At 37.4% G+C, this 72,089-nt stretch overlaps 2 protein-coding genes across 2 annotated transcripts; both read left to right on the top strand.

The window, feature by feature from the left end:
• Nucleotides 1-1,377: 1,377 nt before the first annotated feature.
• LOC143581763 (uncharacterized) lies at nucleotides 1,378-24,252 on the top strand. Its single transcript, XM_077064469.1, has 6 exons — nucleotides 1,378-1,627; nucleotides 22,331-22,421; nucleotides 22,560-22,727; nucleotides 22,950-23,134; nucleotides 23,682-24,055; nucleotides 24,175-24,252. The coding sequence occupies exons 1-6, from the start codon at nucleotides 1,378-1,380 to the stop codon at nucleotides 24,250-24,252; spliced, it is 1,146 nt and encodes a 381-aa protein (XP_076920584.1).
• A 190-nt stretch (nucleotides 24,253-24,442) lies between these two features.
• LOC143581764 (uncharacterized) lies at nucleotides 24,443-24,964 on the top strand. Its single transcript, XM_077064470.1, has one exon. The coding sequence runs from the start codon at nucleotides 24,443-24,445 to the stop codon at nucleotides 24,962-24,964; it is 522 nt and encodes a 173-aa protein (XP_076920585.1).
• The last annotated feature ends 47,125 nt before the right edge of the window (nucleotides 24,965-72,089 follow it).

Genomic DNA, 72,089 nt, shown 5'->3' on the forward strand with positions numbered 1-72,089 from the left:
CACTCAAGCAAGCTCAGTAAAGGTAAAATGTATGGTTAGATGATAAATGTTAGCTTAATTACTAAAGAAAGGATATGTGAATGTTAGGGATATATTTAATTGATTGCTTGATTTGACTGACCGTTTGAAATTAGAACCAGCAAAAATAGACTCATAAAGGGAAGTTTATAAGACATGGAAACTAACGCGATCAGCTAATCACAGCTGGCCACTATTATTACCTGTTAGCCTTACTATCCTTGTACTAAATGGTTCCTTGAGTGATGACGTTTATGTTTTCCCTTTTTAGAATACGATGGCTGGAGCTAGAGAAGTAGTCAGGGCAGGAGGTCACACTGGGCGTCGTGGCAGGCCTCGTCTTGTCCGAAAACCTTCGGTAGAAACAGCTTCCAACATAGGAGATGAAGGAAGCGCAGCTAAACGAAACCCAAGCAACAACGAAGGGTTTCAACTTGACCCCGCAATTGAAGCAACTATTGTTCAAGCTGTAGCCACTGTTGTGAAGAATTTGACTCCTGAAGGGTCTGCTAGAAGCCATGAAAGAACTGCTGAAGGGGCGGGTGGAGATGGTAAGAAAGATGATGAAAGAGAGAGGGAGGCCTCGAGTGTGGTTAAGTTTGTGAAGGTTGATGATAGGAGGAGGGGCCGAGGTGGGTGCAACTGTAAGTCATTTAAAGGTAGTGACCCGGCAAAGCTGACTGGTTTGGAAGACGCAATCGCTACTTTTCAATGGATTACCACTATGGGCAGGTTTATTCGAATTTGCGTGTGTCGTCCCGACCAAGCCATGGGTTATGCTTCCCAATCTTTCGGTGATGAAGCAATGTACTGGTGGGAATCGATTGAATAGAGGAAGGGCCAGGAGGAGATTAGGGCAATGAAGTAGGAGAATCTGAAAGAGTTGGGGATGAAGAGGTTATGTGTTGATGCCGAAGTTGAAATGGCAGAATTGAAGTTCCTGAATTTGAGGGCCGGAAAGATGACGCATCGTGAGTACACTACGGAGTTCAACCGACTGTCTAGGTTGGTGCCTGATATGGTTGAAACTTAGGCTAAGAGGATCAAATGCTATGTGAGGGGATTGCCATAGAAGGTCCGCACGATATTCAAGGCAAACAAACCCGCTACTTTTGACTCGGCTGTGGAACTCGTAGAGATGGTTTATGAAACCCTGGCTGTGGATGATGTTGTGTTTGAAGAAGAGAAGAAAGATAAGAACTGGGTCGCTCCTGTTAAACGACCCGGTACTCAGTTGTGGAACTCCAAGGGCAAGAAACAGAAGGTGTGGGAGAGGAAGTCATGTAAGACTTGTGGTAAGATGCATGGTGGAGAGTGTAGGTGGATATTGGTTTCGATACGCGTCATAAGTGCGGTAAGATGCATGCTGGGGAGTGTAGAGTTGGATCAAATGTTTGCTACAAGTGTGGGAGGGCAGGCCATTATGCTCATGAATGTAGCACAAAGTCCGCATGTTACAAGTGCCGAAAGAAAAGTCATTTTGCTAGGGAATACACCGATGGTAAAGCAGGGGGAAGCGGGAAGAAGGATGTTGAGCAAGCAAGGCCAAATACTAGAGCTTACATGCTGACTCAAGAACAAGCCAAGCCGATTCCAGACATTGTCACAGGTACGTTTCTGGTAAACGGTGTTTCCGCTTTAGTATTATTTGATTCGGGTGCGAACAAAAGTTTCGTAGCCACCCCATTTAGTGAATTAGCTAAAATGAAATGTTGTCGAGTGTCTGAAACCTTTATAGTAGAAACTGCTAGTGACACTTCGGTTAAAATAATGTAAATGGTTAAGGACTATAAGATAGAGTTAGAGGGACATGAGTTCCCTGTTACTTTGTATGTTATGAACTTAGGAGGGTTCGATGTGGTTTTGGGAATGGATTGGTTGTCTGAGTATGAGGCTCAGATAGTGTGTAAGAGTAGGATGATAAGGTTATAGTCCTTGGATGGTAGTGTGGTGATGGTGTATGATGATAAGGAAAGTTCTGGGCTCAATGTCATTTCGATGATAAAAGTAGAGGGTTTGGTAAGGCGAGGGTGCGGTGCCTACCTAGCGTATGTTTTCAACGCTACGTCCGAGACGAAAGAAATGAAAGATGTTCGTATCGTGCGCGACTACCCAGAAGTATTCCCTGAGCATCTTCCGGGGTTGCCACCGGAGCAAGAGATAGAATTCCAGATAGATTTATTACCAGGAGCCCAACCCGTCGCGAAAGAACCTTACCGTCTAGCGCCATCTGAGATGAAGGAATTGATGTCCCAACTGCAAGAACTCCTTGACAAGGGTGTTATAAGACCAAGTGTTTCCCCATGGGGCGCACCAGTGTTGTTCGTGAAGAAGAAGGATGGAAGCATGAGGATGTGCATAGACTATCGCGAGTTGAATAAGCTTACGGTAAATAACAGATATCCTTTACCAAGGATTGATGATCTGTTTGACCAACTGCAAGGTTCAAGTTGGTTCTCACGGATGATCTCAGATCAGGCTATCAGCAACTTAAAGTGAAAGAGGCAGGCATCCCTAAGAAAACGTTTCAGACGCGGTATGGACACTACGAGTTCCTCGTGATGTCAATCGGTCTAACGAATGCTCCCGCAACATTTTTGGACATGATGAATAGGGTGTGTCGGCCAATGTTGGATAAGTCGGTAATCGTCTTTATTGATGATATATTGATCTATTCAAAGAGCGAGTCTGATCATGCCGAGCATCTGAGAGAAGTACTGAAGACTCTGAAGAAGGAAAAGTTGTATGATAAGTTTTCGAAATGCGCGTTCTGGTTGCGAGTAGTGCAATTTATAGGTCACGTGATTAGTCCAGAATACCGTGGACCCAGCTAAGATTGAGGTGATAACGAATTGGAATACTCCACAGAATCCGACTGATATACGAAGCTTCTTAGGGTTAGCTGGCTAATATAGGAGATTTATCGAAGGTTTCTCCAAGATAGCCGCACCATTGACCGGTATGACCCAAAAGTCGGTAGTATTCAGTTGGGGAAAGTTCCAAGAAGAAGCTTTTGAGGAGTTAAAGAAAAGAATCATGCAAGCTCCAATCCTTGCTTTACCTGATGGTGACGAGGATCTGGGTTTTTGTACTGATGTTTCACATCGTGGGTTAGGTTGCGTATTGATGCAATAAGGAAAAGTGATAGCTTACGCGTTTAGACAGTTGAAAGTCCACGAGAGTACTTATCCGACGCATGATTTAGAGCTAGCAGCAGTAGTTCATGCTCTCAAGTTATGGAGGAATTATATGTATGGTACTAAGTTTACCACTTACACAGATCATAGGAGTTTAAAGTACTTCTTCGAGCAGAAGGAATTTAACGTGAGACTGTGGCATTAAATACTATCCTGGTAAAGCTAATGCGGTCGCCGACGTGCTAAGTCGTAAGAACGAGGAAGTCATTGCAACAATGTAGTCATACCAGTTGATTATGAACTCAAGCCTATTTGAAGAAATCATCAGAGTGCAGTCAGAATTGTTGATAAATGAAGGGCTAATAAAGAAAGAAAGGATTTTCGGTCAGCAAGATGAGTTGATAGAAAACACGCATGGTGTGAAGACTAGGTTTGACCGTATGTGGATTCCACGTCATGGAGATCTTAGAGGTCGAATCTTAGATAAAGCTCATAAGTCAAGATACTCAATTCATCCAGGAACTACAAAGATGTACGAAGATTTGAAAAGAGATTACTGGTGGCCAGGAATGAAGAATGATGTAGTAGATTATGTTAGTAAGTGCTTAACTTGCTTATAAGTCAAAGCCGAACATCAGAAGCCTTATGGGAAAATGCAACCGCTTGAGATACCTGAATGGAAATGGGAACACATTACCATGGATTTCATAACTAAGCTACCTCGTACAGCTAAGCATCATGATACAATCTGGGTGATTGTGGACCGTTTCACCAAGAGTTCTCACTTTCTGCCTATACGAGAGGCTATCTCGTCAGAAACGTTAGCAAGCTTGTTCATAAAAGAGGTTGTGACTAAGCACGGGGTACCGTTATCAATCGTGTCTGATAGAGATACTCGGTTTACTTTGAGGTTTTGGAAAAGTTCCATGAAGCTATGGGAACGAGATTGAACATAAGCACGACATATCATCCTCAAACAGATGGACAGTCTGAAAGTACGATCCAAACCCTTGAGGATATGCTACGTGCTTGTGTCTTAGATTTTTGAGGAAGTTGAGATGATCATCTGCATCTGGCAGAGTTCTCCTATAACAACAGTTACCATTCAAGTATTGGTATGCCACCGTTTGAAATGCTTTATGGTAGACGATGTAGAACATCGGTTTGTTGGGAGAGAGATTGGTCAGAAAGAAATGGGAAGCCTAGAAGTTGTTCAAGAAACATCTTCAAAGTTCGATCAGATTAAGGCTAGAATGAAAGCTGCTCAAGACAGACAAAATTCTTATGCTGATAAGCGGCAATGACTGATTGAGTTTAATGTTGGTGACATGTGATGCTCAAGGTCTCTCCTTGGAAAGGAATCATTCGTTTCAGGAAAAGGGGAAAGTTAAGTCCGAGGTACATTGTACTGTTTAAGATTATGGATCGTGTGGATGAAGTATCTTATAAGCTAGATTTACCCGATGAGTTAGAAGGAATTCATTCAACCTTCCATGTTTCTCATCTGAGAAAGTGTCTAGCCGATGACACGTCTCACGTGCCATTAATGGACATCAAGGTTGATGAACAGTTGAACTACATTGAGCAACCGATAGAGATTGTTGATTACAAGAAGAAGCAACTTCGTCACAAGGTTATACCTTTGGTGAAAGTGATATGGAAGCATCGCAAGGGATCAGATGCTACTTGGGAATATGAGGATGAGATGCGCAAGTTTTACCCTAATCTGTTTAAGTAGTAGCTAGGTTACGGGGACGAAACCTATTTAAGGATGGAAGACTAGGAACACCCCGAATTTTATAATATTAAACAAAAGAGAGTTTATGTTTTGAAATGTGTGTAATACTTAATTAAGATTAAATCAAAGAAAGAAGTATGGACTTGGATAATTAAGATGGAATAAAAGGATGGGATGGGCCTTAGGTCCATGAGCTTAAGAGAGAATAAATACTCTCTTAAACCTCTCTAAAACACTAGATCCTCATTTCCATCTTTCCATAATCTCTACACACTCAAAACACACACACACACACACACACACACACACTCTAACTATATACGACCGAGAGAGAAAGAGGGAGAAACGAAACAAAAAAAACGTTGATTCTTGATAGATCTTCAATATACAAGATATATAAAAGATTTAAGGTTCATAACCAAGCTAACCGAGACCAAACGAACACATAAAGCTATTTTATTGATCTTAAAGTTTATGTTATAATGAACGTGTCGGACCGGTGCGGGACACGGTTTCCCAACGATTCACGGGGCAACGTGTTAGAGTGCGGAATCCTCTAACACGGCGATTCGGTGGTGATCAACAACGCACGGTTACAATTCCTAAGACGGTTTGACACCTAGGGACGGAGGAAAAGACCGACACGACGAAGATTGGCAGAGAGGTTTTTCGGCAGCAGCTGGTTCGTGACTGTGTGTAATGTGTGCCCTGTTTCGTGAAATTTCCTAAGTTTCGTTTATATATCGAGTACTGATTCGATCGAATGAGTATCTCATTCGATCGAATGAGTCCTGGTTCGATCGAATCAGTCACTGATTCGATCGAATCAGTTTCTTTTGACATTTTCAGTCCGTTAACTTGGTTTCACGATCGTTATTTTCATATCGAACCATCCGGATAGAACTGGGGACATACACATGACATTTCATGTCCTAACAAACTCCCCCTTGGAGCCAGTTCTATTTACTTATAATAAATCGAGTTCTCTTGCTCGATCGTAACTCCCCCTTGGAGTTATCTCACTCTCTCTTTTCTCAAAGCTAGTGGTGCGCACGTTGCATCCACGAACTCCTTTCTTCATGAAGTTCTCTCAAGATCAAATGGTTCAGTCAGTCAGACTTACCATAGGTTCCGCATATCCTGAGAAGCTGTCAATTGGAATTTTAGATAAACATTTAAGCACAATCTATCCCAATTTTCCAAAACAAATTACATTCAACTCAAGAACAATTACAATCAGAAGATTAAACCTTGAATTACAACAAGAAACAAAATAAACATGACAATTAAGCTTCAGTTTCTTGTGCATACTTCTTCTGTTGCTCTTTCCAGTTTGATCCTGCATGTATGTCATAGGCAAAGCAAATCCTAATGACATTTCTATACGTTAATGCTTGCTCTCTGTCTTCGGGGGCATAAAGAATCTCTGTCTTGTATAGCGTATAGACATCCTCCCGTGACAAGTTTGTGAGCCACATAGGATCAAATATGCGAATTGTGCTCCAATTTCCATTGTCGTTGAGCACGATAACTGCTTCATGCAGTCTTCCATCATAGTACCAATGCCTGAATGCTTTGTAGAAGTCCTGCTTCATCTTTCTTAGAGGAATCTTCTTCATCGTGAGTGGTGGCATGTACTTCAAGATAACCTTTGGCCTGTTGGTGATCGGATCGATCTCCTTTTTACTTGTATATCTCTTTGGCCTCTGTGGAGTGATCATCTTCCATTTTGAGTTGTATTCCTTTCGCAATACACTCTGATAGTACGTGGCAAATGGAGATGAACTGGCGTAAAGCATATCAAGATAGTTCAGACGGTTTAGATCATAAGTAGGAAGAGTCTTCAAGTCAGTGATACGTTGAAAGTACTCAACCCCTTTTTCTCTCTTGATAGCAATGCAATTAAGATCCTTCAGACACGCCCAAGCAATAATCTCTCCTGAAGTTCTACGACCCTTCATCTTATAAGACGTTGTGTGAGGAATGGTCGGCTTTGCTTGTCGTCTGGACCTTATCTTCTGAAGAATAGCGTTGAAAGCTTTCTTGCATTCTTCTGTTTTCTCAACGAATTCGGCTTGATCTGCTTCAGAAGGCTGTTTCATTGTGTTTGACCTTTCGTCAGCCTTCTTCTGTATTTCCTCCTCTGTTACATTTTGGAAGAAACTTGCAGAGTTAGGAAGATTGTCAGTTTGAGACGTGTAGTATTCTGGATATTCTTCCTGTGTCAAGTCTTCCAATTCAACTTCATCAAATTGAGAGGGATCAGCGGCCGTAGATGATGTTGAGTCAGGTGTAGCAGCCGAAGAAGATGTTTGTTCTGTTGAAGGCAAAGCCAGATACTTGCCTGTTTCTTCATTGTATAGCTCAAACATTTGTTCCAGTTCTTCTTCTGTGAAATTGTGTGAAATTTCACCTTCTTCCAAGTCTCCACTTGCGAAGTTTTGCTGCTCATCTGGATTGTCCAGTAAAAACGTGAAATATTCCGCTGCTGTTTTTGATTGCAGCGGTTGGACATTAAACGGATCAGCATCACCTGTTTGATTAAAAACCACAATGTAACACAAATTTTAAATAAACATATGTAATATCATAAACATGAAATACAATACCATTACATATGAAACTAAGTTTACATACAAATCATTAATTAAAAAGATTTAACATTTAAGTCCTCACTACATTCACTCAAAATACTCTCAAATACCTTCACCTCCATCATCAGAAGAGTCCAGTTCGTCTGTGTCCACATCGACATTGCTTGGACCTTCCAGACGAAGAACATCTCCTTTCAGCTCAGTGATCTTTGCTTCAAGGCTTAGATTTGACTCTTTCAGCTCGTTGATCGAAGATCCTTGTTCAGCGACAGTAGCATTTAGTTGACTGTTTTCAAGCCTGAGCATTTCGTTCTCAGCTTGAAGTTTAGCAATCTGCTCATCTCTAAGTCGATTCTGTTCTTCTTGCTCTGTCTTGAACAATAACATCTTCATCATAGCCTTGTGAAGATCAGCAATTTCAGATGCAACCTTTTGAGGTATAGACATTTCAGGTTGAGGTTGAGGAGTAGGTTGTGGTGCTGACTGCGGTGTTGGTGGCTGTGCTGGTTGAGCAGGAGGGGCAGCAGAAGTCCCAACTGAAGGACGTGGTTGATCGGAAAATAAACTCCGATACTTTCTTGTAACCTTCTTCTTCTGCCTCTTTGCAGGCCTTTCTTCACTCGCATCTGCCTCAGCCGGTTGTTTCTCGGCTCTAACTTCTTCACCTGCCTCCAGATCCTCGACATTTAGATACCAATCTGCCTGTTTTTCAGCTTCTGTCCTTGTGTCTTCCGTGACCGCCACCTCCTCAGTGTCAGAATCGTCGCTGGATTCCTGATATGGTAAATTCTCGACGTCTGAATCACTGGCAGGATTTCTCCACTTCCTCTTCGGAGGGGCCCTGTAGGACGGATTGACAATATGCCCGAAGCATCGCTTGAGTGGTGGCCTGGTGGGACGTTCTTTGTAAGATTTGAGACGGTTGAGAGTCTCATTCTTCATGTGGTCCAGTTTCACCACATCACCTTCATGTTCTTTCAGTAGACCCGGTGCTTGAGTATCAACAATCATCTGCACGAACCTCGGGTACTGAAGAAACTTCTCGCTCTTCCCTTGTTTTAACGTGATGTTTTCCACCATATGACCAAACGTCATTTGAGAGAAATTGTAAGGGCGGTTCATCACCAGAGCAGCTACGGTGAACTGCATGCTTTCCCTCAGCTTGTCAAAGCTTGTTCGTTGAGGCCCCAAGCAATGCATCACCACGTGTGCCAGATACTTGAATTCGGGGCACAGGTTGGCTTTGTGAAGCAGACCGGCATTGAGATCGCCGTCATACTTCATTCTTGCAAAACATCCTCTAGTTGCAGCAGGATGTAACGAAGTAGGGTCTGATTCAGAGTCTTCAAACCCACAGACTTCTCTGAGGACTTGAGCAGATACGACAATATCGTGTCCTCTGACGATGGAGCGAATTACCGACGGCACGACTGATTTGTCGTGCGTGGCATTCCTCCAAAATTCCTGTTGAACCGACATAATGGGCTCCACAATCCTCGAGATAGGTCCTTGAATCCTGGACCGCTTTAGAAACTTTATCACTGTTGCAAAATCCTTCCCGTGGCTAGACTTTTCGTCCAGGAAAGCCACGATATTGTGCTTGATGGACGTTTTGAATGGAGCAACCACTTCTGCAACTTCAGCCATTGAATCTGTAAACTTAAACGTGTTAGAACGAACAGATATCGAAACGACTGAATGCGTTTAAAATTTTCAAACTTTCTGGACGAGTTCGATCGAACGAGCACCACATTCGATCGGGTGAGCTATTCATTCGATCGAATGAGATCTGGTTCGATAACAGACAATCGAATGAGATAGATCTTATCATTTACTTCTGATTCGATCGAACTACTAATCGAATAAGTCACATTCGATCGAATAAGAAACTCGTTCGATCGAATAGACTGATTCGACTCATTCAAGCTGAAACCCGGAAATGAAGAACACCCGGACCCGGAAAATCAAAACGACCAAAAACCCTATCAAATCACGGTTAAAAACAAGTAAAACTTACATTTTTGTAATCTACGTGAAAAACTGGATAAAATGATCGGATCAAAAAGAGGGTTTGAAAAAAACAATATTTGAGAGAGAATCCGGTAATATTTTTTTCGAATAACACTGTCCGATCGAATAAGTTTGAATATTTATACTGTTTTTGGACTTATTCGATCGAATGGACTTGTTCGTTTGGATCATTCGATCGAATGAGATTCTATTCGATCGAATGAGTCTCTTCACAACTGTTCGCATTCTCTCACACACTGATTCGATCGAATCAGTTCATTCGATCGAGTTATTCGTTCGAATAGCAACCTATTCGATCGAATGAGGGAAAACATTTGAAAAATAAATTTTATAAATTTCTCATTTCCCGTCCATCGATCGTGATGCCTATGAACCTGCACGAAAACATAAACTTTTGACACTTGGTTAGTTTTCGTAGACATTTTCCAATCCTGAGAGCTTCGTTCCTACAGAACATATAGATCATAATACATTAGTAACAAATGGAAAAATATCAGGCTCAAACATCTTTGGGTTTTCTTGTCACTTCATTCTTTCTTTCATGCACAGCCTGTTGCACAGATGAACATTTAGCAACCTGCATGAAGTTTTCTTTCATTCCTACACACTGGATAAACATTTAGTAGGAACAGACAGGGATCAGACTACCTGTCACGATGATTTCTCATCGATTCTCAAACAAACAGAAATAGATAAAATGGAAAAAAAATAAATAGAAATAAAATCTTTTTGGTTTTTTATCAAGATATTTACAGGGAGGGACAGGGATCAGACTACCTGTCACGATGATTTCTCATCAACATTAAAGCAGAATAAAATAAAAAATAAAAAAGATTAATTCAGAAATTTTTTTTTTTTTTTTTTTTTTTTTTTTTTTTTTTTTTTTTTTTTTTTTTTAATATTCAAACTGAAATAAACAACTGTACAAAAATTTAAAACACATTATTTTTGGTTGAGAAGGATCTATAATAAGAAATCATACAGACGTATATGACTATCTACTGAGACTTTTCGAGATTTTTCATTTTTTTTTTTTTTTTTTTTTTTTTTTTTTTTTTTTTTAACAGAATATACGAAGTTAAACAAGACATAATGAATATTCTTTTTGTGAGAAAGATCCGAACAGGAATCATACTAATTACGTGACTGTCACACAGATCCGTGTTTAGCTGTATTATGACATAAAGAAACAGGTTGTGAGCATGTAAATAACTTAAAATGGTTTTCATCGTTTCTGTGATACGAGTTAGGTTCAATTATGTCTCAAAATTTAAGTGGGTATCAACTCAGAGATTATGATGCCTCCTATCTATTCTCAAAGCGTATTTGGCTTTCCCCAAGTCACCCCGAATTGACCTTGACCCATAGTGTCTGATTAAAGTTGTAAGTGTCTTCATCTGCTTCCCGTTTTCTTTCTTACTCCATGATTGAGAAGTCTTGACATTGTTAACTCTAGAATGTTTCAATCACTCATAATGTAAATTTTTTTTTTTTTTTTTTTTTTTTTTTTTTTTTTTTTTTTTTGCATAGACTTCAGAGTAGTAAACAATTGCAAGTCCCGAATCTGGATCACTGCAGTTTCTTCACACACTATCTTTATGGGAATCAGAACACTTATGGGCTCGTGTATGACTGGGTAGTCGCTTTTCTGCCTATCATTCGGAAAGATATATATGAAGACATACAAAACTCTTAAGGAGTTTCCACGTAAAATCGAGTAGATTTAGTTTGTATCACATCTACTTTTACGCACCATAAAAAGCTACCATGACACACAATGACCGTTCTAAAGCCTTTTAAGCCTAATAACTTCACTAGTTAAGCACACATAATCAGTGTATCTATCATTTTCCAAAGTTGGATCAATTTCTCATTTTCTGAATATATATGAATGTCTTTTAAAACAATAACGTTTAAATTATTTCGCCCCGATCAAGTCAAAGTCTTCAGGTAAACGGCTATCCTGAAGATCCAATGGATCAACTGGACCGACCACATACGAGTATGTGTCCTTCTAACTAAGTATAACCGACTATTTTTCAGCGAAAGAATAAAACTCATCAAAACCGCCCCGATCACTTTCAGTCATCTGGTTAATGGCTATCCTCATAATCTACTAGTAGAAGTAAGGACCAAAACACATCCGAAAATGTGTCCATCAAACTGAGGTAACCGACATAATTTTAAGCGATAGTGATGTATAAAAATTTAATATAAGAAAAATGAAAATAGCAAATCCTTTTGATGTCTCAGTATGATAGCGTCTGTGTACTATCACCTTTCTTGTAACAAGATCAACTTCTCACAATTTTGAATTTTTTTTTTAATGTTTTTGGGTTTTTGTATTTTATATTGTTTTTGGTTTTTCTAAACCTTTCTCCCCCTAGAATTTATAAAAAACAAAATCTTTTTGGATTTTTCAAAATTTTTAAGAAAAGAAAAAATGAAAACAATTTAAATGATATCTTCAGGAACATCATCTGATACACGTTTAACGCCGTTGATCTCTAGTAAATATAAAAACCGTGGTTTATCAAATGCTTTAGTGAAGAGATCAGCGCGTTGTTCCTGAGTGGGGATTTTTATCACATCGATTAACTTCTTTTCGTAGCAGTCACGAAGGAAGTGATATCGAATTTCGATGTGCTTCGTTTTGCTAAAGTGGACCGGATTTTTGGTAATTGAAATTGCAGCAGAATTATCAATATATATGGGAGTAGTAGAACATTCAATACCGTAGTCACGCATTTGTTGCTGAATCCAAATAACTTGAGAACAGCAACTGGCAGCCGCAATATATTCCGCCTCAGCTGTTGAAGTGGAGACTGACGTCTGTTTTTTGCATTGCCACGTTACTAAACGACTTCCAAAGAACTGACATCCTGCTGTTGTTGATTTGTAATCGAGTTTACAACCACCATAATCCGAATCACTATACGCATGAAGATCGAAGTTGTCATCATAAGGATACCAAAGACCCCAATCTGGAGTACCCTTCAGATAACGCAAAATTCTTTTGACTGCAATCAGATGGGAGACCTTCGGCTTTGACTGGTAACGTGCACAGAGACACGTAGCAAACATTATGTCAGGCCGAGAAGCAGTCAGGTACATTAGAGATCCGATGATCCCTCTATAGTGAGTTGGATTGATCAATTCACCCTTCTCGTCAGGATTAATCCCGTGATTAACCTCTAAAGGAGTTCCCTGTGAAGAAGAACTCAACATCTCAAACCGTTTCAAGATGTCATTGACGTATTTTGTCTGGTGAATGAAGATACCGGAATCTTTTTGATCAACTTGAAGTCCTAAGAAGAACTTCATCTCACCCATGGAGCTCATTTCAAATTTTTCTTTCATCACTTGTTCGAACTCCTTACAAAGTGTTTTATTCGTGGATCCGAAGATGATGTCGTCCACGTACACTTGTACCATAATTAGATCTCCTTCTTTTTCTTTTGTGAATAGCGTGCAGTCAATGGTTCCCCTTCTAAACCCGTTGTTCAGAAGGTGTTTGGATAGTTCTTTATACCAAGCTCTCGGGGCTTGGTGAAGACCGTACAAAGCCTTGTTGAGCAGATAGGCTTTGTCCTTGTGATATGGGTCTTCAAAACCTGGAGGTTGTGCCACATATACGGTCTCTTCGATGTGACCGTACAAAAAGGCACTCTTGACGTCCATCTGATATACTTTGAAATTCTTGAAAGATGCATACGCCAAGAACATCCGGATTGCCTCCAAACGAGCAACCGGAGCATATACCTCATTGTAGTCTAGGCCTTCGATTTGCCTAAACCCTTGGACCACCAGGCGGGCTTTGTTGCGAACAATCACTCCACGATCGTCACGTTTACATTTTAGTACCCACTTAGTGCCAATTTTCTTCTGTCCTTTGGGGAGATCCACCAGCTTCCACACACCAAGTCTTTTAAACTGCAATAATTCCTCTTGCATGGCTGAGACCCAGTTGGAATCTTTCAGCGCATCTGTGGTGCTGTGTGGTTCTTCTTGTGCTAAGAAGCATTCATGGGCATTAAGAGCAACTGATCCTGACTCCATCATTTCTGTGTAGAGACCAAAATTCAGCTGTCGACGAGTTTTGACACCCTGTTGAATGTCCCCTATAATGTTGTCTTGTGGATGATCACGTTCAGTTCTAACAACCGGATTGTCAGGAACGACAACATTTTGTTCCAAGTTAGTTAAGTTCGGCTCAGGAACTGGAGCGGATTGTGGTGCCTCTGAAGTAGACGTTAGAGGCTGATCTGCATTCGGCACTTCTTGATTTGACGATGAAGGTTGTGAAGTAACCTGAGTTGGTGCCGATTGTACATCATCTGCTGGAGATTCATCTTCAGATTCAGATTCGGAAGATTCTTGAACTTGATCGCTAGACTCTGTGGAGGAAGATGATGACGGACCAGGATGAGTTGAAGATTGCAAAGATTCATCAGGAGGTGCATTTTGCGCCTCATACATCATTTGAATAGCAATCTCATACAGATTGAATGACTTGAACAATTTGTCATAATCAAACAACCAGTCTTCTCCTGTCCCCTTGGCTGGTTCTGTGTAGCGTTGAACATCGACATGGTACCATTCTTCAACTAATTTTGTTGTTCTGTTGAAGACCCTTTTGAGAGGTATGCTGTAACCCAGAAAATAGCCGTTGATGATCTTCTCCTCGAACTTATTATCGACTTGCCTTTTAAGTAACGTGCAAAGAGCCCCGAATGGTTCCAGGTGCTCTAAGTTAGGCCTTCGTCGTTGAAGAAGCTCGAAACTTGTCTTGCCGTGGCGCTTGACGATGCCTACCCGATTTAATGTGAAACAGGCGTTGGCAATTGCCTCACTCCAAAACGTAACAGGTAACACTGAGTCGGCTAACATTGTTCTTGCTGTCTCGATTAACGTACGATTTTTCCTTTCAGCAACCCCGTTCATTTGTGGAACATATGGGGCACTGAACTCCTGAACGATCCCTTTTTCTTTGCAGAAATTTTCAACATTCGCATTTTTAAATTCTGTACCGTTATCTGACCGCATTCTTCGAACCTTCAGATTGTATTGAGACTCAATAGTTGTAACCAGCAGTTGTATACACCCAAACGTTTCTGATTTTACTTTCAAGAAAAACACCCAAGAGAATCTAGAATATTCATCAGTAACCACTAGACAGTATGAGTGCCCAGAGATACTTTTGACGCTTATTGGGCCAAAAAGATCCATATGAAGGAGTTCCAACGGAATATCAATTGAGTGGAAACTCTTAGACTTGTGGGACCTTTTTATTTGCTTTCCGGCTTTGCACTGCACACACGAATCAGGGAGACGAAAACTTCTCAGATTAACTCCCTCAACTAGTCTGCGGTGCACAAGCTTGTTCATGTTCCTGACATTTATGTGTCCCATCCGTCTATGCCATAAGACAGTATCACGTTCGGATGCCTTGGACACAAAACATGTCGCCGTTGGAGACGATGACCCTGCCTTAGCCATATCCAGAATGTAGAGATCACTCTGGCGAGCAGCTGACATTAAAACCTTGTCTTCAGGAAAGTTGAAATCCTTAGCCAAGATGTGGCAATCTCGGTCGTCAAACATAACTTTGAAACCTTTGTCGCAGATTTGACTTATCGACAACAGGTTGTTCTCCAACTCTTTGATGAAATTAACTTTCTCAAACGAAATTCGCCCATTAGACACAATTCCTTGGGCCGTGATATAACCTCCTTGATTTCCTGCAAAGGAAACTGCACCTCCTTTTATTTGTCTGACTCTTGAAAGGAGATTCATGTTTCCAGTCATGTGCCTGGAAGCTCCTGAGTCTATGATCCACATGTTGAATCTTGGATCATATAGAGCAACCTGCACACAAAAACAAAAGGTTTAAATATCATTGGAAACCCAAGCCCTTATGGTCTTGGGTTTTCCATCTTCATCACGAATGAACAATTCAATCCATTTACCCTCATTAACACTGTTTTCAGATTTGACATTGTTATCAACAGTGTTAGTTTTCTTTGGTTTCCAAAAGTCAGTCTTCTTCTCAACATGTTTGAGATAGCTGGTAGAAGACTGAGTTTCACTTGTCGAAGTGGAAACACTTGGATCTGAGGGGTTTGGGGATTGGTGTGGTGAGGTTGGCTGAGGTTTCCGAGGAGAAACCGACCTCGGTGTGTGAAACCGTTCTTGACCTTGAACGTCAATGGTCGGTCGCCTTCTAGGAGGTGACTTGACATACCTCGGATCCGGAGTCGATATGTACTGCTTAGGATCCGTGTACTTATAGCAAAATCTTGCTATATGCCCTACCTCTCCACACGAAAAACAGTAGTTTCTCCCCTTTGACTTGGTGGAGAGAAATAACTCTGGTTTTGTCTGTTATCATAGTACCCCCTGGATTTGACATTTTGGGGTGGAGTTTGTCTAGGAGGGTGTTTTGGGAAATTATGTTTTTCATTAACGTTACCCTCCTTTACAAACTGAGTACTATGTTCCACATAGACTTTCTCAGATTTAGGATTAAACTTTTTCTTCTGAGAATTTCTTGTTGTTGTTGCCTTTGACTTAGATGGTGGTGGGCCCGATTTAGTTGTGGAACCTAAGTCTGTGGCATCAACATTTTGTTTGGACTCAGGAGCCGGGTCAATGACTTCTTTACCCTTAGACTTAGAAATTTGGTTTGTGTCCTCGGGTATATAATCATTTGATTCATCATCCGGCACAGCTCCTGGTGTGCTTGAAAATTGATTCAGGATCGGGGGTGGGACATTGTTATATCCCACGCCTCTTTCCTTTTTGCCTCGGAACTCGGGAATGATGTGTTCTAATAAATAAGATGAATTTGAGTAACTTTTTAATTTGAAATTCAATGATTCAAAATCAGCTTTCAAGTTTTCCAATTCTTTTTTCAAAACATTATTCTTATTTATGTGAAAATTGATAGAGTCTTGTTGATTCAGAACACATATTTCAAGTTCCTTGTTCTGACGCTTAAGGCTATCAGTCTTTTCTTTAAAAACAGACTCTTTCTGCTTCCAAGCCTTATTCTGTGCAAGCGCGTCAGTCAGTTCCATTAAAGATCTTGAGGCTGCTTGTTTGTAAGCCTCGAGATCTTCAATTCTCTCTTTTAGAAATTGAATTTCTTGTTCATACAATTCACATTTTAAACATTTAACATTCTCTGGTTTGGGAGTTGATGGGTTAGAACTTACCTTGGCATTTGATGTCTCTGCCATGAATGCAAAGCAAAGATTCCCAGCTTTTTCCAGAAACGATGCAGAAGTTGCTTTAGACTCTACTTCGTTGACTTCTTCAACTTTAGCAGCCTCTGCGGGAATTGTCGAACATGGAGATGTTTGAGGAACATTTGACTCTTTTTCGTGATCCTCCTTAATCTCCAAAGATACCACTTCAACCTCAGGTTCTCCTTCATGGACTTCAGCAGCTGGTTCATCTACAATATATTCTTCATTGGTCGAGGAAACAACAGACTCTGTTTCAGAGTTTTCATCTACTACTGTGACATCAGCCATGTTGATGCTCAAGTTCCATGTCTCGCCTTCATCCCCTTGAACTGCAAGAGCAGTTTCGTTGTTGATGTCGACGTTGTTTGCTGCGGTTTGATTTTGAGGGACCAGTTGTCTCTCAAGGTTGACAGTTGCAGCAGCTGCAGCAGGAGTGGATGATGATGAAGTGGTTCGGAAGGGATATTGGTGACCTTCCCTTCTTGGCTTCGAACACTCCTTGGCAAAGTGACCAAGTTCGCCACAGTTGTAGCATTTTACTTTGTTTTTATCAAAGCCGAACTTGGATTTGTTGTTTATTGAGAGGGCCTGACCTGTTTTCTTCGTCCACTTTCTGGCCCTTCGGAACGCACTGCCAAGAGCCCACATAATGTCTATGCGTTCCATATCATCTTCATCAAGCTGTTCATAGTCATCGCTGTCCAGATGACTATTTCCTAGCTTACCCGCCACCATTAAACTGTAGGACTCAATTATCGTGCCTAGAGTTGCCATGTGTTCTTTGGCAACCTCCACTGTTACTGTTCCCAAGCCTTCAGTATTCAACGTTGCTTTCTCCGTTGACTTGGGTCCGGAGTTAGTACTTGAGTTTCCAGAAGTTAATGGTGGGACGGAAGATCTCGTTTCAGTCCCCTTTGATTGATTTGACGTTGAGGAGACAAAAGCGGTCTTCATCGGAGCATGATCAGTTGAATCTGACATAGGAGGTTTTGACATGTAAAGTGATTTGTCAGAAGTTGATCTCGGTTTTCTGGAAGAGGCTCTTAGTTCAGCCTCTTCGTGTCTGATTTCTTTAATAAAATCAGACAGGAGAATAGTCTCCAGCTGATGACTTCTTCTCATTACTGTCAGGAAGGTGCTCCAGCTAGGTGGAAGTCCTTGTGCAAGACATCTAACTTTCTCAGTCCCTGTAGTTTTGACGTTATAGGACTTGAGTTCTGACATTAGATGGTAAAATCTCGACAGTAACGACTCAATATCTTCTCCCGACTCTGGACTAAACAGATCAAATTCACGCTTGAGCTCCCGTGCGTGAATTTCTCTAAGGGAATCAGATCCTTCACATCGGTCAACCAGTGCGTTCCAAAGAGTTGACGATGTAGTAAACTGGTTAAACTGATGAAAAAGATCAATGGAGAGTGCTTGTGATAGTAAGGAGAAGGCTTTCTTCTCAGCATCGAAGGCTATCTTTTGTTCTTCAGATAGCCTAAAGTAGCTCAACGACTCACCATCATCATTCGTTGGATGCACCCAACTTGTCTGGACAGCTTCCCAAAGTCCAGGATTTACACCTGTTATATGAATTTGAAATCTTGTCTTCCAGGTTGTAAATTCGTTTAAAGTCATTAGCTTCGGTGGCTTGTTATAGCTTCCCGATTCAGAATCACTTTCGAGAATCGATTGAATCCTCTTGTTGGTACTCGAACTTGTAGCCATCTTTGTTTCTTTGCTTTAACGTTGAACTGTTGATCGAATGAGTTTGATTCGATCGGATGAGTGACCTATTCGATCGAATGTGTTCTGGTTCGATCGAATGTCTCTCTGAAATACAGATCTGATCTTCCGAAAGTTATTCGATCGAATGTGAATCTGGTTCGATCGAATGGGTTGAGAAGTTCGATCGATAGAGTTTCTGGTTCAATCGAACGGGTTCTGACAGTCGAATAAGACAAAGATCGAATCGACGGATCGAATAAAAGACTTATTCGATCGAATGGTGACTAATTCGATCGAATGAACAAATCTGGTTCGATCGAATGAACTAGGAGTAATTCTCGGCGGGAAAAACTGATTCGGTCAAAGTTCAAACTTGTTCGATCGAATAGGAAGGCTATTCGATCGAATGAGTTCCAAAAATAGACTGGTTCGATCGGAAAATCTGGAAATTCCAAAATTAGAAGATTTTGACGGATTTTCGAATTTTGAATCAAAAACACGAATTTTGAAAGATCAAGAGGCAACTTAAGATCGAAACTTGACTTTTAACACAAAAACAACTTAAGACCAACCAAAAAACGGATCAAAACCACCAAAAATACGAAGAACACGAAGAACGCGAAGAACGTTCTTGACGAAACTCGAACTTTTAACACACAATTCTAAGATCAAAACACCAAAATATGACAATTTTAACAGTTTTTGACAAGAACACGACGAACACCAAGATTAAAAAACACCAAAAATTCGGAATTTTCCGGCAAAAATTACGATTTTCGCGAGAAAAACACGAATTTCACCACGAATCTAACGTGAATCAAGAACCAAAGGCTCTGATACCACTTTGTCGGACCGGTGCGGGACACGGTTTCCCAACGATTCACGGGGCAACGTGTTAGAGTGCGGAATCCTCTAACACGGCGATTCGGTGGTGATCAACAACGCACGGTTACAATTCCTAAGACGGTTTGACACCTAGGGACGGAGGAAAAGACCGACACGACGAAGATTGGCAGAGAGGTTTTTCGGCAGCAGCTGGTTCGTGACTGTGTGTAATGTGTGCCCTGTTTCGTGAAATTTCCTAAGTTTCGTTTATATATCGAGTACTGATTCGATCGAATGAGTATCTCATTCGATCGAATGAGTCCTGGTTCGATCGAATCAGTCACTGATTCGATCGAATCAGTTTCTTTTGACATTTTCAGTCCGTTAACTTGGTTTCACGATCGTTATTTTCATATCGAACCATCCGGATAGAACTGGGGACATACACATGACATTTCATGTCCTAACAGAACGGTTGGCCTTGAAACTAAAACCTAGAGTAGATCGGGTATAAATGAACCATAAAGTAGCAAACTTGATGTTAAAACGAACCTACAGTTATGAACGGCTCGTTTAAAGAAAACCTAGATCTAGTTTGAACGTTTTTATGCTAAAGGTTCAAACTTTACATGCTCACGGGTCAAAAATATGAACGAGCATGGTTAAGGAAATGTTACGGGTGGATACCGAGCTTTAGGAAGGTGTTAATGTTGTAAAACGCGGTACTTAGTGATAAAAAAAGACCCCGCAGCCCAGATCGTTCGATTACATGAGTTTTCGTCGAATACAACACACACACACAGATATATATATATATATACTCGCTTACTTTGTGTTCACTTACTTGGAATTTGCATACACAACTCAATCGCTTACTTTTAAACAATCGGTTACAATATGACTCGATCACATTGGATAATCGATTACATGAGTTTGATCACAATTATGGGAAATCGATTACGTTGAGTTCCGTTTACATTATCATTCGATTGCATTGGAGACTCGATTACAAACCCCGCCGCATGCAAGACTAGATTACATACATACTCGATCACTTCTGGCCTATCGATTGCAAAGAACCATATTACAATATTGGTTCGATTACATGCATAACTCGAATACAAGTTGAGATTCACTTACAACCAAACTCGATTACTTTATACTTAGTCGATTACTTTTGGCTCGATCACATTTATAGACTCGAATACAAGGATGAATCGATTACTCGGCCTCATTAACCTGAGTACATCTTGTATACTCATATACATAGAGGCCCGATTGCATCCTAGATTGAATACAAACAATACATGAGCTCTAAAAGTGTATCATCATGCAATGACGACCCGAACACTTATAAACACTCAACGGCAATTGTAATCTAATGAACTAATATAAGAGTAAATGGATAGGATGGATTCTTAAGGAATAAAATATTCTAAGTATAATGTAATCTGAAAATGAAACATTAGATTAGACCAGACTTAGCCATCTTGGCTGGAATCCAATAGGGCATGTATTGATACGTGTAACTCCTATACAGTTTGCGGGGCTCAGTTAAAGAAGGGGTTAACAATTAACGGAGAAAGAAACAGGATCTAGGTGAGTTTCAAGACCCATTTCCTTGTTATGTTTACGGGGCTGTGTGCATACTCAATGTGAATGTTAATACACTTAGCTTAACTGGTAAGTGTATGCCTTAATGATTAATGTGATATATTTATGTTATATGATGAATGAATGCTTAACAGTACGTGAACGACCTTCGGGTATTGCACGTATTGTTAAGGGATGTATAGGTAGTAAGTATGGAATGAGTATATGAGATAAAGTATGCATGGATAATGTATGTATATATGTATGAATGTAAAATGATGTATGGTTGTATGGTAACGAAGAGGGAACCGAGCCCTAATAATACTCGAGGCAAGAGGGAACCAAACCCTAATAATATTCGAGGCAAGAAGGAACCGGGCCCTAATAATACTCGAGGCAAGAGGGAATCGAACCCTAATAATATTCAAGGCAAGAGGGAACCGGCCCCTAATAATACTCGAGGAAAGTACGGCGTAATGCTCTTTATAACGTAAGTTAAGAAGGTAAGTAAGTGTATGATAGTATGAACGAAAGTATGTAAATATGAATGTATTGTATGTTGTATGATTAACTAGAACTCACTCAGCGCAGCTGACTTTTAGTAAGCACGCATATGAATAGGATGAAGCAGCTCGCTTGAGGGTAACACATGGCATGGAATTGAAGATACTGGCATTTCAAGGAAATGTTATGTTATTTTAAAGACCTTGTTTTATGTTTAAACGACTTGAATGTTTGCTAAGATAAGACTTGATGGTTATGTTATATATTTTGTTTGAAGTTTTAATATTCCGTGAATGTTTTAATTAACTCTGATATTTAGAACTGTGTTTATGAGTAAATCCAACGTCAAAATTAGGGCAACGGTAACGGGGCCTTACATACACAATTATTGAAAGTGAAAGAATTTTTTGGGTGCCTCATCAACAAAAACATCTTTGATGTGATACTTATGAGAACCTACGCAATTTACATATCCAAGGAAATGCTGATTTTTCTAGCACTGGAACCCGTGTAATGTTACCTTCATCTTTCACCGATGGTGCTAGATATATGATACAAAATTAATAAGATGCAATGGCTCTATGTAAGTGGTTTGGGTATCCAGACTTTTTCATATCCATCACATGTAATCCAAAATGGCCAGAAATTAAACGTTTTCTTAAAGATACCAACATCAATCCCGAAGACAGGTCTGATATCTTATCTAGAATATTTAAAATGAAGCTTGGTTCAATTATTAAAGACCTAAAAGTAAAAAAAACTATTTGGTAGAGTTTCAGCACGTATGTTTCATTTTATTTATATGTAATATTTATACAATAAATGTTACCATTTTATATATTGTTATTTTTAGTGTATAGTAACCATATAACCATTTACAATATGTACAAAACTAATGTTGTATTCGTTTTAACGTTTTTGTAGTTGTCTATACCGTGGAGTTTCAAAAATGTGGATTGCCTCATGCACACTTATGTTTAGTTTTGCATCCTGATCACAAACTCCCTGCTGTTGAGTATGTTGACTAGTTTATATGTGTCGATATTCCAGATGAAAAAAAAGATCCAACATTATATTCACTCGTGAAGGAGTTCATGATACATGGGCCATGTGGGGCTATAAATTTAAAGTGCTCATGTATGATTGATAATAGATGTTCAAAGAACTTCCCAAAGAAGTTTTCTAATGCAACTTCACTTGATTCAGATGGATTCCCTATATACAGAATAAGGGACTCCGGCTCGTATGTTGAAAGGTCAAATATACAGTTAGATAATCGTAGTGTGGTTCCATATAACAAAGAACTTTTAAAAGATATCAGGCACATATAAATGTTGAGTGGTGCAACCAAGCAGGATCCATCAAGTATTTGTTTAAGTATATTAACAAAGGTCCAGACATAGCTATAGTTTCAGTGGTACAAAACAATGAAGGAGCCGATGAACTTTTGGAAAAAGATGAAATAAAATAATATTATGATTGTAGATATATATCTGCGTGTGAAGCATCATAAATGGATTTTTCCTTTTGATATTCCTTATAGGTATCCTTCTGTGATGCGCCTCCCGTTTCATCTTCCTGGACAACAACAAGGTGTTTATGAGGCGGACGAGGACATTGAGAATGTGCTGGAGAAAGCATTTGTAAATTCTTCCATGTTCACATCTTGGATGGCTTGTAATCAACATGACGATCTTGCACGACAGCTTACTTATGTCGAATTTCCAAGTAAGTTTGTTTGGGTACTTAAAGATCGAAAATGGGAACCAAGAAAAAAAGGTTTCTCAGTTGGTAGAATCCATCATATTTCTCCTTCTCTTGGTGAAGCATATTTTTGAAGAGTTCTTCTTAACAAAGTAAAAGCACCAAGATCATTCGACGAAATTAAAACGGTTAATGGTCTAATTTATGCTATTTTTAGGGATGTGTGTTATGCACTTGGTCTTTTAGATGATGACAACGAATATACCTAGGCAATTCAAGAAGCGAGTCAATCGGGATCTGGTTTTTTTCTTCGAAATTTTGTTTGGTTCTATGCTAATGTCAAATAGTATTTCGAGGCCAGAATTTGTTTGGGAGTAGACATGGGAGTATTTATTAGATGACATCATTTTCCAACAACGAAGAATATTAAATATTATAGGTTCTTTTTTACCTTATACTATACTTTTTAAGTTAAGCTTCAAAAATTTTTTTTTGATGTGTTATAATATTATTCGAATCATGTCTTTTTGATTTTGTTTTTCATTATATACAAATTTATCACTAACTGAAGAGCAACTTAAAGACTTGAATTTATATGAGATTGAGAAATTTTTACTACGCAACAATTATAGCTTAAGAAGATTTTTGACTATGCCTTATCCTGATAATGAGTCGCTATCATCTTCTAACAATCGTTTGATTAATCAGGAGCTATCGTATGACATATCAACTTTGCAAAATGAGGTTCAGTGTCTTTTGAGTCAGTTAGCAGATGAACAACGACTCATTTATGATGATATCAACAGAGTAGTCGAAGGTGATAATGGTGGTGTATTCTTTGTTTATGGTTATGGTGGAACCGATAAAACCTTTTTGTGGAAGACACTTTCTGCTTCAATAAGATCCAAAGGAGAAATAGATTTGAATTGTGCTTCAAGCGGCATTGTATCTTTATTATTGCCGAGAGGACGAACAACACATTCAAGGTTTGGAATTCCTACAAATCTTACTAAGGTTTTGTCTTGTTGCGTTAAAAAAACACTGATGTTGCCCATTTATTAAAGAAAACAAAGTTAATTATATGGGACGAGACACCTATGACTCATAAACATGCGTTTGAAGCTTTAGACAGAACCTTGTGAGACATGTTGGGTCAAAATGGTAACATGAATAATGAAAGGCCATTTGGAGGAAAAGTTGTCGTTTTTGGTGGTGATTTTAGACAAACTCTTCCTGTTGTTCAAGGTGGCACGAGGCAAGACATTTTTAATGCATCTTTGTGTTCATCCTACCTTTGGGGTACTTGCAAACTACTTAAACTAACAAAAAAACATGAGGTTAACCGTTGGAAGTGACAAATCTAAATTACAAGAAAGAAAAGAGTTCGCTAATTGGCGTTTGGATCTAGGAGAGGGGAAACTTGGTGGTCAAAATGATGGTGACGCGACTTTTGATATTCCCGGCGATCTTCTTATTAAGGATACCAATGATCCTATTTTACAATTAATTAACTTTGTATATCCTTCTATCCTCATAGACTATGAAAATCCAGATTTCTTTAGTGAAGGAGCCTTACTTGCACCAACAAATGAGGTCGTTGAGGAAGTTAACGCTCGTTTGTTGTCCATGTTTCCAGGAAAAGAGAAAGAATACCTTAGCTTTGATAGTATTTGTCCAGATGAAAATGTTCGTGACACGTTTCAAGAAAATATGTACTCTCCTGGCGTTTTAAATGGATTAAAAATTTCTGGAATGCCAAATCACAAGTTAGTACTAAAAGTTGGAGTACCGATCATGCTACTTAAAAATGTTGACCAAAAATATGGTCTATGTAATGGAACAAACTACAGGTAAAGAGACTTTATAATCGTGTTATTGAAGTTGTTGTCATATCTGGAACCAATATTGGTGGCCGCACTTATATTTCAAGAGCAAATCCTATACCAACAGATAAAAAAATTCCGTTCAGATTTCAAAGGAGGCAGTTTCCAGTTGTTGTTTGTTTTGCAATGACAGTCAATAAAAGCCAAGGCCAATCACTTTCTAGGGTTGTTTTATTTCTTAAACAATTAGTTTTCGCCCATAGCCAGTTCTATGTTGCGATGTCTAGAGTTACAATAAGAGAAGGGCTCAAAGTACTCATTTTAGATGAAGATGGTCAAGTTTCAAATAAGACTAACAACGTTGTATATAAAGAGATTTTTAGAGATTTATGAGAGCTTTGTTATGTAATTCTATTTGTCTTCATTGTAATTTATTAGATGTTTTAAGTGCATCTTTAGTTTCATTGACTTTTTTATAATATAATTTACCCAACCCGTATATCACACGGGTACCTAACCTACTTTGAAATAACTAAAACGGCTTAAACACTATTCAGCCCCTTTAAGTTTTACATTTACACTAATCAAGAATCAAAATCTGATTAAAGCTTTAAAGTTTTTATAGGATTATTTTAAAAAAACTTAATATAGTAATCAATTTTATTAACAATCTATGAATCCCGAAAATATCCGCATTTGAGATCAAGAAATCACACAAATAAGCCACTCAAAATTGGGATCACTTGATTTTTTCACATCATCTATTTGTGATAATAAAGTAAAATACTGAAGGGATATCTATCACTTAAGGATTTAATTTTAATCAAAATTTCTCCCTTAAACTGTTTATCTATTTTTAGTAAAAACTTATTTATGTCAGTGTAATCAAAACATATAAATCAATCATTTATTTAAATAACAAATTACCTAAACTATAGAGATTAGAATATATAGATATTTATGTAAATATAATAAAAATTTATTATCTTTAGTGAAATCATATTTACCTTTTTTTATATTAAATCATTTTATACACACTTCTTAGCAGAACCCTTCTCAATACGTTAAATATATATGTGGCAATCGGTATTTTAACCAAATAATATTATTTATTATCAACAACCATAAAAACAAAATTTGGTATTTGGTATTTGTCACTTCCACGTTATCGTAACCTAAATGCTAAAACCAATTAAGTTCATAAGATCCTTCATTATTATTTATTTGTAAATTGTTTGAAGGAGGAAAATAACAAAACAAATATTTAAATTGTTTCACACTACTATATAAAGGTTGTCCCATAACAATGTATTATAACTTTTTTGTTTTATGTTTTCACTTAATTATAAAATATTATTTTTTCAACAATTACCCGTGTAATACATGTTTCTCAAACTAGCGGTAATATATAAAGGTTAGTTTAACATCCACCAGTCGCTTTAAGGTTTATCTTAGTCACATTGTTTTAGCTCATTGTCTTTATATCTCGTTTGCTCTCGCAACCATATTACCGGTCGGGGTGTTCAACAAATCAAATTTCGAATATTTGATTTATTCTAATATAATTATTCGAATTTTGAAAATTTGAAGTTAGATTCGAATTCGATTAGAATCCGAAATAGATTCCACACGATTCAAATTTAAATTAGCTAATTTAAAATTCGATTCGAGAAAGAAATTTGAATTATAATCTAATTCAAATGGACTCGATTCGAACTCTAGATAAAAAATATATTTTAATTTTAGTTTCAAAACCACTAAAAATTTTGAGTTTTGTAACAACAAAAAGTAAAAATCTATACAATAAATAAATCATTCAAAGTTATAACATTTTAAATATTCTACGTGGTAATGCCCAATTTCATAAATTACTAACCGAAATGATGAACTTTTATTTTCTAGTCTTTATAACTTAAAAGACTTCTGTAGTTTATCTTTTTATAAATACGTATATTTATAATTAAAAAAATGCATATATAATTGAATTCGAATTTTGAATCGAATTTTCGAATGCTAGTCGAATTGAATTTCGAGTTCCTGATGTCCGATTCAAGTACTTAGCACCCTAGATCACAAGGCCCATTGTAATAATATATAATGACATTGTAGTTTTTGTAGGTTCCCAGCCGGATCTACACAGGAGTATCTCGTAACACAAGGGTGCGGAATCCCCACGTAATACGATACGAGTGTAAGATATATAATACGTTGAGACGATACACAAACACACAGTACAATACTAATAAACACGTTGTATTGCAACAATTCAACACGTGATCTCAAATCACAAAAACACGTTCTGCACACCAAAACTCTTCTCTAAACAAGCCGAAGTTAGGCATATATAGGCCTCGACAACTTCGCCTAACAGACTAGGCGAAGTTGTCTTAACTTCGCTTGGCTACAAGTTCGCTTACATCAGGCGAACTTGTGTGACACCATATCTAAAACCAAAACAACCAATCTAACACGATTACAGACACATACAAAACACTAGATACTGAACTACTGACATTATGCACCAACAGACTCCCCCTTGGCAGTAGCTTCATATCTCTATCTTCATTCTCGTGTCTAGTAATCCCAAAAATCTCGTGTCAGCCGTCTTCAAGCATGAACGCCCTGTCTGACACACAGAGACCACTCTCTGGTACTTCTTGGCTTCATCTTTCCATGCAGGAATATAGAATATTTTCTTAACGTTTAGCACTTGCAAGTCAGCTTTAGACAAATTTACCAAGTGCATGGGATCATACACTCTCAGAATCTCTTGTTCGTCTTCATCTTCCATAACCGCTTCAGCTGTTTGACTATCAACATACCACCAATTGAGATTCTTTAAGACATCCTTAGGCATTATCTTCATCGGTACTTCTTTTAAACACCGAACCGGTTTATATTTCATTACCATCCAAGGTTTACCATCAGGTCGCATTCCTTTTTCCTTATCTTCAACCAGCTTCCCTTTTTACGGCTTTAACAATTCAAACTTCTTCTCTTTCACACTTTCTTTCCACACAATCTTCCCAATTATTTTGGCCATATTATCATCACTTCTATTAATCAACCACAATTTAGTCAAATCCTTCACCTCACACTCAGGCAAGGTATTCAGAGATCTCAACATCCTCTTAAAGTACTGAATCCCATCAAAGCGTTTAATCACAAATAATCTCAACTACTCATCATACAACCAGCATATAATACCCTTCTTCGACTCAGCATACCCTTTGATATTGTAACTCTTTTTGAACATTGTAGGAACCGCTGGCTTCTTTGTCTTTACAAACCACTGAGCGTAGCCTTCTTTCCATCTCGGATGCTCTTCCCACTCAGACTCATCTAACATATCCATATCCTGACTCACATTTACCTTATCAACGTCTGGAATATCATGTTCTACACTATCATCCACAATCCCACCCTCTTCAATCTCACTATCGATCACAATCTGTTCACCTATCTTTTCAATCTCCTCAACAGGTAACACATCTTCATCACCCATATCATCATCATCCACAACCATAACATCTTCACCACCGGATCCACCTGCTGTACCAGTTAACTCCCCCTGAGATGTGGAAGTCCCAAGAGTTTGTTCAGTTCTTGGCAACTCACCACCTGCACCTTTCGCTGCATTGGGATCATCGTCTCTAGCATGACTTTTCTTTGTTCTCAACTCATCGCCCTTGCAGCTCGTCTCCCCCTGAGATGCTAAGAACTGCTTTAGAGCATCAAACAGTTTACCGTGTTCAACAAAGAGGGACGATTGGATCTGATTTTCTGCTAAAAGGCGCAGGATAGCTTGTGTCTGGATTAGATTTATTCTCGACTGTTCAGCAACCACCCTTTCAAGAGCCGCTATCCTTTCAGAATCAGACAAGGTAGCATCAAAATCAAACCGCATGTGAGAAACGTCTTGAGCATAAGGTGGAGTTATTCCCAGACTGACTGGATTATCAGAAGCAGGCTGAACAGTAACCACGGGTGGTAATGTAACAGATAACCCCACAGTAGCTACCAACGTCGACTCAACAAATCTTGCAACAACCTCCGATGAAGTAAGAGTAGGAGGTGACAAGGAAACTATCTCCGGAGCCGAAAACTGAAACGTGGTTGGTGGAATACCAAATGATGATGATGTCACCACGGGAACACTGGAGGTGATCGGTACTGTTATAGTCATCGAAGCCGGAACCATGGTCATACCAGATAACGAGGATGGAGAGAAACGAACCACCCTTGAGCTTTCACCAGCTCCCGAACCCTCACCAGTTCTGGCCCTCTATGATCGACGTATCAACTGGTCTAACTCCTCCTCGAAGTCGGATTCACTGTCATCTGAGTCTTTCTTTCTCTTACCATGTATTCTTTCTTGTGTGACCAGAATCTGTCGTGCTTCAACGATATCGTCAGCGGAGGAGTCAGAGTCGATTCTCTAAGAATCTGCTACAGACGTAGCTACCATCGAAACATTCACACCAGATGCCTCAGCTTCTGGTGCTTGAACCTCTGCAGCTGGATCAATCTGCTCCATATCAAAAATACCCTTGGCCACCAAAAGCAGCTTCAAGATCTACCTGTTCCTCTGGAGCTGCAACAGGATCAGCAGGCTAAGCTTGCTGTACCACAGGTGGTGGTTGAGGAACATCAGCCTGTTGCGGTGCCGGGTCCCGAAATTCATCTCCACAAGGAGCAATATAAGCAGGGTTCACCAAATAACCAAACAATGGAGTGTGCCGCGGACGATGCTCTGGTTTGCTACGTGCGCTTGACGACCTGCATTGCGCAAAGATCCTCTTACTTACACTCTCAACATAACGGATGGGACGTCGTTGAGGTAGCGTAGGTGCTACATGATTCAAAATCATCTGTAAGAATCTGGGGTACATTAAAAATCTTCACGAGCGACCGCACGTCTCTGACGATCGATTTCATAAAACACCATCTGACTGAAGCTGTAGGGCTTGTTGTAAGTCAGGGCTGTCATAGCAGACTGCATCGTTGCCCCCATACCGTCAGTACCAGCTTTACGACCCGACATACACACAATCATCACATGCATCAGAAAACGCCACTGATCCAGTAAGAATCCCTTTCGCCTTTGAGTGTCACCCAAAGGACCCGAATAGCCCATACGTAAAAATGCACCATCTCTGAATGGAGCTGAAAAATCTGTAGGATCATCTCTAGTTTCAGACCCGAACTGCAAAGCGACTCTGATCTGATCTGCTGAGAACTGCACCTCCTGATTGTTCACTGTGGCGCGCATAACCGGAGGCTCAACTCTACAGTCATATTCTACCGTTCGCCAGAAATCTTCAATATTCGGTAGAGAAATGGAGAGAGTTGTAGTAATAGCGTAAAAAATACGTGAGCGAACTAGGAAGGAGATGATCTCGCGATAGTCATCGATACCACTAGCATCCGGATCCAAAGTAATGTACATGTTGTGACCCGGAAAGAATTGTCGGTTGTTGTCACCACCTTCGTCACCACCAGCACCACCAGCTCCTGCTACAGCAGCCATATCTGCACAACAAATGGTCTAAGTTAGAACATCGACGAAGCAGATCATAACTTCGCCTATTACCATGAGCGAAGTTATGATAACATCTTATGTGCAGGCGAAGTTAACCATATGGCGATGTTGAGTGCAATTTTGCCTTAACCCTAACTTCGCCTGAGAATAACCAGGCTAATTAATTAACTAAACATGAGCAGGCGAAGTTGAGAACAACTTCGCCTAAGCCTAACTTCGCCTGAATCTGAAACGGCGAATACAGAGGTCCGATCCTGGGTTGTTTGGTGAATTTGTGATTGAAAACAAGAAAAGATGTTACTATGGAGATCTAGACGATTTACTGAGTTACGAACACATTAGAAACAGATTGGTTTATCAATTGTTTAAAAGTTAGCATAAACAATGTCACACATCGAATCACCACGGCCCTTGATTATCACCATTAGTATGAATTACATGTAATACCGAGCCTACACACCTTTAACACGGATTGGAAACAGATAATACGGATTCAAGGATTAAGTACGCCGAGGGTTAGGAGTGTATATAAGTTCGCCGAGGGTTTGACCAGGTTGACCCTTATATAGGTTTGAAAATGCAAGGGCGAAGTTAACCTTAACTTCGCCCCTGTGACAACTTCGCTGGTCAACAGATTATCATTAACTTCGCTCAAGGTCAACCATGGTCAACTTCACTTCTTTACGAGTTCGCCTAAAGTGTACTCGGAAGCAAAGTGTGCTCGGAAAACAAAATGTACTCAGAAAACAAAGTGTGCTCGGAAGTAAAGTCTACTCGGTAAGCAAAACACTTGTATTTTTCAATTTTTAACTAGCACAAAGTGTACCCGGAAGCACTTTCCTAGCACAAAGTGTACCCGGAAATCAAAACACTTGTGATTTTTCAATTTTCAACTAGCACAAAGTGTGCTCGGAAGTAAAGTCTACTCGAAAAGCACAACACTTGTATTTTTCAATTTTTAACAAGCAGAAAGTGTACCCGGAAGCACTTTCCTAGCACAAAGTGTACCCGGAAATCAAAACACTTGTGATTTTTCAATTTTCAACTAGCACAAAGTGTGCTCGTAAGTAAAGTGTGCTCGGAAAGCACAACACTTGTATTTTTCAATTTTTAACTAGCACAAAGTGTACCCGGATACACTTTCCTAGCACAAAGTGTACCCGGAAATCAAAACACTTGTGATTTTTCAATTTTCAACTAGCACAAAGTGTGCTCGGAAGTAAAGTCTACTCGGAAAGCACAACACCTGTATTTTTCAATTTTTAACTAGCAAAAAGTGTGCTCGTAAGTAAAGTGTGCTCGGATTACTTAGTGCTCGGAAACAAAGTGTGCTCGGATTACTTAGTGCGTCTTCATTTTCTTTCACATAACACCAAGCATGCTCGGGAGCAAAAGTGTGCTCGGGAGCAAAAGTGTGCTCGGTAGCAAGGGTGTGCTCGGGAGTACTTGTGATTTTTCATTTTCTTTCACTTAACACCAAGCATGCTCGGGAGCAAAAATGTGCTCAGTAGCAAGGGTGTGCTCGGGAGTACTTGTGATTTTTCATTTTCTTTCACTTAAAACCAAGCATGCTCAGGAGCAAAAGTGTGCTCGGGAGCAAAAGTGTGCTCGGTAGTAAGGGTGTGCTCGGGAGTACTTGTGATTTTTCATTTTCTTTCACTTAACACCAAGCATGTACAACTTCGCCTCTTTACCTTAACACAAGTTCGCCTAGCTTAATTTACAAAACAGGACCTTATAAATTTGATCAAAGTGCAACTGTCATTTAAAATCCTCCGTTAAAGATTTAAACTTTACGATCAAATAACCAGGTGACCAAGTTTTAAACCATAAAACAAAATATGCGTGTGAAAATTGTAGTAAGTAAATAAAAGGGATCAAATTTCAGTCTTGACGAGAACCTGCATGTTTTAGAAAAGATCCGAACTGGAATCATACTAATTAAGTGGCTGTCACATAGATCCATGTTCAGCGGTATTATGACATAAAGAAACAGGTTGTAAGCATGTATAAAACTTAGTATGGTTTTCATCGCTTCTGTGATACGGATTAGGTTCAATTAAGCTCAAAATTTAGATGGACATCACATGAGAGATTATGATGCCTCCTATCTATTCTCAAAGCGTATTTGGCTTTCCCCAAGTCACCCCGAATTGACCTCGACCCGTAGTGTCTGATTAAACAGTAAGTACATATCGATCTTTAGAGTCTTATTCCCGTTCTCTTTCTTGCCTCTTGGTTGATATTTGAAATAACATAAGCTTCAAAAAGGCTTAACAACATTTTTTTTTCAATACCAAAGATATTAATACAGCTTCAAATAGTAGACGACTGCAAGTCCCGAATCTGGATCACTGCAGGTACTTGACACAACATCCTGTCGGGAATCAGAACACTCACGGGCTCGTGTATAACAGGGTAATCACTTTTCTGCCTATCATTCGGAAAGATGTATATGGAGACATGCACAACTCAGAATGATTCTCCACATTAAATTGAGGATATTTAGTTTGTATCATTTCTACTTTTACGCACCATAAAAAGCTACCATAACATACAATGGCTGTTCTAGAGTCTTTTAGGCCTAATAACTTCACCAGTTAGGCACACAGAAATAGTTTTACTATCACTTTCCAAGGTTGGATCAATTTTATTTTAAAAATTGTATAGAAACTTCTTACGAAGTTATATACTTGAAAAATTATATCATCTCCCTTTAAAAATGGTAAATTCTATCGCCCCGATCAAGTCAAAGTCTTCAGGTAAACGGCTATCCTGAAGATCCAATGGATCAGCTGGACCGACCACATACGAGTATGTGTCCTTCTAACTAAGTATGAACGACTATTTTTCAGCGAAAGAACACAAACCCATCATAAACCGCCCCGGTCACTTTCAGTCATCTGTTAATGGCTATCCTCATAATCTACTAGTAGAAGTAAGGACCAAACATATCCGAGGATGTGTCCTTCAAACTGAAGCAACCGACATAATTCTAAGCGGTAGTGATGTTATTTATTTATTTTTTTTATTTTATTTTTTTTAAATAAAAACGAAAAACAAGGTTACTCGAGATTGATCATCCCATTTAGCTCAACCAGATTTTGAAAATGGGATCGGTCAAACGCTTTAGTAAAAAGGTCGGCGAAATTATCCAACGAATCAACCTTTTCTAGCACAATTAATTTCTTTTCAGCACAATCCCGTATAAAATGATGACGAATGTTGATATGTTTGGTTTTGCTGTGTTTGACGGGATTGTTAGTTACTGAGATTGCAGAAGTGTTATCAATGCAAATAGGAGTTTGAGTGAAATTCAGACCGTAATCGCGCAATTGCTGTTGTATCCAAAGAACCTGGGAGTAGCAGTTCGATGCTGCCATGTACTCTGCCTCGCAAGGTGGAAATGGCTACTGAGGTATGCTTTTTGCACTGCCACGACACCAATCTTCCTCCCAGAAACTGACATCCACCGGTTGTTGACTTCCTGTTCTGATTGCAACCTCCATAGTCAGAATCTGTGTAAGAGACCAAATCCAGTTCTCCCCCTTTCGTGTACCACAATCCCAACTTAGGCTTGCCTTTGAGATACCGCAATATTCGCTTCACTCCCTTCATGTGAGATTCCTTCGTGCTTGCCTGAAAACGAGCACAAAGACAAACTGCAAACATAATATCAGGTCTAGATGCAGTTAAATACATTAAAGAACCTATGATTGCTCGATATTGGGTGGGATCCACGTCTTCATCACTGTCAGAATCAGCACCCAGTTTATGGTTGATGCAAACTGGACTATCAAATGGAGTGCTATTGTCCATCTTGAAGCGTCTGCACACATCATGGACATATTTTGTTTGATGAATAAACATCCCATCTTTCTTCTGATCTACCTTCTCTAACTTCATTTTTCCATTTGTCACAGTTCCAATACCTCCAGTCTCTCCAGCGAAACTAACCCTACCTCCTTGAACAGGTTTCCAATCACGTAACAATTTCTTGTTACCAGTCATGTGCCCGGGAACAGCCTCTATCCACAACCCACAGATTGTTTACAGCCCTGTTCGACTGTTCCTGCACAATTAGAGAAAAAGATTAAAATCTGGGGACCCAAGACCTACTGGTCTTGGGTCGATTAAATCTGTTGACCGGCATCCAGTACTTTGGTTTCCCAAAATCAGTTTGAGAATGATTTCTGTAAGTTCTGAAAGGAAACCTTCTCGAGGATTGACTATGAGGCCATCCAAACCTTAGTGAATTAACTGAGTTATAATTGTTGGTTTGGTTGTTAACTGGGAAAAACTGAGATCGATTTCTTTGAAATCTTGGATTAGACCAATGTCTGAAATTTGGTGTGTTCACATTCTTACCATTATTATAATTAATATTCATTTTATTCTCAGTTTTCGGATGCCTCATACCTCTAACTTTTATCTGGTTTAGAGGACAATTAGCAATAAGGTGTCCTACTTGATTACATCTGAAACAACTTCTATGTTCAACTATCGTCTTAACAGTTGTTGTAGAGGTCGGGGTTGCATTACTACCCGTTTGTCGAACATATGGTGGGACAAACGGATTTAGGGAAGGTTTCTTTTCATCGGATTTAGGCTTATATTCTTCCCCACGTTTTAGTAACACTACCTCTTCTTTTATCTCACCCGATTCGGATGACTTGTCCAAATTTGATGAGGCAGAGCTAGGAACAGAAACCTCAACATTGGAAATTGGCTTACTCATTTCGCTCTTATTAACTTCAGGTTCTTTAGTCGAAATTTTGACTGGAACTGTCTGACTAATCTCAACATCAGCAGATTTCTGATTACTAGGATTATAGGTATAGTTATTGTTATACGGTGGTGGAACTTCAGAAAATCCAATTCCCCCTTTGTTAACCGGGGAACGTTGAACACTTATGATGCGATCTAGCATAGCTGATGAATTTCTAAATTGTTCAATTTTTCTGTTTAGTTCCACCACTTTTACCTGGTAATCAGCTATCTGTTTATCTCTTTCAGCAATTAGTTTGATTTTTTCTTCTAGCACTTCATAACTAAGATCAATTACTTGTATTTTATCAGCTAGATTGGCTTTTAGACTTCTGATATCTTTTTCACTAGCTTTTATTTTTACCGAGTAACTGTTTTCTCTACTTTTAGTATAGTGATGATCTTCTTTTAACGTTTTAAATTGTGCGTCCAAACTAACAAACTGACCAGTTACTATTTTCAATTGTTCAGACAGATTTTCACATTGCATACAATGAAATTCAGAACTTACCTCAGAGAGCTGATCGTAGACTTCTGCCATATATGCTTGATTTTCTCCCGTCTCCCTCTCACTTCCTCCAGTTTCGATGTTTACCAAATTAGCCTGTTTGAACACTTCCTCAACGTGTATACTCCAGTTGTATCCACCATTCTGTCTGGATACCATAGCCCTATTCTCACTACCTCCCCTATTCTGTTGTGCAGGCCTGTTCTGACTTCGTTCGACTCTCTCATTTGTACATTCCTTAGCAAAGTGACCATTCTGTTGACAGTTGTAACATCGAACCTTTGATTTATCATACCCTGGTCTTTCTCCAACGAACTTTCTACCCGTTTTCTTCATGAATCTCTTTACCCTTCTTACTATCATAGCCATCTGCCACTGCAGATCCATCTCCTCCAAATCATCAGCATCGATCTGATCATAGTCTTCATCCAAAGTTGCAGGGTCGACTATTTTACCTTTGATGTAGTTCTCAAAAGATGCAATGAAGGATGCATAAAGAGCAAACTCCTGTTCAGCTGATTTAAAACTCATGGGCATCTGTGAGTAGTTGTAGCTTGGAACATTTGACGAGAAATTTCCAGTTGTGGTTTGAGGTTTTGAAGGATTACTACCTCCAGCTACGAAACATACGTCCCCATCCATATTTAGAATCACATGATCATCCCCAGTTGAGTTTGATTTTGATTCTCCCTTTGAGTAGTAGGCAGAGGATTCTGATTTTGAACTTGAACTTGGAGTGACTTTCACACCATACATTCCCGGATCCTGAACCTGATCAGCTGGTGTCTCCTTTCGAACCATGTTAAGTTCAAAATTTCGTAACTTATTGACTGCTGTTTCCAAATCAATAATGGCAAATTCTTTATTCTCTCTCATCAAAACCGTATACATTTCCCATTTCGGTGGAAGAGCATCAAGAAGTTTCTCTACTATCTCTTCTTCCTAGTATTCAATGGAGTAATTACTAAGTTCGGTCATCAAGTGATAATATCTGGTGATGATATCGTCAAGTGATTCATTTTTCAAATACTTGAATACAGAGAATTGGGTTTTTAGTAGCTTTGTCTTGGAAGCACGTATCCCCACATTACCTTCATATCTATTTTCTAGTGCTTCCCATAGCTCTCTAGAAGTTTTGTACTTCTTGAAGGTATGAAGAATCTCTTGTGGAAGAGCCATGGTTGTTGCTGCATGAGCTTTACTCTCTGCCTCATACATTTTCTTTTCCTCCTCTTCCATCTTACTGTACTTCTTAATTTGATCACGACCTTCAAACAAGGATGTTGGTGGAATGTATCCATCTTGAATGCAAACCCACATTTTAGCGTCTTGATACTTCACGTACTGTTCAAACCGATCTTTCCATGCAACGAAATCGGTACCCTTAAGCATTTTTGGTGCCTTAGTAGCTGAACCGGCTTCAACCTCCATTTTTACCAGTTCTGTAATGTTTATTGAAGTCATAGTTGAAAGAAACATGACTCGAAATAACAAGGAAGTATTTAATATTTAAACAGTGACCAGACAGCGAAGTTATGACAACTTCGCTTGATAACTTCGCCTGATCCTAACTACGCTTATACTCAACTTCGCTTAAATTCCTAACTTCGCCTGCTCTTAACTTCGCCTTCTCTATAACTTCGCTTAAACCCTGCAAAGAGTGACGGCAACTTCGCCTGATGAACACAAGGTTTTTGCAGGTTTTAATTGGACGTATTGCGAGGTATGCGAGGGCGTAATGGGTTATATTTGATGGTGGGAGATGGGTAAGACACAAAAACTAGGTATTTCAACGTAAACTCGTTCCGCGAATAGTCAAACGGAACGATCTTAACACCCGTGTGATAATCCCGAACCACACAATCACGAGCAAAAGCTCTGATACCAATTGTAGGTTCCCAGCCAGATCTACACAGGAGTATCTCGTAACACGAGGGTGCGGAATCCCCACATAATACGATATGAGTGTAAGATATATAATACGTTCAGACGATACACAAACACACGTTACAATACTAATAAACACGTTGTATTGCAACACTTCAACACGTGATCTAAAATCACAAAAACACGTTCTGCACCAAAACTCTTCTCTAAACAAGCCGAAGTTAGGCATATATAGGCCTCGACAACTTCGCCTAACGGACTAGGCGAAGTTGTCTTAACTTCGCTTGGCTACAAGTTCGCTTACATCAGGCGAACTTGTGTGACACCATATCTAAAACCAAAACAACCAATATAACACGATTACAGACACATACAAAACACTAGCTACTGAACTACTGACATTATGCACCAACAATTTTTTACATAATCCTTCTAAATCTTTGCAATGTCCATTATCATTTCTAAAAATCGCTTCACACCCAAAATAACAATAGAAACAATCAAACATTTACTCAATTACAAGTGTTTAAAACAATAACGAGATATGAATAACAAATGGATGATATTAAGTGAAATCAAATATCTAAAAATGCTATAAATGTGTCTAAAAGGACAGCTAACATATGCAAATTCAAGAGCTTGACTACTGTTTTGATGAGTTAACTATCAAACTGCCTACGTGCATCTTATTTACCAACGATACTAAGATTGGCCAAAATATATCTATATCATTTTGATTATGACAACGACATTGTTAATGTGAGAGGAGATAAAATGTTTGCCAACTTGAATGATATCTCTAATCTTTAAAAAAACAATAAGCTGGAACAAGGTAACATCTTTCATATCCATTGCGTTTAATAAAGTTGTTTATTTGTTCTACCGATTGCAACGAAAAATGTTGAGAAATTTTTTTCTTCATTGCAATATGTAAACACGGAATTGAGTAATTGGATTGTGATTATACGTACTTCCATTTTTATTTTGATAAAAAGGGTTCTTTGCGAATGCTTCGATTGAGGATGTAACGGATAGGCTTTAAAAAATTGAATCTTATTCAATGTATTTATAAATTGACAGCGAAGATGTAAGGAACACCCATAAAATGCATATTTTCTTTATTTATATGTAATAACATTGTATTATTATTGTGAGGATTTTTTTTTTCAATGATGATGTATTTAAAGTTTATTTTATATTGTGAAACGACTTATAGGACCTGAATTGGCCCGAAATGCTGACATAAGCTTGTAAGAAATACGGGCATCAAAAGACAGTGATCTCATAGAAAAAGTTCTTTATCCGAATCAAAGACGATATAACTCATAAAAACATAACCACACACGAAATAAATATTGAATAACTCTCAATATATTATAGAGGAAATATAACTCAAAAACCCATATTACACATAACTCGTGTTTTCTTAATGAACCCTAACTTGGTTGCATATATTTATAATAACTCAACTTAGCTAGCAAGAAAACTAAGAACCCTAACTTGGTCATTAAGAAACCCATTAATAACCCCTTTTAATTGTTGGGTTGGGCCCTACATTCGGGCCAAATGTCCTACTTGAAATAGGCGGGTCTTCAACTTCACGCTTGTCATCATTTTCTTGATTCTCTCGAGGCTTAACTTGATCTCTTGCAGTTTTCTTTGGGCTTCATTTGGCTTGAAGAAACACATGCTTCATTTGATCATTAAAAGTATTCCATTGGGCTTGAATCTCTTTCTTGACCACACTTTTAGTTTCGTGAAGTCTCTTCTTTGCACTTAGAATTTTGTAACTTGGATATTTTATTGGAATCTAACTCGTACTCGGCTTGTCTTCTTTCAGTCCAATTCTTTGGAAATCCCTACCTGCAAAATTCTGCATTCCAATGATCGCTCGTTTACCGGGACTTGCTATCTTGAGGCTAATTTTGTATAATCAATTATTGGTCCTTGTCACATTCATCAAAAGCTTACTTTTATCTTCTTTATCGTTAGCAAATTCTTGTGAATCTCGCATCCACCTTATGTTGTTTGACCAAGACTTATGATATTGCAATGTAGGCTTGGGTTGTAGTAGATATTGGTCAACAGGCGCTGCTCCCCAATTTCCCTATCAATTAAGGCCGACCATTTCTCCCGAATATTAATACAAGATTCGTCTCTAAACTTCACCTTTCCCGTGACATGTTTATTCAACTCATAAAAATACGATTTATTACCCGTCATGTGATTTGATGCTTTGTTGTCAAGATACCAAACATCTTTCTCCGTCAACTCAGTTTCAAAACGTTTTGGAATCACTCCGTCTTCATTAAAAAAAAACAGTTTTTGATCACCTTTTATCATAAATAAAGATTAATCAAAATCTTCAATTTTGTTCAAATTAGATTATTCCTTTTCTTCATACGTTCCGGACAGATATATGCTAAGTGACCGAATTCATCACAACTGTAACACTGAAGCAGCGATTTATCCTTTCTACCCCTTTGACGATCATTCATTATTCTTTGACCTATCTTCCTTGACCCACGATATTGCCCATCTTGGTTTTCACAACCATACATCATCATCTCAATCTTGGCCTCCGGTTTCACGGCCTCTTCCACGTCCTTGAGAACTTGACCAACCCTTACCTCGGTTACTGGATTGATCATAAGACATGCCTTTGTAACTACTTTATGTTTGGCTGAAAAGTAACTGGCCTTTTGAATTTGAACTATGTTCTCTCCCTCGTAGACGTTCCTCAAAAGCAGTAAGTCTTCCAACGGCATCTTCAAACATCATACTATCGAGATACGTAACAAAGACTCGTTTCCTTTGAAACCATACCTATTATTTTTCCCGCAAGCTGGTCAATAATCTCGTTTTCTTTCATCTTAAGTTTCTCAAATTCACTTTTCAACGTTAACAGTCAAGCCCTTTAAACTTTCTTGACCCCAACATACCGTGCCTTTAACGCCATCCATAGTTCTTGGGCATTCTTGTATTGACCAATATGAAGAAGAATATCACCTTCCACCACTTGAAACAAAAACAATCTTGTCGTTTTATTCTTCTTCACATCAATTGTTGCACTCACATCTGATTGAATGACTTCCCATAGCCCTTGTTCGCCTAAAATCGCTTCTACCACAATAGCCCATGTGATGTAATTTATTCCATTCAACTTTTGGACCTGCAGTGATACCCTCCGGTCGATTTGGGTTGGAATATCAGACTTTCTTCATCACCTGCCATTGACAGTGTTGAACCCCCTTGCTCCACTTCGTTAGGACAAATACAAACCAATTAGTCTGAACAACTTTTCAAAACCGAATCCATTTTCTCATAAAAACCTGGTTACAAATATCTGTTAAAACTGAATCTTGTGCAAGACCAACTTAACCCGCATACTTTTGTGTATCTTAAAAGGGAACTATAAAAACCTTTTTTTTCCTTGAAGTCTTTGTTAATAAGAAACCACGAAAGAAAGAGAAATCACCATTTTACTTTTGTCTTATCCCTTACTATCACCGACTGCATGAAAATATAACCAAATTGTTTTGACTTTTATAACACTTAATCCTTTAATGACAAACAATTAAACTACATATATCGGAAAACCCAATCAAATACCGTTTGCGGCCTCCGAAGAATAAATAATTCAGATCAACATATATTATTGTTCTTTTTATCATTCCCTCCTACAACAAAGAGCGCCGCCTCAAGTTCGTCTAACCTCCCTTTGTTCGTAGATACCGCAACCACGGGAAGAGTTGTAATTCCGTTATCGGAGAAAACAGGTTTGTTTGACCAGGTTTCCAAAAGAAACTCCGATTCAGAAACCCTACTCATTTGATATGTGCCTATGATAGCTTCTCCTCAAGCCACCGCCCGCCGCCACTGATTATCGATTTATTAAAGTTGGCTCTAATACCAATTCATGGACGAATTGATATAGCTCACCAAAATGTAAACACACACAAAACAAATATTGAATAACTCTCAATATATTATATAGAAAATATTGCTAAAAAACCCTATTACACATAACTCGTGTTTCTCTTAATGCACCCTAAATTGGTTGCATCTATTTATAATGTTAACTCAACTTTAGCTAAAAAGAAACCTAATAATTTTAACTTGGCCATTAAGCAACCCATTAATAACCCCTTTTAAATATTGGGTTGGGCCTACATTCGGGCCAAACAACAGTTGAGACAACAATGAATTTGGATGTGAATTATTTCAAAAGCATAGATTGCAACCACAATTGTTTATTCAACTAATGAATTCTCAAGTACACAAACAGTTTAATACCCATGCTTGTCTCAGCAGGTACTAGAATGTTTGGTTAACCACTTGATTTAAGAAAAAGTGGTTCTATAGAATGAAGAAATAACTAATTTTCAAAACACCGAGATCTAGAAATTGAACCCAGTTGTTTAAAACAAGATCAAAGCAATCAATACTCAAAGACACCCATAATGTTTTCACTATAATGTGCGAACATGTCTTGTCACATCCCTACTACGTAGGTGTGAGGGATTTCACTAACCACTTTCATTAAAGCATGCAATGGTATCACATCAAAAATAATTAATAGAAAACGTCCTGTACGAACGTCTAATTGGTGTAGCCTTTGAATAATACACAAACATGAACTCAAAATGCAAACAATATAGGGAGGGGAGTGGGAGAGAGGGATAGAGATTTTCGAATAAAATGCTTAGCCAATTCCGTATGTCTTAGCAAAAAATATTTTATTCTTCCAACTTTTTGATCTTTCCATTAATTCCTTGTGGGTTCCTCTTCTTCCAGTTCGTTCCATTCTTTCGATGAATTATAAATATCATATTACTTAGAAGAAATACCATCTAATTCTCTGAAAAGGATTAACTGAAAGTTTTTAATTGTTTATGCTAAACAATATTGAAAAAATTCAGAGATTTTCCTTGACTTTGTCTGTGTCAACAAACACAAAACGACTCAACTTTTTATAACATGTCCGAGTCAAATAGCCATGATATGAAACGATTCTTTTTTCACACTATTTGGAAACCCTAGGACTCAATTGTATGAGTATGTAGAATTCAGGATTAAAAATGGAATTTTTCAAAATGAATAAATAAGAACTGTTATAAAATACAAAAAATTGGAGTAACTTCTTTTTTCATGATCGGGTCTGTAAAACTTTAACATCCTGAGTTTCGTTTGGTATTTGAATGAATCGGGTTTAATTGAATTTTAGAAGATAAATGTAATTATCTAAAGTATGAGGGGACTAAGTGTCATTATATGAAAAGTTAAGCATGAAACCCTACCTATAAGTGTAGCCACTATCTCAATTTTTAATCATCTTGGCCTCTACAGCAAGTTTTTGAAGATATAAACCTTATCTAACCCCAAATCCAGTTTTTGAATGAGCAACCTGCACAGATCGAATGATTCCCGGAGATCAAACCGTTACATCGGTCTCAAATCTTTACATAGTGTTCATAGCATATAAACAAAGAATTCCATTGGTTAGATCTTCGATCAGAAGTGGGGAAGTCTAGTTTTTATCAAGAAAACCGTAACTGTGAGGAAATGAATTTTTTGGCGATTATAGTTGTGGTTTTCAGCAATGGAGAGCATACGGGTTCATAGATCTTGGCGAGATGGTTCCATGGCCTCTTGAATAACCTATATCGGAGCTCGTTTGATATAGTTTTTGGCTATTTGAGTGTTTTCGAACAAAAACCTCAGAGGTACCTTTTTATTAAAAAGGGTTACTTTTCGTGTACGGATTTGCATGAAACATGGTAGGATGCTAGATCGGGTCTTGATTAATGATAAAGTCTTAAACTTGATAATAAATTGGTTAGTCGGCTGGGTTCAGATAAAAATGAGTTGTGTTCGGTTCGTAAAAAGGAGAACTAAACGAAGTAGAAGTTGCAAGATGCAAGATGAAAGATAGGCATACATTGCAAGATGCAAGATAGGCGGTCTTGCAAATGCAATATGGATTTCCAAATGCAACATGCAAGATGGGAATGCAAGATGCAAGATGTGAATGCGAGATGCGAGATGGGAATGCAGGATGCAAGATGGGAATGTAAGATGCAAATGCAAGATGGGAATGCGAGATTCAAATTGTGCTTAGCATGCAAATAAGAAAAACTAACAGACCCCGTTAGCTTTGTTAGTGAGAAATCAGTTAATATTATAATATGGTCTAGTTACGGATACTATGGTAAGGTGGTATAGTTATGGATACAAAGGTAAGGTGGTCCAATTATTGATACTATGGTAAGGTGGTCCAGTTCTGAATACTATGGTAAGTTGGTCTAGTTATGGATACAAAGGATCATGTGCTTTAGTTATGGATACAACGGTACATGGTCCAATTATGGATACAATGAATAGGTTCATTAAGGATACTAAGTGAGGTAGCTAATAAGTGTGTGCTTATATGTGGTATGGTTGCATGGTACAGTAGTTAATGAATTCATAGATTTACGTTGTGTGATTGTATGGTCCAACTATGGATACTAGTAAAAGAGATAGCGCCTATGAACGGCGTGCATGCTCTGATATGCATGAAGAATGCAAGGTAAGAATGTAAATGAATATGCAAGAATTAGAGGTTATGTTTAATGTATCTTCGTATACGAAAGAGTCACGTGTCAATTGTGTAATTGATCATTTATTTAAAGAAAGAAATGTTAGAACTCACTCAGCGTGTAGCTAACTTTTAGTATGCATGCATGTATTGTTGATGACGTGGCAAGCTTGGGGTGTATATGAGGCTATCCATATTGAAGATTAGTTAGAGAAAGAAGGTATTATGTAAAAGTTTTAGTTTCCACAGAAAATTGTATGTGTTTCCGATGTGTTGAACTGAGTTTATGAGTAAATCCAACGCTAAAGTAAGGTGCCTGAGTTTGGGGCCTTACAAAAACTATGCAAGATTTTTATTTATTATTCTCTTATATATAATTGATTTACCAGAGCTAATACATGATTTTATTTAGTCTTTATGGAATTAGGTCTTATATTAGGGGTTATTGTAACAACTCAGATTTTCCCGTTATTAATTTTATCCAATTACCCGACTCGTTTTCGTTTTTGGTAAATTAATCAATAAAATATGATATTATTATTAATATTCTTTTAACTTTGAACTATATTCATTTTTCACCCTAAACTCTAGTTTTAACCCCAATTGTAACCATCTTTATAATACAGGGGTTACATCACAAAATGTGGTTAAAATAATATATTACTATACTTAATCTTAAACCCAAACCCATTTTTCAAATTCGAAACCCATGACCCGTTTTGATTTCGTGCTCTATAATCCACGGATTTTACTAGGAATTGATACTAGGAGATCGTTTATACGTATAGTTCGAACCTCACCAATGATCTAATTAAGAAAACTCGATTAATCTGATAGGTATTAACATATATATATATATATATATCAAACCGTCTTTAATCAATAAATCAAAAACGCTAAATAGAATACATGATAACCCAATTAAACTCGCTTACAACTCCCTCTCATCAGCGCGAATCGAACCCCCTTAGTCAATTGTATAATCACTGCTGCTACTGCATGTTTATAATCAATCTAGCGCCGGCCTTTGTTGATCTGATTAGCCACCAATTCATCCACGTATTAGGATACCACGTCTTGAATCATTATCTCTTTCTTAGATTGCTAAGGTGAGTCATCACTCCCCTTTTTTATTTGTTTTTAAACCTTTTTGGGGACATGTACGTATCTTATATATATTTAACTATTATCTAGTATTCAAAACCGCAACTGTTAATCCTTGTGTGTATATCAGTTTATGCCTAACTTGCTATTTGCTTACTTGATTTATTTGAATGCTATTGCTTACTTCGGAAACCGATGTCCATTTTTATAGCAACGGTTTAGTAATTGCTTGGTAACCAATGTCCATTTCTGTGGTCGGTTAAGCCCTTTTTTTATGGTTTGATTGTTTGTTTTTATGCTATGGTTTAACTATTTATTCTCATAGGAACAGTTTGCATCTTTCTTTAATTATTATATATTATTATTTGTCGTGTCATAAACTGGTGTTTTACTCACTCAACATGTTTTGTTGACAAAATTCTATTATATACTCATATGCAGGTTATCGTAGAAGTTAAATGCAGGTTGGTGAAGACTTAGTGAAGAATTTAAGTTAGAAAATAATTAATCAAGTTCATTTCTAATATAAGTTGTATTGCTGTATGAATTTGGATCATGTACTTATTTGTATTTGATTTATTTGAAATCTTAATTTAATTAATAGATATTGCCATTTAAATATTGTATAATAGTACATTGAGAGATGTGGCAATCAGTTCACGCCCCGGCATTTCCGCCGTAGGTTGGGGTGCGATAGATTGGTATCAGAGCCGAAGATTAAGATAGGTCATTAGTGGTGTCCTAGTAACATGCTTAGAAGCCCCATACGTGCTTATCTGTTTACCTGATTTGTTCAATTTGATTGTTTACAGCTTACGTACTTACTTGGTAGATTAAGTATTTATTGAACTGTTTAAATAATGATTGTTTATTATTGTATTGTTATGCACACACACACAACTCTGAGGCTATGCCTCAACCTTCAAAGAACAGTTTTCTTAAATATTTTAAATCAAAGGTGATTGCCTTTTATTTTTGGGAAATTCCTTAAGAATTCTCTACTTTTGTTTTTGCTCCTTCATCTTAAGGCTATGTAGTTGACAAGTTCCTCTCAGCCAAAGAGGAACATAACTGTCATACGACCGACACCTTATGTTGATTTTAAACCGAATTCATGATGGTTCGTGGCTAAACTCGGTTATGTCGATTATTGTGTTTTGTTATATAAATGGTTAGTTGGGTGAAAAACCCATGGAACCCATGGGCACTTCTACAATCCATTTCTCAGTTTGTTGTATGTTTTTGTTGGAGTTCATGGGATGCTCCAACTACTCATATTTTTCTCTTGTTTGTTTGTTATTTAGTTTGGTCGTTTAAAACGCCATGTAATGCTCAACGGGCCGACAAACTTCATTGCATTGTTAATTCTTTAATTAGTTGGGACAATCAAATTGCCATGTAACACTCATGGGCTGTCCAACTCAGTTATTTTATTCGTTAGTTCGTTGGGCCATTCAAATTGCCATGGAAAGCTCATGGGAGGCCAACATCCACAATTTATATTTCGTTAGTTTATTGTAAACTTAAATAAATAAAAAAATATAAATTTTTTAAACTGACTTATCTCCTCGTGTAGTCATCACACTTTAATCATACTGACTACATCATCTAAAAACTATTTACGCTATATACCCCTTACCTTATAAACTTTTATCTTTATTCCTCATGATACGACATGAATCCCCCATTTCTTAAAAGCAAAAATTATTATAAAACAATTATACATGTATTATTTAAATGATTTCCTCAACTCATCCTTCATCTAATAAATCTTTATTTTTGGTCCTCATAGAATGTCTCATCTAAGAAATCATTGTCGTCCTCTACATCAATCGTCTAGTTCTCTTGACCAACGCGTGTATATCCAATGAGTTAACTGCTGCAACCTCTAAAATATAAACTCAAATTCAAAACATTAATACAACCAATTCAAACTTGTTCATTAACTTCCTTGATTGAAATTTTATTTCATTTACTCCTACTCATCCTCGCGACAACAGAAGGCGCAAGTCTAATTACAAAAACTATGCTGTTAAACAAATCAATTATTAACCTCTACAAAATCCATCCCGAGCAAGAAACTCTCCATCGGTGTTCACTCGTATTGCTCACTAGTAACCTTCATCATTCGACTCAATCCCCATGTCCTTTTTGCACCCAATGTAATCACTTCGATTATCCTTGCATATACTTGCCCTGCACCGCCTACCCCTCATGCTAAACCTGATGCCCCTACTACCCGTACTTGCTACCATTCAGGAGACCCTAATCCTCCCCGCGATATGTGCCCTCATATTATCTAAACTACTCAAGTTCAAACTATATTTACACCCTACTACACTACCCATAAAGTCCAAACATGTCAATCCCTCGTCCTTCAAGCTCCTCTCATCAAGCAAGATCACTCACACTTAACCCAAGCTTATCAGATTCCGCACCGCAAGCTCAAGTTTACCAAACCTACTTTAATCAAACCACCCTCTTGCAAACCGTTCATGCTCAAGTTATTCAAGCAATGCCGAATCAGTCTACCACAACTGCTCAATCCCTCATGGATCAACTCACCCAAGACGCTTAAGTTTCAAGGTTCCAAGTCATGTGCAACTGAAGATTTAAACAACTAGAAGACTTTGCCGCTCGTCGTACTATATCTTACTCGAATTTAAATTTTCTGCTATGTATCGACTATTTAATAAATTTAGAATTAACGTTATTTAAATTATTGAAGTAATAATTAAGATTTTCTATGGTTATGCCCCTTGAGTAAAGTTAAAATTATCAAAGGGTTGTTTTATAAAATTCCCTATTTTAAATAACGAAACATTTGTATATTTTATAGATGCCTCACTTATGACTCTTTTTCCTAAAAAGATTTTCATTGAAATTATATTTTCAAACTTTTTTGTAAATCCATACGATAGGACGAATTATGTGGACCATCCGACGATCTAAATAATTATTGTCCGAATCATAATTATCGAATTCCTCACATGGAAATCATGAAGCGTAAGATTGTGTGTCATAATATAGAATCGAAAGTAGTCGAAATAACGGTACAAATGTAAAAATGATAAGAACATGGTGGATACGCCGTTGTTACATCCTATATATAAGTGCCCTTGTCGGATTGGCATTTGAAGCGTTATTTTAACTATTTAAAGTTCTGCGCTATAATAAATTTTTAAATTTTATTTTAAAATCTTTCTTTCCTCGAAATTTAATGGTATTGCTTTAGTATCCTCTAATTTCGGGACAAAATTTCCTAAAGTGGGGTAGACTGTAACAACTCGGATTTTCCCGTTATTAATTTATCCAATTACCCGACTCGTTTTCGTTTTTGGTAAATTAATCAATATAATATGATATTATTAATATTCTTTTAACTTTGAACTATATTCATTTTTCACCCTAAACTCTAGTTTTAACCCCAATTGTAACCATCTTTATAATACATGGGCTACATCGCAAAATCTGATTAAAATAATATATTACTACACTTAATTTTAAACCCAAACCCATTTTTTAAATTCGGAACCCATGACCCGTTTTGATTTCATGCTCCTTAATCCACGGATTTTACTTGGAATTGATACTAGGTGTTCGTTTATACGCATAGTTCGAACCTCACCAATGATCTAATTAAGAAAACCCGATTAATCTGATAGGTATTATCATATATTTATCAAACCGTCTTTATTCAATAAATCAAAAACGCTATATAGAATACATGATAACCCAATTAATATCGCTTACACCTCCCTCTCATCAGCGCGAATCGAACCCCCTTAGTCAATTGTATAATCGCTGCTGCTACTGCATGTTCTTAATCAATCAAGCGCCGGCCTTTGTTGATCTGATTAGCCACCAATTCATTCGCGTATTAGGATACAGCGTCGGTATTTCCCGAAGAGCTTGATCTACCTTATTCATCCTTATTGAATCATTATCTCTTGCTTAGATTGCTAAGGTGAGTCATCACTCCCCTTTTTTACTTATTTTAAAAACCTTTTTGGGGACATGTACGTATCTTATATATATTTAAATATTATCTAGTATTCAAAACCGCAACTGTTAATCCTTGTGTGTATATCAGTTTAGGCCTAACTTGCTATTTTCTTACTTGCTTTATTTGAATGCTATTGCTTACTTCGGCGACCGCAACTGTTAATCCTTGTGTGTCCATTTTTATGGCAATGGTTTAGTCCTTGCTTGGTAACCAATGTCCATTTTTATGGTTGGTTGAGCCCTTTCTTTATGGTTTGATTGTTTGTTTTTGTGCTATGGTTTAACTGTTTATTCTCACATGAACAGTTTGTATCTTTCTTTAATTATTATATATTATTATTTGTTGTATCATAAACTGGTGTTTTACTCACTCAACATGTGTTGTTAACAAAATTCTATTATATACACATATGCAGGTTATCGTAGAAGTTAAATGCAGGTTGGTGAAGACTTGGTGAAGAATTTAAGTTAGAAAATAATTAATTAGGATCATTTGTAATAAATTTGTATTGTTGTATGATTTTGGATCATGTACTTGTTGTATTTGATTTATTTGAAAAGTTAATGTAATTAATAGATATTGTCATTTAAATATTGCATTATAGTACCTTGAGAGCTGTGACAATCAGTTCACGCCCTGGCATTTTCGCCGTAGGTTGGGGTGTGACAGCTATGAGAGTAGTATTACTTGTCAACACCATTTATTCTGCCTTTTTCATTGAGATTAAATTTTGTTTGTATATTATTATTCGTAAGGTAGTTCAAAACGCCCGCGGCTCGCTCTAAGATAGCTCGAAAAAAGCTCGGCTCGAAAAAACTCGACTCAGCTCGATTTCTAAACAAGCCGAGCTCGAGCCAGGGTCAGCTCGCCTCGTGTCTCGGTCTTGGCTCGACTCGTTAGCTTGGCTCGCTGGCTCGTTTGGATTAAACCCTAAAATTTAATATCCATATAGAATAATAGCATACCAATAAATAAATAAAAATTATACATATATTATGTCACTCGATACCTAGACCTTATAAAAGAATAACTAAAATAAAACATATAAAGTTATAAATTCTCTAGTTTATAAATTTTATATAATATATATGTTAAAATTATAAATTTTGTCTTTTACATATCTAAATTTGTAAAATATAAAATAAAAAAATAAAAAATAAAAATATTTAAAAATTTTAAAGGAGCTCGGCTCGACGAGCTCAAGATTGGCTCAAGTTTTAAACAAGTCGAGCTCAAGATTGATTTTTAAGCCCGAAAAACGAGCCGGGCTCGATTAAGTTCGAACTCGAGCTCAAGCACACTTTGTCTCGACTCGACTCGGCTCGTTTATAGCCCAAATTTATTCTATATTATATGAGGGGGTTGAGAATGGGAATGGAACTCTGAGATCAAATCATCCATTTTGCGTCAGTAATTTAGTGGTAGAGCGGGCGAATTTTAACTGATTGGTCGAAGGTTCGAATCCTACTTTAGTAGATTTGAAAATCACCATCAACACCCCCGATCCAGGCCCGAGATACAACTATCCAATTAAGAATTCTTAGATGTACTAGTAGAGACATAAGGACTTATATAGAATCCCATAGAAAATTATTTGATTCTTGCTTTTCTTCAAATAATTTATAGAATCCACAAGAAAATTCATTTTTTTTGTTATTTTTTGGGTTTAATGAAACCTAAGAGTTGATTCATCATTTCTTTTATCATTAAATTAACTTTTTTTTTATGTTTATACCCATTGTCTCAAGTTTTGGATCGAACTAGTCCGTTGACACAATTAGTTAATGGCAGAATTTGAGTTATTTGGGCCTGGGGTTAACTGTGAGAACTGCTACTTTTACATAACAAGATATTCATCCTAGTCACTATGGGCGTATTTGCCTAGTCGACACATCTGAGAGAATAAATGTTATAGTAAGAAAAGTCTATGAAAATAAGGGGGTACAAAATAACAATAGTGGATGCATCGGATGGACGTAAAGTGGTTGATATCATCAATATGGGGCTAGAACTTCTTTCAGAAGGAAAATCTATCAAATTGGATCAATTGTTTATAACATCCCGACCGATGGAGGATTATACGCCGAGGCGATACCGTTTGATTAGAAATAAGCTCGTAACATTATTAAAGTGACAATATTATTTAGTTGATTATTAATATAACATAAGTACACAAATTGTCTTTGTAATTCAAATGAATGTTACATCGAAAGAGAAAGACAAATCAATTTAACTATTTACGATAACCTAAAGGTATCATTAAGTTTTCTTCTAATCTTCCATGATGCTTAACCTATAGCACATTTAAAATAATATATTTTTTGTCAAAATTAATGTTGGTGAGAGTTCATAAGGTTTTGTATATGTATTTAATATGAAAAATAGAAATTCAGGAGTCATGATGTAACTTCTAAATCATAAAGTAAAACAGAAAAAAAGTAAATACATGATATATCCGTTTTCTTTGACAAAAGCCAAATTTACTAAGGAACCCTCGTTCGCATTGGCACAAGGTCCACCTACTAAGAGTAATAGATGAGAATGATACCACCGTTGGTTCGACATAAAGTCGACTTACTAAGAGGTGCATGTACGTCATGTAGGATCCTCCCGATTATATGCTATGTGTTTGCGTCCGCTTCCTTGTAAGCAAAAGCCCATAAGCCTACTCTGATAATCGATCCCACCATCCCTGTATACTCTTTAGCAGCAGGCTCGTACAGTGGTTCAACCATAATTTGAAAGTTATTAAGAGTTTTAATATCCTTTTCGCCAAATTTCAGTAAATCATCTGGGTCGACAAAACGAGATTGCCCTTTTTCGTTGACGGACAATGACCGTTGCCGTCTCACCGTCATACATCCAAAACTTCATCTCATCTAATACGCCATCTGTAATTATGGTAGACAGAGGAATATGACATGCCTTCTTAGTTTCCGGCCACATAACATTGACCATTGTCTTCTCCGTCTTTGGATCTCGGACCCCTTTGGCTTTCTTTAAAAATGACTCAGTTGTTGTCATATTCGGGAACCCTCGATCAACTTGATTTCTCAAAAAGTTGCAGAAATCTATGGCCTTTTTGTCATTATTGGGGTTGTGAAAAGGAGCATAAATCAGGTCACTAAGATCAACCTTCGTCCAAGATCCAAAATCCTTCATCTTCATGTAATATTTGGTATTCCCAGACCTTCTTTTCACCCACCACATGGATTTATCAATATAAAGCCCCCAAGACACGACGCCTGATCGATCACCATACTTGTCAGAAAAACGCTTTTGAAGTTCAAGAATAGATTTATCTGGGTGATCGGAAGACTCCACATTCTGGTTCGAATTATTCATAATCATAATCTTCTTTTGAATTCTTTCACTTTGCTCGGCTGTCTTTTGAAGGGAAGCAAGGTATTGTTCTAGTGTTTCAGAAGTGTCGATGTTTGAAGCAGGATGAGCACTGGAACTACCACCTTGACTGTCAGCAGGAGCCTTTGTAGCAACGTCCTCATCGCTTTTTTAATTCATCTCCAAATTTCTGAATAAGCTTTTGCTGGAGGTCTAAGTACATAGCGGTGAGGCCACCCATGTTAGCTTGAAGTTCATTGATCTTCAAATATTTATCAGAGCTGATTGCTTCAAGATCTTGAATTTGTACATCATTCACAACTGAGTCCTGTTCAAGTTCAAGACTCGTCAATGTAAGGACTGTACATCAACAGGTTTAACATCAAGGGTGATCTGCTTGCCTTTATCCTGCAAAAAGTTGTCTTGCATTGCCAGAATGTGTGCAATCTTGTCAGTGGCGCTTGAACTCGATTGACCAATCAGCTCAGACGATCCCGATGGCTCGTTTGTGGACAGAATACTAGCTTCAAACTCGAACTCATGAGAAATGTCATCAAATATCTTATCTTGAGTTTGAGGTTCAGTAGTGGACGTACATGTATTAACTTGAGCTTTCGTGGATTCAGGCTCCGGTTCCTTTTGTTTGCTTGTTGGTGTAGTTTCTATAACCAGCACACCCGGTCTCGGATCTTTCTTTTGTCTTTTTCTCGGAATGAGATTGACGGCTCGTTCTTCTAGAAGATCTTCATCTTGTGTTGCAGTGACTGATTGAGGAGGTTTCAATGCATTCGACAGGAGCTGATGTTTAAACATTTCAAAGCCTTTCAACTGATCAGCAGCAGATACAGTTTGTTCTTCTTGGTGCTCAATGTCCATGTGTTGTAATGGAGAACTTGTGGCTCATCGTTATAAGAAATTGTCTCATAAGATGTTGGGAACCTCTAAGCAGGTGTCACATGCTCATCAACAATCGAGGCACTGGCACTAGCAGGAGTAGCCTCAGTTTTAGCAAACCTTCCAAACTTGACAAGTTTGTGAAGTCCTTTGCATACAACTTTCGCCCCTTTTCGTGGCTGCTTCATCAACCCAAATGTGTTGGCGCCCATGGCTTTCAAATCGAGCGTTTCTACAGATTTGACGAGGTCAGAATACTGTGAGTCAAATATCATCTGTAGAAACCTCGGGTACATCAGAAACATCTCTTTCTTCTTTCCTTTGAGGTTACTCATCATCTCATCGAGCACGAACTTGGATGATTTATAGTTCCAATCCATGATCAGAGCAACCACAGCCGACATCTGAATGTGGCTGATCTCGTATGAACCCCCTTTTCATCCAGAGACACATGTGAATAATGTGTGAATCAAGAACCTCCAGTAGGGATGGAATAGCTTCTTGATGGCTGGAGGGTAGGATCCTTCATATCCAATTCTCAGAGCTACTTCAGCAACAACATCAGTGGAGTATTCTTTTGGGTAGTCGGGTTGATCACCAAACAACATAACCTCACGAATTATAGCCTCTGAGATGACACCAGCCTTTTCTGAATCTTCAAGTCAATTGTTAAAGCTCCCCCAACACCCCTCTGGTTAATGGAAGCATTGTTCCAAAACTCCGTCGCCATCTTCTTGCAAATAATAGGGGTTTCTCGTATAGTATGAGAAATTTTGCACGTGTTGAGTACCACTATCATAGACTTGAATTCCTTGTGTACAAGAGGTGGATCATATAAGCATCCGACAATATTGTGAGTATCCACAAACTTGAATGGTGCTTGATAAGCCATGACTGCAACAAACGAGTCAAGTTAATAATGTATTCACTTAACTGGACAATTACTCAGTATTATTAAAACAATTGACAACTTGGCTAAAGAAAAAGGACCAAAAATGCAAATTTAGATAATATTTGTACTTATTTGTAAATTAACGTCACTTTTAATATATAAAAAATGGATTTTGGTCCATAAACTGAGTTTTCTGTCAATAAATGGTGTTTTCGGTCCAAGTGAAGAGTTCTCTGTACAACATTAATCAAGAATTGTCCTGTACAACCGAGAACATGAGTTTTTGGTCAATCAAAGTTGGTTCTCGGTCAATGTTTGATCGAGAACCCTTGATATTTCTGAAGATCTTTTAAGGGCTGTTTGACCAATGGTTTTCGGTCAAACCCCCCCGAGAACCCCAAACCGAGATCTCTGAATATCTTGGCTTAGGAACCCTAAGAAACCCTTGGGTTCCATCTTGAAGTTCGCATCATCTTCCCTAATCCACCAAAAACTCCATTTACGAAGAACCTGCAACTTCTAAGATTCAAAATATAACCAAAAATACACTAATCAACCTTTCATACCACAATCATACATAGTAATTACACATTACAATCAAATATATTAGTTAATATATCAATTTAAACCAAAGATTCTCATTAATTCCAAAGATCGTTCAACGGAAACCCAAGAACCTCTGCCAAGGTTTCATATACCTTTTAATGACAACAATTTGAAGGAACAAATATGATAAAGATGAAAACGAAGATGAATGAGTCAGAAACTTAGGGATTTTGGCTTAGAGAGAAGTTAATGAATTGAGATTTAAGATAATTAAACCAATAATGCAGATTTTTTTCTTTTAAACTTCAAAACTTTAAGTTTGGGCCGAAAACCCCTATTGGTCGAAAACAAGTGATGAACTTGGCCAAACCATCAAATCTAAGTTACATTCATCAAATATTTTATGGGCTATACTGACATGGGCCGAGAACAGTTGGTCGTACCCAAACATGGGCTTGATCCATGGTTTTAAAAACCGATCTCTTATAGTATTCGTTTCGACCAGAGTAAACATGAGGTAAATAATAAAATTAATAAAAATAAATGATAAAACAAAAATAAAGGTTGAAATAATGACACAAAAAATAATTTAATCACTCGGTCTTCTTGTAATTTAACAAATTTTGAAATCTGATTTCAATTTTGATAAACAAGCAACCTCTTAAGAAAAGATCCGAATATGGAATCATATTGATTAAGATGCTTTCACAATGACTCATGTTCAACATTATTATGATGTAGAGAGACAGGTTGATAGCAGGTATAATAAACTTAGCACGATTTTCATTGCATCAGTGGTACGAGTTATGTTCAGTCAGGCATAAATCTTAGATGGACATCACTCATGGACCAGTGATGCCTCCTATCTCTTCTCAAAGTGTATTTGATTTTCCCCAGATTACCCCAATTTGACTCCAACCCCCTAGTGCTTGATCAAAATGTTTTCTACCAAAAAACTCTTAACTAATTAATTATATCAAAAAGCTCTAAAATGAGATTTGGTAACACAATATTATAATACAAATTAAGAACTTTTTTATGTATATAATTCAAAGGCATTATATTTTGGAGATCAAGACACTAATGGGCTCGTGTATCACTGGGTAATTACTTTTCTTCCTATCATTCGGAAATATATACTTGGAGACATGCACAATTCTTCAAAATGACACTTTACAATAAGTTTAGCAGATTTAGTTTATATCACTTCAACTTTTACACATCATGGAAAGCTACCATGCAAATCAATGACTATTCTAGAGCCTTTTAAGCCTAGGTACTACACACGTTAGGCACACAATATCAATTTTACTATTATTTTCACAGGTTGGATCAATTTTCAAATGAAAATATTTTAAGCTTCCAAAAAGCTCTTAACTAAATAATTATATCACTTCTCAATAGAGTTACATAAGACATTTTTTTTAAAATTCAGTCACCCCAGTCACTTTCGGTTTTAAGGTAAATGGCTATCCCATATTTCTACAGGTAGATAACAAGACGAAACACATATGAAAATACATGTCCCTCGAACTTTGAGTAACCCCATAATTTTAAGCGAATGAATTAAAACAAAACACACCACAATCACCCGAGTTGCTTTCAGTCTTTAGGTGAATGGCTATCCAGTATGTTTATAAGTAGATGACATGACCAAATACAATTATATGTCCTTCAAACTTGAGTAACCGACGTAATTTTAAGTGAAAGTGTAAAGATATATTTTTTCATTTTTTAAAAAAATAAAACTCACACACACTCTTTTTGATTTTTTTAATTTTCTCCCCCCCCTAAATTTGTGCAAAAATAAATTTAAAGAAAATGAAAACATTTATGTACAAATTTAACCTAATAAAGACTCAATCGTCAAAACAAAGTATTTTAAGAAACCCCACAAGCACATTAAATCTGGTTGTTCCGACCGGTTTTTTAAATAAGTCTGCTACATTGTTATCAGTGTGAACTTGCTCAAGATGAATTAATTTTCGGTCGTAACAGTCACGAATGAAATGAATTTTGATATCAATGTATTTGGTTTTCGAATGTTGAACAAGATTTTTAACAATAGCAATAGCAACATCATTATCACAAAATATTGGGTGTCAAGAAATTCCAAACCGTAATCCAGCAATTGATGTTGCATCTAGATAACCTCTGCACAACAGGCTGACGCAACAACATATTCAGCCTCGGAAGTGGATGTAGAAATCGTTCGTTGTTTCCTGCACTAACATGAAATGAGTTGTTCACCCAAGAATTGACATCCAACAGACGTAGATTTCCTGTCAATATCATCTCCACCATAATTGCTATCAATAAAAGCACATAAATCAAGATTTGAGTTTTTGGGATACCAAAGACCTAGCTTCGGTTGCCCTTACAGATATCTAAAAATACGTTTAACAGCAATTAAATGAGAGAGTTTAGAATTGCCAGAAAACGAGCGCATTGACATGCATCATGATGTCAGGGCTACTGGCGGTGAGATACACCAGAGATCCAACCATCGATCGATAAAGAGTTTGATTTACGGGATTCCCTCCAGGATCGGAAGAAAGGAGAGCTCTTTCCGTCATAGGAGTTACCGCGCTCTTAGAATCTTTAAATTCAAACTTTGCAAGCATATCTTCGACATATTTTCCTTTATGTAGCAAAATTCCTGTTGAACTCTGAAAAACTTGTAATCCCAGAAAAGTTGTCATATCTCCCCAACGAACTCATTTCAAATACTTTCTTCATCACCTCTTCAAATTCAAAACATAGTGCTGGACTTGTAAACCTGAAGATGATGTCATCCACATAGATCTAAACAAGGATTAAATCTTTCCCAACAGTTTTAAGGAACAATGTCTGATCAATGGCTCCTCTCTTGTAGCCATGCCCATTAGGTGAGCCTTCAAGGTAGCATACCATGCCCAAGAAGTTTGGTGAAGACCGTAAAGGGCTTTGTCTAGCTTGTAAACATGAGTTGGATGCTTTGAAGCAATAAACCCTGGTGGCAGATCCACATAAATCTCTTCCTTAACTTCTCCATACAAAACGTTGTCTTGACATCCATCTAATAAATCGTGAATCTCATGTAGGAAGCATATGCCAGAAAAATACAAATGGCCTTAAGTCGAGCCACAGGAGCATACACTTCAGTGTAGTCTAAGCCTTCAAATTGACGAAAACCACGAACGACGAGCCGTGCTTTGTTTCGAACAATCACACCTGTATCATCTTGCTTGTTATGGAAAACCCATCTAGTGTCTAACTCTTTCTTTCCGAATGGAAATTCAATCAATCTCCAAACATTGAGTTTATCGAATTGAATCAGTTCCTCATGCATGGTATCCACCCAGCTTGGCTCTTGTAGAGCCATTTCAATTGACTTAGGCTCAATCTGAGAGATGAAACAGGAAAATATACAGCTATTGATGTGTCCTGTCTGACTTCTGGTTGACACACCTGTTTCCAGAGGACCTATGATATTGTTAACTGGATGATATCGTTGAATTCTTGTCAGAATTGATTGCTTTGGAACAAAGCTGGTGGAGGGTAAATTAGTTGGATCTTCAAGAATTTCAGAGAGTGGATTCTTCCATGCAGATGTCGCCGTACTGTGTGAGTATGAAGGACTTGCGATGTATTCATTTGGTATGACATCTGGGAATAGTGTACTTCCAAATAGTTAATGAATCGTACTCTCCCCCTCAACTGATGGAGCATCGACTATAGGTGTTGGTGAAGATACAATCTCGGTAACATTTTCTTGTTGACTAGCTGACAATGGTTGAGTGGTATTCAATGATTATGAAGGATCAATACCCAACACTAGAGACATAGGAGAGCAGCATGTATGTTTTCTTCTTCCTCAACAGAATTTGAAGCACTATCGGTCGAAATTTCTGTATCGACAACTGGAAACACATTAAAAGGCTTGAAAAGTTCAGTATAATCAAATAACCAGTCAGGACCGACTCGAGCATCAGTCTCATTCTATTCTAGCCAGCACACGTCATAAGATTCCACTATTTTCTTCGTTGACTTGTTGTAAACTCTGTAGGCGGTACGACCAGCATATCCAACAAAATAATAGTCGTCAGCTTTGGCTCCAAATTTTGGAGTCGTTTCAAGATTCAGCGGAGTACAAGGACACCCAAAAGCCTGAAAATGTGCTACGGTGGGCTTGTGAACATAAACAATCTCATATGGATTCTTCATATGAGATATGTTGATCAACACTCGATTTTGGACATAAATGTCGTGTTAACAGCCTCTACCCAAAAGAACAAAGGCAACTTTGAATCACACAACATCATTCTTTCCACCTCGATAAGAGTCATGTTCCATCTTTCAGCAACTCCATTCTGTTATGGTGTCCAAGCTGAATTGTACTGTCGAAGCACCCCCTTTTCGGCATAAAAATAATTCAGTGTTGAGTTCTTAAATTCCGTGTCGTTATCACAACGAATACCCTTCAGCTATAAGTTGAGTTGATTTTCCATAAGCACCACGAAGTGTTACATCAATTCTGCAACGTCACTCTTATTTGACAAGAAAAACACCTAAATGAAATATGAGTAATCATCAATAATAACCAGAAAATAAGAGCTGCGGGAAAGACTCAAAACGTGAACTGGACCAAACAGATCCACATGCAGCAATTCAAAAACTGATGAAATGGTATTAACAAGTTTTGGCTTGTGAGATTCACGATTATGTTTACCCAAAGCACAAGCCACAAAGTTATCAATAGTAACATAATCTTTGATAGGTAAACCACGCACCAAGTCGTTTTTAGGAAGACGGACGACGATGCAAGCATGGCATTATGTTCTGACACTTTTGAAAATAAACAGGTGATTTCATCAGGAACATTTTTGTTCATGTAGATCACATAAGCATTATCTTTTCTCTGTGATCGAACAAGAACCCAATCTTCTGGTATGATGGTACCAGGTTTTAAAATCAAGCATTCTTTGCTAGTAAAATGAGTTGAAAAACCTTTATCGCAAATCAGCGAGACACTTAGCAGACTGTGCTTCAACTCAGGAAAAAAATTAACATTTTTCAAATTTGAGCACACTGTTACTTACAGTACCCTTATGTGTAATCTTCCCATTTTCTGCTCCCGTAAAGGAAACATACCCACCGTTTAAGATTTGAATGTTGTGTAGTTTGGAGATGTCTCTTGTCATGTGCCCGGAACAACTACTATCAACATACCAAGGTCTGATGATATTCCTCCATAGCTGTTCCTGCACGATGTGCGAGATCAGTTAGTTTTGGGTACCCAATCCATAGTAATACTGGGTAAACCTGATTTATCCAAACTTGTCACGGGTTTCCATGATATGTATTCCCGATTATCTGAGATTGAACTTGATAGCTTGATTACCGGAGACTTAGGCAACCATTCATATCTGGTTTTTTGAGTTTTGTCATTTGTATGAATGGATGACTTAATCTCTGGTTTGTGAGGGGAGATACAAATAGCTTTAACTTCTGACCTTCACAGATAGCTTTGACTTCTGACCTTGTTTTGGTCTATAAATTGACTTAGTTTTTGGGACCAAAGCATGGTTTCTATCTTTTTTCTGAAACCTGTTAGGCTTGGTCTGATGAGAACTAAACCTGTCAGCCTTGTTTCTTTTCCAATCACCCTCAGAGGGATTTGCCTTATTATAACTTGATTCCTTTTGAGGGGTATTTCGAGGCATATATCTCTGATAATATCCATAATATGGGACATATGGAAAAGGTGGACATTTATAGCAATATGACCAGGAATGACACAATTAAATAATGTTTGATGTTTTATGTAGAAATCATTGCGGTCAACCCCTGGTCTGGACCTGTTGTGTGAGCTAATTTGCTTTACCCGGCATTTAACACCTGACTTATTACTAGATTTATCACAATTTTTACCATTTGAACTTCCTTCTTAACAAACTTAGGTAATGAGTATTTATGAGAACCCTTATTTTTATCAAATTTATTCAAAAACACACCACCATATTTCAAAGTTCTAGAGGAACCAACCACACAATTGTCTTTGCTCTTAAAAACAGAGCCCACAAAAACATTTGAAATGAAAGAATTCAAAGCAGGTAAATTTAAAGAAATATGATAATTAATGTCTTTATTATTCAAAATAAGCAAATCATCATCCTCATCATTCCAATCATCAACAATTACTTCATCTGCATGTGATATAAATACATTAGTATCATTCATCCCTGAGGTTGATTCAGTAGCTTATACTGAATCAGGGACACTGTACCCTGTACCCTCACCTGAGTTTTCTTTCCACCATAATTTTTTTTCAATCATGGAGTTAACAGAAGCACTTGAGCCATCGAATTTCATAAAGTCTAGTTCAACTCTTTCAAATTTATTAGTTAAATTAATAATCTCTATCTTGTTGGCTTCTAGTTCAGCAGTTAATTCAGTAATTTTCTGTTTGGCATCTAAGTGATGACAACATTTTATGCTAAAACCAGATTGAAGTTCAGAAAAATCCCTTTTTTGTGCCTCAATTTTATCTTTGAAAGCTTTCTTAGTTATCTTAAGATTAAAATTTTCAGATTTTAGTCTTTCCATTTCTCTAAGCAAGTTACTATTATGAGATTTTTATAGATCTACTTTTTAATACAAGCTTGAGAACATAAATCGAAACTTACCTCGGATGAGCTGGAAGGAGTGAAGGCCATGAATGCAAATTGAAGTTCCTTCACTTGTTCCTCAGCACAATTCTCTTCTTCAGCAACTTCAATTTGGGCAAAATTTGCAGTCTGCTTATTGATGTTGAGAGCGGCCATATGATCATTCTAAAAAGAACTGTTCAGCTACCAAAACTCGCTCACCTTCACCCATACCTGCTAAATTTTCTCCTCTAGCATTTCCCACTGGGACCAGTGCTCTTTCTCTGTTTCATTCCTAAGCTGGGTTAGTGCACTCACGAGAAAAATAACCCGGCTCGTGACAGTTGTATCACCTAAGACTATCTTTGTTGAATCCCACCTTCTGATTAGCTGGCACATTCTAGTTGTTTCTGCTCATTCTCTTTGTAAATTTCTTCACGCAAAAAACTGCCATAGCGATTTGCCAAGAGATACCATTTCCTCCACATCATCAGGATGGATTTGATCTAACTCAGCAGCTACAACTTATTGAACCAGATCTACAGCAATAAAGGCGTTGTAGCAATTCATGAATCCTGCCATTAGGGCGATGTTTTCTTGAGTCCCCTTTGAGATAGAAGGAATCTGATTGGGAGACTGACTGGAAGATGCAGCAGATGGCTGGGACTTTGCAGCTGAAGCAGTTTGTTGACAAGGTTGTGGAAAGAACACGAGAGTTGGTTGTGGTGGTGCCTGTGAGAATTGACCCTAAGCAGACTTAAACATAGAAAAGTTATTTTGGGACTGCGGAGTATACTACCCTTGAGAAGACTTAAACATTGAGAAGTTGTCTTGTGAGATGAGGGCATTGTTAGAAGCAACATTGTAGCCGGCTGCATTGTAGGAGTTTGTGTGATTTATAGCTCGCTACTTGTCATCCATGTCACAAGCTTTGATGATTGCCATGACTTCTGACAGAGTTAACCCGTTTAGATCCATCGTCTTCTTAATCACTACAATATTCATATCCCAGCTCTGTGGCAGGGAATTGACTAGTTTATTGTTTGTCTCCGCAGTCGTCAGATTCATATTTGTACATCTCATCTCAGTAACTAAAAATATAAATCTCTGTAGTTTTGTTTCCAATGACTCTTGCAGAACATGATTGAACATATTGAACTTCTGTCTTAAGAGATCTTGATGGCTTCTCCTCATGACCTCATTACCCTCATACACTTCAATTAGGGCTTCCCACAATGCCTCAGCAGACTGTAATTCTCTAAATCCCAAGGCAATTTCGGGATAAAGTGCCATGGTAAAAGTAGCAAGAGCCTTGTCGTCCTCTTCAACCTTTTCAAAATCTGCATCGTCATACGGTTCAACGGGCTTCATAGCCACTTCTTCAGAGTTCTCACGTTGGTAAGTAATAGCTTGAGAGCCACTAACAATACCTTTCCAAATCTTGGCGTCTTTAATCTTCACATACTTTTCAAATCTAAACTTCCATTCGAAAAACCCCTCATGAGACAGCAACCCGCAGTTGCCATTATGGAGTACAGTTCCTGATGCAGTTTAATATTTGATGAAATATTAGCCACTTGTTCCATCTTGGATAAGCAATTAATGATCTGGTCCAGTATTTAAGTCCAACTAAAATTTCAGTTATCCTAAACCACAATAAGATCAGGCCTAGATGCACAGTAGTGACCGAGAATAGTGATCTTTGACTGAAAACACTATTGGTTAACCGAGAACGCTATGGGCTGATCGAGAACTCTCAAAAGTCAACAGAGAACACCAATACTTGACCGAGAACGATCAAAAACCACCGGAAACACTTGAATTTGGCCGAGAACACACAAATTTCACCGATAACGACTAGGTCATGGCCGAAAACATTGAAAATATCCCAACAACTTCCAAAAATCCTAAAGAAGCTTTGACCAGGAAACTTTGGTAACAAATCAAATCCCTAAATCTCTGGGATTTTTTAACCAAGATTGACAATCTTCAACCAATAAAACTTCTATCCTTCTCCGACGGAAGTACCTCCAGAAAAAAAAAACCACTACAGCCACAAAAACAACCAGAATAATACAATACTTGAATCTATGATATAACAATCGAGCCTAAAATAGGTCAATAGCATCTGATACCAATAGTAAGTCCTTAGAACGGATCTCTCAATGTGACATCACATGATCTCATGATTATGCGGAAACTAATACGAGATGATTCAATATTAGGTAAAAACATACTAGAAAACACAAAGAATATGCTTCAAAACAAACGTATATTAAACGTCAAGTGCTTGAGCACAACTTGTTACACCACCACACCGATATCTATCTCTTCTATATAATGAATGGCCAACCTATAATAAACCTAGATACATTGTATATATAGGCACTAAACATAAGCCCAAAATAACCCAAAAGCCCACCGACATCCAAGAGATCTCGGTTTACAATATAAGCTTAATATCAAGTACACACCACACTAATACTAGCCCAACAGTCTTAGTTACAATGGTTATTAGTCATGCTAAACTGGTTTGACTCGTTCCAAGAAAATGAAACGATCCTGAAATAGTTTAAGCGAGTGGTTCGGTTTTGGTCGAACGCAAATTTGACAAACTATAAAATTTGGTTCCAACATGTTAGATTTATGGTTTTAGAGTTATAAAGATGAAATAAGTATGCTATGTATGCTAAAATATTAAAAAGTTTCATACTTGACTAAAACTACAACATAAGCGAACCAAGTTCGTTTTTGACGAGCTAATACCATTGTCAAATTATTTTTGACATGGCATCATATTTTAACGATGGTATTTCAAATAAACTAACTAGAAAATTGTAACATCCCGAAATTTCTAAGCACAAATAATTAATATATTATTTATTTAAGATGGAAAAGTTTACTTAAGTTAATAGAAAAATAGTAAAATTATAAAGATGGAAGGATAAGTAGGCTAATTAGATGTAATTAATTATGGACCAAAAAGGAAAGATGGGCCTAAGGTCCATGGGATTAAGGGAGTATAAATACCCTTAAAACCCTAATCCTTTCCATTTTCATACATCTTCACACCATAGCCTACACCATCAAAACACACACTTAACCCAATTCCCATTTTTGAGAAAAACACCCACAAAGACACAAAGATTCCCGGAGATCTAGCTGTCGGATCGGTCTCAAATTTTTAACTGAGTATTCTTGACATATTAATGACGTTTTCCACAGAAAAGATCTTCGATCAGAGGTCGGCAAGTCCGGTTTTTATCAGTAAAACCACAGCAGCTCAAAAGTGAAGATTCCGGCGACTCTTCAGCTGTTCCGGTGACTGTAGCGGCAATTTCTGGTGAAGGTGAGCTGATGGGTTTGTAGATCGGGGCGAGCCGGTTCCGTGTTCGCTTGAATCACTCAAATCGGAGTTCGTTTGATATGGTTTTGAGCATCTCGAGTGATTTCATACAAAAACCTCAAAGGTACGTTTTTGTTAAAAAGGTTTACTTTTCATGAACGGATTTACAGGAAAATTGGTAGGATGATAGATCGGGTCTAGACAAATCGTAAAGTTGCCAACTTGAAGATTAAAATGGACTTAACGAACTCATGGTTATGAACGGCTCGTTTAAATAAACCCTAGATCTAGTTTTGAACGTTTTAGCCATAAAGGTTCAAGCTTTATGCTAGAAACGGGTTAAATCTTGATAATGGGTTGATAACGGATGTAAAACGGTTAAGGGTAAAGGGGAAATAAGCGATTAGAAACGTAATTTTGGACCGTTAACCGTTATTTGAGCCTAGAATGGATTTAAAGATAGGAAAATAAGATTTGAAAGCATTAGACACGGGTTCTCAGTGACCTGAGAGTTCTCGGTCAACGTGAGAACCCGGTCGATAGGAGTTCTCGGTGACCAGGGATCTCGGTCACCAAAGATTTCGGTCAAGCAGGAGTTCTCGGTCAAACCTGAGATCTCGGTCAGACCGAAGTTCTCGGTCAGATTAGGTTCTCGGTCAACATAGTTTTCTGTTGACTTTGGGTCTGGTCAGTTGGGCCCAAAGGCTACAATGAACAGTGGGCCTGATCTACCAAATTGACCCATGTGTAATAATTATACAACAAGCCCAACTTAGAAAATACATTGGTTAACTAAAATACCGATTTTATCAATTATACGGTTAATTAAAAAATATATACATAACAGTTAGAAATGCACAATTAAAGAAGGGGATAACGATTAACGGTGAACGCAACAGGACCCAGGTGAGTTTCTAGCCCCATTCCTTGTTATGTTTTCGGGGCTGTGTGCATACTCGATGTGATTAGTTAATACACTTACCTTAAGTGGTAAGTGTATGCCTATTATGATATATGTGAAGGATATGATTGAATGCTTGACAGTACATGAACGATCTTCGGATAGTGCATGTACTGTTAGGAAATAGTTTAAAGATGTGATTGTTTATACGTGTTGTATGTATGATATATGTATGTTATAGATTAACGAGTATGTAAAGAAGTATATAAAATTAATAAAAAAAAGGGAAAGTATGATATGAAGGAATTGACGATAAAGGGTGGCAGACCCTAAACTTCTTTTTATATATTTTTTGTTTAATGATTTCTCTAATTGCTTTTATAAAAAGTATTTTATATTTTAAAAAACGTTACTTTATTTATAAAACATTTTTATAAACTGAACATTTTCATTATTTAACGGGTTCATTGTTAAAAACACGTGGATCTTTAATTGAACCCGACCCGCCTTCTTTAATATCTTTCTTTCTATCCAAATTTTGTTGATCAAAACCTTATCGATTCTCTTTTACTGTACATTCTTCAACTAATCGAACGTTTTCTTCCATTGATGGTTGTTTCGTATCGATTGTACCATTTATGTTATCATAATACTATTTTACTTTAGTGGCTACCATACTTTTAGTGTATTATATAATTTTGTATCGAAAGAAGTATTTAAAGATTTATGATTTATATTTAAGTTTGTGAATAGTAGTTATAATTTAACTTTGTACTTAATGTATTATTCAACTTTATTTATCAAAAGTTATCACTTTCAAAATTTAAGTTGTCCAACCCGTGTAAAACACGGGTACAGAACCTAGTATATATATATAATGGAAGGTTAAAATATGAAAGTATGAAAGAAAGAAAGAAAGAAAGTAAGGACGAAGGTATGTACTTATATATAAAAGAAAGAAAGAAAGTAAGAATGAAGGTATGTACTTATATATAAAAGAAAGATGACAAGATAAGTAAGTATAATGTATCTTCGGATACCTATAAATAAGTATGTGAATGTATTGTATGTTGTGTGATTAACTAAAACTCACTCAATGTAGCTGACTTTTAGTATGCACGCAGGTGAATAGATTGAAACAATTAGCTTGAGGAGGACACATGGCAGGATTGGACGAAGCGGGCATCTGAAGATTTGTCATGATGTTTATTACTATATTGTACGTTATGTTTTAAAATACAAGATTTTGGATGATTGTAATGAATGGTTTTAAGTTTTATTTCTTCGTTTTAATTAACTATGATATAATGAACTGTGTTTATGAGTAAATCCAACATCCAAATGTGAGGCACCGTAACGAGGCCTTACAAAAATGCCCGAGGAAAGGCTAAGGAAATAGTAAAAAAAAGGTCTTTAACTTCGACAATTAACTTTTGATAGTCAAACTAGCAAGAAGATGTAATTAATGAGAATAACACCAATTTCTTGTGAATTGTGTTTGGGAAAAGATGAATGGAAAGGAATGGATCACTATTTGTAGGAGAATTTCTCAAGAAGATATTTTAATTGGATCAAATAGGTTATGTAATTAAAGAGAATAACACCAATTTCTTGTGAATTCTGTTGGGGCAAAGATGAATGCAAAGGAATGGATAACTATTTATAGGAGAATTCCTCAAGAAGATATTTTAATTGGATCAAATAGGTTAGGGTAAATAAATTGAGCTGAATAACCATGAATATGCTGAATTACTTATAATTAACAAGTTGTAAGAAATGATTATGATCATAATCATAAGTTCAAAGAAAACTTAAACAAATTGAATTAGTCTTGAATCAATTTGAATAAAAATGAAATATAGGCATAAACATACGAAATGGAACTCTCGGTTGAATTGAAATAATAAATTTTAACATCATAAGTATAATTATAACAATAAATCATGACGAACATCAAAATCAAATCCAATAAATGTAGATCCAAACTATATCAAAAGTTTAAAACGGTTCAGGTTTTTGGTTTGAAAAGTGAAGAGTGGAACACTATTAACAAATATTCCTAATGTAGGCGAATTTGGTCAGGGAGATGCATTTTACCAAATAAGATCGTCAGGTTCCTATAGAACCTATCACTAAAGTACCCATATAGAGAGATAAGGCCAAGCAGAACGAAAATTGTTTTCCATGAGATGGGAAATGAAAACCATTAGCCCCACACGAAGTTCGAAAATTAATGACTGTCTAATAATCAGTAAGGAATATCCGGAGAGAGAGAGAGAGAGAGAGAGAGAGAGAGATAAGTATTATATCCTACAAGATTGAGGATTATAGTAGCCACTATATTTAGTTGATTGGCGGTAAACAAGTCCCTGATTTCTAATAGTTGGGTCTTATCAAGTGTTCTATGCTCGCGCCTATAATATATATATATATATATATATATATATATATATGTATGTAAATCTAAGTTGTGAAATGGTATTGTTTGTACCTTGCTTTTGTCATTCATATTTCCTTTCCACCTGTCCTTTTTTATTTATGACACCTTATTGCATGTTTTTCTTGCTTCCAATGTTCTCTCTTCTCATTAGGTTTGTGTCAAATACTCTGGTTCATCATGTATTGGTCTTGATTTAGTGTTCGTTTACTGTCTGTTTGCTTTTGTGATGCCGAATTTAGGTGTTATTTTTGTTTCGCATATGATGAAGATGGTTGTCGATGTTATGTTCATCTGACTCTCTCTCTCTTATCGTTGGTACATATGTTTATGTCTTTTATTTACTTTCATTGCATTGCAATCCTGTTTGGTTGTGCTCACAAGTTATACGATTAGGGGATGTTTGGTAGCCTCTTAATACCTCTTAATGGTTCATAACCTCTTAATGGTTAAGAAGTAGCCTTAAGTCTGAATGGTTAAAAAATTACATCTTAATGGTTACCTCTTACCCATTTAACATATGGAATTTTTGGCTAAAATGGGTGTAGTGGATGGAGCCCCTTCCAATCATTACCTCATCATTATTTATTTCTTTTTTATTTAAAACAATCCAAATAACACTTTATTAAATAAATAAATTAGAAAACTACATTAAAATAAAAACAAATACATTAAAGAAAGCATCACTAGTAGTAAAAATAAATATTACTCTTTGAGCTTATATATATTTATTAACAAATTCCCCCTTTACATTTCCGCTAGCCTCAAGGCGTGTCCGGTAAGGTGGTTGATCGGTTCCTGCAAAAAAGCAAGTTCTTTGCCCATTTGCCTGTCGTTTAGTAATCGGCGAACACCCAGTTGGAGTCAGAATTTTGTTGCATCACCTGAAAACGTTGACTCCCAAGGTTGTGTAAATTGGCGAGTTGAAGGTTCATTTTGGTGAATTCTTCTCTAAATTCCACACTTGAAGCACCTGCCGATGACGACCCCGCCCTTTCACCCTTTCCATGAATTATTCTACCGTCGAGGCAACTCCACATACTCTTGCTCTTGCTTGTTATCACCGACTTTGTCCTTGTTTAAGTCGAAGTTTCAAGCATCTGACTGTGGCATTTCAGGATCAACCGATGAGGAGATTTTGGACCTTTTTGCTCGTTGCCTACTTCCAATCCTAGCATGTGGGGGGGGGGGGGGGGTACAGCGGTCCACTTAGCGTGATAACAATGAATATTCCAACAATTAATATATATATAAAGTTCCCCTTATCACTTTGGTATTCTGTCAACGCCACCGCAATAATTTCAACATCATCGGTACCACTATCCCACGAATTATAAAACCGCTTGTAAACCCCTTGAAAGAGCATGCATTTACTGTTTATATCAAACCATTTTCCTAATATAGAATCAAGCGTTTGGTAGTCATCCCGTTTGCACATTTCCTTGAAAAAAATCCCGAACTTTGTCCCAAAAAATTCCTAATCTTTGATACTTGGCTACAAAAGAAAACTAGAAAACATATTAGTAACCTTTAGTATTTTAAACATAAATAAAAAAAAATATTAAGCAACACTTACAACACTTGGGATCTTCTGAGAAACACACCACGCCCGTGAAAGGTGTCACACCCCAACCTAATGCGGAAATTCCTAGGCGTGAGTTTATTGCGCACAACTGTCAATGTACTATCATGTAATAATTATATATGACAAATCTGTTTAATTTAATTAAAAAATCAAATAAAATTACGTACAACGTACAACTCATTAAACAAAATAATAAATACAAACTAAGTCTTGATTATATCTCTTCTAGCATAGCAATCCTAAATTATTCAACAAGTCATGATATCAATTCACAGGATAACCTGCATATGCGTATAAAAAAGAATAATTTTAGCGATAACACATGTTGGGTGAGTAAAACACCCAATGAAACTGTTCATGTGAGATAAAAATTGATTCATAGCATATAAATAATTCAAACAGATAATAAAGAGTAGACTAAATCATTGCCATGCGAATAGAGCATTGGTTACCAAAAATGAGTTGTCGGTGAAACCATTGTCATGCGATTGAACTCCAGCCGCTACGACGGTCGTATGATCATACTATTATGATGGACCTCTCCGAATGTGGACAATTAAGCAAATAAACATAAAGCAAGTTAGGCATTAAACTGATATACACACAAGGAGTTAAACAGTTGCAATTGTGGATAGTATATAATAGGTAAATAAATAAGTTACGCATATGTCCCCCAAAAGGATTTAAAAATAAGTAAAAAGGTGAGTGAAATACTCACTGTAGTAAATAAGAGGAATGAATACGATAAGAGTGAAATACTCACTTTTGATCAAATTAGTGCGTGAGGCGGGGTGGGTGCTTTTTGATTATAAGATCGAACACAATGATATGATTACGAGAGAAAAAACCCTTGATCACAATAATCTTACGTCGGTCAAGAATTAGCAACGTAATCTTTGGTCGAATTGCTTCGGTCAAAGATTAAGAATGTAATTTTTGGTCGGATTCGTATATGATTATGGTAATCTCCGGCACAAAAAACCCCCGGCCGGTGAAAACAATCACCGTCGATATTATTAATAACGAAAATAGGTGATTACAAGAGGTGGAGCTGATAGAATATCGAAAGCTAAGTGTTACAGTGATTGCTAGTAAGCTAGGTCGTGAGAATGTGTTTCTAATGATATTATCAGCTCATATTTATAATAAAAGGTTACAACTGTTATCCCGGGAAATCCGCCTTTGTCTTTATAAAAACGTTTCGTGCTTTAATTTCGTGGTTTAATGGCTTTAAATGCGAAGTTATGTCATGGACTTGGTCTGTTAGCCGTTACTTTTCATGTCTTTGACCGATTCTTTAAGGAGTCACTTGTCAAACGTAGTCCCATCTACGAAATAACTTCAAATACTCGAGGATAATACAACAGTTAGCAATTATCGAGGATACCGAATATTGAAAACCTGTTAGTAAATCCAGGATCCTTAAACATAGAAATGATTCCTGACAATAATAGAGTTCTTCCACGTGCTAATATTAACTATAAGTGTGAGATTTCAGCTTACAGTCAATATTTTACCGTTAACCATTAATTGGCCTTTACTCCTAACGGTTATAACACATTTGACGCGTTTTCTTCAACCACCAACCGTGTATTTCGCATGGACTAAATCAACAATTAATATCTGCAATTATAAATCAACACCAAGAGAGAAATATCAATTTATTAGTATTAATACTCAGGATACTAAACTTATTCGAGAATCCTGAACATATTCGGGATCCTGAGCATAGATCCGACTATAAAATTTGGGCCTTAACAATTGTCCCCAAAATTTGACAGCTGTTTATACCAATTTCAGCTGTTAAATTTACTTATGATAAACTGTTATCCATGTAGCACCAAAATTTTATGTTTTAGCACCGACTAAAGTTGACATTATTACGAGAATAGATCAGTCCTTCGAAATCCCTGTTTAAAAAAAATTAACTTTGTTAAAAATGAAAATTTTCTTAGTAATAGCTTAAGTTTTAGTCAATAAACCAATACCAAGTCATAAACTTCATCTTGTAAATAAGATAAGTAATACAAAATATAGAATATTCACAAATAGTAAACCATACCAGAACCGTATATCAATTAACCTGGATAATGTCTAGATCATCATATTTTTGCAATAAGACCATTATTTAAGATGCTCCTCTAATCCTGGGGATATAGCAATAGAATTGTAATACTAGTATTATCCTGA

The sequence above is a fragment of the Bidens hawaiensis genome, unplaced genomic scaffold (assembly GCF_021521415.1).
Source record: "Bidens hawaiensis isolate Kalapana, Puna unplaced genomic scaffold, B.hawaiensis_p1.1 tig00031173_1, whole genome shotgun sequence".
In the NCBI taxonomy this organism is placed as follows: domain Eukaryota; kingdom Viridiplantae; phylum Streptophyta; class Magnoliopsida; order Asterales; family Asteraceae; genus Bidens; species Bidens hawaiensis.

Bases quoted from the DNA above. Each gene is read 5' to 3' on its own strand.
- LOC143581763 (XM_077064469.1), top strand. From the start codon at position 1,378: ATGCATGCTGGGGAGTGTAGAGTTGGATCAAATGTTTGCTACAAGTGT. The intron at 23,135-23,681 runs GTAAGTTTGTTT...CACTAACTGAAG, and splicing joins TACTTATGTCGAATTTCCAA to AGCAACTTAAAGACTTGAAT. The intron at 24,056-24,174 runs GTATCTTTATTA...CATTTATTAAAG, and splicing joins ATTGTGCTTCAAGCGGCATT to AAAACAAAGTTAATTATATG.
- LOC143581764 (XM_077064470.1), top strand. From the start codon at position 24,443: ATGAGGTTAACCGTTGGAAGTGACAAATCTAAATTACAAGAAAGAAAA.